At 36.2% G+C, this 61,488-nt stretch overlaps 4 protein-coding genes across 19 annotated transcripts in view; all 4 read right to left on the reverse strand.

Moving 5' to 3' along the window:
- LOC140858129 (sm-like protein LSM4) overlaps positions 1–3,620 on the reverse strand; it is a 57,476-nt gene extending 53,856 nt beyond the window's left edge. Inside the window, exons 1-2 of one of the 4 annotated variants that reach the window (XM_073257783.1) lie at positions 3,601–3,620; positions 3,430–3,513 (exon numbers count right to left, since the gene is read on the reverse strand). In XM_073257783.1, the coding sequence (XP_073113884.1) occupies positions 3,430–3,510 (81 nt within the window). In that variant the 5' untranslated portion in view covers positions 3,511–3,513; positions 3,601–3,620. Of the gene's footprint in view, positions 1–1,221; positions 1,295–3,429 lie in introns of those variants that run through there. The other 3 variants (XM_073257782.1, XM_073257785.1, XM_073257788.1) reach the window with 3 other exon arrangements.
- Positions 3,621–27,440: 23,820 nt separating this feature from the next.
- On the reverse strand, positions 27,441–37,399 carry LOC105036801 (sm-like protein LSM4). Of its 8 annotated transcripts, none has more exons than XR_012141469.1 (10): positions 37,257–37,399; positions 37,063–37,106; positions 36,830–36,871; positions 36,572–36,670; positions 36,390–36,467; positions 29,566–29,608; positions 28,958–29,113; positions 28,306–28,417; positions 27,852–28,115; positions 27,441–27,777 (listed from the first exon to the last, which is right to left on the reverse strand). XR_012141469.1 is itself a non-coding variant. In XM_073257790.1 (8 exons), the coding sequence occupies exons 2-8, from the start codon at positions 37,063–37,065 to the stop codon at positions 28,398–28,400; spliced, it is 441 nt and encodes a 146-aa protein (XP_073113891.1). In that variant the 5' UTR covers positions 37,066–37,106; positions 37,257–37,399; the 3' UTR covers positions 27,441–28,397. The 8 variants fall into 8 exon arrangements, 2 of the variants coding, with proteins under 2 accessions (XP_073113891.1, XP_073113890.1); XR_012141472.1 differs by adding an exon at positions 28,152–28,217 and having other exon boundaries at positions 27,441–27,967; XR_012141473.1 differs by having other exon boundaries at positions 27,852–27,967; positions 28,152–28,417.
- Positions 37,400–42,879: 5,480 nt separating this feature from the next.
- LOC105045293 (uncharacterized) lies at positions 42,880–46,530 on the reverse strand. Its single transcript, XM_010923531.4, has 5 exons — positions 45,670–46,530; positions 45,055–45,161; positions 44,045–44,192; positions 43,509–43,703; positions 42,880–43,294 (listed from the first exon to the last, which is right to left on the reverse strand). Exons 1-5 carry the CDS (start codon positions 45,901–45,903, stop codon positions 43,043–43,045), a joined length of 936 nt encoding a protein of 311 aa, XP_010921833.2. The 5' UTR covers positions 45,904–46,530; the 3' UTR covers positions 42,880–43,042.
- A 1,260-nt stretch (positions 46,531–47,790) lies between these two features.
- Positions 47,791–60,206, reverse strand: LOC105045292 (F-actin-capping protein subunit alpha). Of its 6 annotated transcripts, none has more exons than XM_029264619.2 (11): positions 60,014–60,206; positions 59,809–59,924; positions 57,757–57,846; positions 54,284–54,348; positions 52,432–52,593; positions 51,104–51,182; positions 50,950–51,027; positions 50,479–50,553; positions 50,357–50,392; positions 49,606–49,719; positions 47,791–48,088 (listed from the first exon to the last, which is right to left on the reverse strand). In XM_029264619.2, the coding sequence occupies exons 1-10, from the start codon at positions 60,132–60,134 to the stop codon at positions 49,612–49,614; spliced, it is 930 nt and encodes a 309-aa protein (XP_029120452.1). In that variant the 5' UTR covers positions 60,135–60,206; the 3' UTR covers positions 47,791–48,088; positions 49,606–49,611. The 6 variants fall into 6 exon arrangements, with proteins under 6 accessions (XP_029120452.1, XP_010921827.1, XP_029120451.1 ...); XM_010923525.2 differs by having other exon boundaries at positions 47,791–48,146; XM_029264618.2 differs by having other exon boundaries at positions 49,593–49,719.
- Positions 60,207–61,488: the final 1,282 nt, after the last annotated feature.

Here is a 61,488-nt window from a genome sequence, read left to right on the forward strand (position 1 = left end):
ATAAAGTTCTTAAGATTATTTGAATCGATATAGGAGGATACATCATTTAGTCCTTAAACCTAGTTCACGATCAAATGATATGCTATTATTAGGACGATAGCTATATCAAGTGTAGGTCGTTGTGTGCCATGTGTGTTGGTTGTCCTCTTAATCAAGGAGTGTGGAGACACTGACATCACATGCAAGTGAGACGTAAGTGTATATCTCACTGAATGTGATCAACTACGGAGCACTCGATTGTCAAGAGTAACTCGTGAAGGATATGGAAAGAAGTGTCCTCCAACTTGAGATCACCATAATAACTTGCAAGCAACTCAATGTGCTTTAGTATCAGACAATCTGAATTTCTAATTCAGTGATGAAAGATTTTTGGATACAGTCAAGTACTTGCGAAGTCGGTACGTGAATCAAGATGGAATTGATCCCTCCGAATAAGTAAGAGTTAATGTATCAGTGTATTTCAATTCAGTAAAATCTCGATCGAAATAATCTATGTGATGGATTTGAAAGTATGTTTGGTAAGTACAAAATATTTTGCTATTATTTTATATATTAAAAAATAAAATCTAAATCACTGAATCAAACCATATGTTCGAGCTAATCTATTAGCAATTCTATCTCTAATTACACCCATCTCTCATCGAGAGTTAGCAGTCATGTCCATACTTGTAGTAGTTTGGCTAGGGGCATCAATCTCATCTTCAATAATATATTTTCATCTATATATTCAATAAAAAACTATCCTCTCATGCCTTCTTCCTGATATAATTATGAATTGCACATGTGCTATAACAGTTCATGCTTGCTTTTGTAAAGAATATGGAGGCATCTCTCTCAAGATAGAAAACTACTTCTTCACCACTCCAAAGCAATGCTCAATCACATTTTGTAGAGATGAGTGATGATAATTGAATAACTCTTTGCTTGTTTTTGATTGACGACCCCTTCCTCGATAGTCTTGAAGATGATAACGTTCACCTCGATAAAATGTAAGATAGCCATGCATGTTTGTGAAGCTAGAGTCAACTATATAGTACTTTCCTTCTGGTGGATTAGGAAATCTATATTCAGTATTTGTGACCGCTGACATAAAAATCTGAGAATCATTTGCAGTTCCTTCCCAACCAGATATGATAAAAGTGAATAACATATCAAATGAGCAAGCACATAAAATATTTTGAGTTACTATGGTCTTCCTCCCTCAATGAGGAATTTGCTTACTAGAGGGCACGTAAGTACTAACATGCGTTCCATCGATAGCTCCAACACAATCTTGCATGTAAATTATTTTACTTAATATCAAGATAATAAAATAATTTCATTAACTTTAAATAATAATATGGACATACGAAAATACCTTGAAATAAAGATAGTATTTGGGATTACAACGAATTTCTGGAGTTTCAGCAAAAGAAAGTGGCACTATAAGCTCCTTTGCATATCGAACAACTATCTTTAGTGTCTTTCCAAAATGATGACTAATTGTCTATCCAGAATGCTGAGAACGATCTGCCACTATTTGATTTGACTCTCTTTGATCAATTATCATCAAGAATATAGCAATTTTTTCTTCAACACTTACAAATCGAGAATCATGCAATAGATTTCTTTACCTCAAGTCAAAGCAAAAGTTAAGAAATATACAACTATCCATCCTAAATAAATCTAGACACCTGTCTAGATTTCAAGAATTATCCTCATAACATATTCAGCACCGATCAAATTATCATTTCTATATGATTGCTTGCATAGATACAAATTGTAGTACTCCTCAACTGTTGCAGTAACAACAAGCTCTATAACATCATCTTCCTTTTCATCAAATAAATAAAATTTCTTTGTTTCCTTTCCATCACTAGAATAAAAAATATTTAAATTCTTCTCAACTTCTGAGTCAATCTCCCACATCACTATCCATATCCTATTAATATGAAAGAAAATAAGACTACAGATATTAACATAGAACAATTTAAGTGATACATAATCTTCATAACATCATAAATCCATAGCATAAAGTCTAAAAGATAATAGAACATCAATCCAAATAAAGCATAATATGCACATACATAATTCTTGATATAATATTTTAATACTTAAAGTCCATCTAAACAACTAAAAGTCACATGAACATCCTACAAACTTGCCAACCACCCCAACCTATGCTCATTTGACATCTCAATAAATGTTTCCCTCCATCTCTTATCTTGGAACTTCTCAATTGCTTTCAAATATGTAGGCATATTCACTCTTTCAATAGTTTCAAGAATTTTAATGCAATTTACAATTGAGTACTGTCCAGAACTCAATGAGTTTGAAATTAGTATGTATGTCTACATATTTTATTACTATATCAATGAGTTTGTTTTATTACTATATCAACTTTTGCAAAGATCAACCGGAGGCTTCCAATACTAGAAAGACTAAAATCTTTACTTGGTTGGTTTTCCAAAACAAGATCCTAACCGCGAGCAATCTAAGAAAAAAAAACATTCAAGTCCCCATCCCACGATCTCTCTGCAATTCAGAGGAAAAAACAGGCGATCACCTCTTCCTCACATGCTCGTATTCAAAACAAATCTGGCAACTAATAATCCTAGCACTTGGCATATCACAAATGCTGATATCAGTCGAACATCTATGGACAATATAGAGGAAGAATATACCAAGTCAAATAGCAAAGCCATCTTGGGACTATATAGCATCCGTAGCAAATACTCAATTTAGGCTACTGAAATTCTGCATAACTGAGATGGAAACTTGGAATGCTATAAATCTGAGAAAGTAGAGACAAGCAATAAAACAAGTGAGATTAAAAATAGAATCTCATCATAGGACTACAGTTGAATACAGCAATAGGGGATTAACACAGACACATCCAATTCCATAGAGCTCTTAGAAGCCTTTTGTCGATCTATACATAGTTGGAAGACTATAGGGTCATCTGCCTAATGTAAAGAGAGAGTTTTCACACCACCGGCACACCAACGTATCTTTCTCAATGGTGTGCTTTAACTGAAAGCACAGAACAATAAAATAGCCATATGTTGGTTTGAGGCACCACTGTAAACATAACTCGATAATCCACATCCAGAAAGCCAGAATTATCTTATAACAACAAAACCACAGGCAAGTCTACTTGAGAGACAAAACAACCACCGAGAAAGATAGCAAAGCCACCATCGTCATGTGAGTCAGGCTTTTCTTCGAATAGTAAGAAAGCATGTTGGACGACCAAAGTGTTTCAATCCTAACGACCAAAATCATATCTTGGATGAGAATTTCATATTAGAACACAAGAAATAGCAAGAAAAAAAAAATGCATGAAAGATCAAATGGTTTGGATTTCACTGCTCCAGATTGAAACAAATTAAACCATCAGACCTAAAAGAAAGTCCAACCAGATTCAGTTTGGGTACCAGGGAAACCAACTTTGTCTCCGGCGAGGTCGAGGGTGAGCAACTTGACGGCCTGGAGGGCAGTGGAGGCTGAGGAATCAATCTCGCTGATCATGAGCTGCAGAGGAATGGCAGATCCCAAGAATCAAAGAAGAATAGAGAAAGCAAGAGATCAAAGATCTGGAGGAAAGAGGGGACAGGCGACTTGCTAGAAGCCGAGGGTGAAATTTATTCAGCTGAAGATGCTGAAAGTGCTGAATACGAAGGTCCTCTGAAAAAAAAAAGGTAAAAAGGAGGAGTATTCGATGTCTGGAAAAGCAAAGAGGTTTGTTCATATCCAAGCCTTAGTCATTCGAAGGAGTTGCTAATGATTTACGATCTTTTTTCCTAATTTCTTGGTGACCATCTGAATTTTTACATGGAAGCCACTTAGTGTTCAGACCAAGGATGTCCTAGTATATATAAAGCAATCATGTCTTACCCCAATATGTTGCAATGTCCCAAGAAAGCTGTATGCTTGGACTTTTAAGGGATCCTGTTTATCAACAATGACATTACAACATAACAAGTTTTATTCCCCAACTCAAAAGAGTTGTCACTACTAGCTTCTCTGAAATACTTTTTATCACTTACATTTATGTGAATCTAATTCTTCCCTGGTATTCCTAATGCCTGAAGCAGAAATCTGAACCCTTTGCTATATCGGGGTAGCCTCGGTCCTCTAAAGATGTGGAATCTCAGGCTCAGGATTTTAAGTGGAAGCAGGATCATTAGTCCCAGCTAAGCTTAAAATGGATCACCAAATAGCATGGTGGCTGGCACACTATATTGTTTAAAATTCTTTGAACTTACCCAGACTTCTTCAATGTCGGAAAAAATTGATACAGAATATACATTCAAAGCAACATCTAAGGCAGAGCACAAAATTAATCTAAGATACCATCCATGATCATCATGAGATAGTACAAAAGAATGCTGAATTTGGCATAAGAAAGCTGCATGACGCAAACTCCAATATTGTAACATTATGGTGAACATCATTATTAAATGGTTAGGTAATTTTGAGAACCTTTAGTTTCCATAGGTATGCTCTGGAATGAGAAGCTTAAGATTCAGAGGGCAACTGTGAGATCAACTATGGGATCTCAACATCAGGGCCGGTCCTGACATTTTTTAGACCTGGGGCCAAATAAAAAAATAAGACATTTTCTATTAAAAATTAACATACTTTAAATATTAATTATCATTGAAAAATTAATCTACGTGCAATAATTTTTTATAGATATATTCGTTAAGTAGCATGTAAAACCCATCATTAACCTATTTAATTATTTTTCTTGTTATAATATTGTAGAAAGTCATCCTTGCATCTCATTGGAACATCAATGTAGGGCCTGGGGCCTGGGATAGTGGCCCAGTTTTACCTGCCCAAGGGCCGGCTCTGCTCAGCATTCAAGTAGATATGACTCTTTTGTTTTTGGGGTAAGTTCATCATGAGTGAAACTCATTCAAATTCAAAGATTTGGCAGATAATGGCAAGCTGAAATTGATGGCTATCAAGATTAATGTCCAGACATTTGCTCGGCACGTGTAGGTGCAGGAAAGCAAGGGTAATTTCTAATTCATTTAGAGAATGATATGGGTTTACTCCATTACTTTTTGAGAATTGAAATCAAGTCAAGAGAAGATTGTATTGTTATTTGTCAAAAGAAGTATATAGAAAGCATTCTCAAGAAGTTCAAAATGGAGAATTGCAATGTTGTGACAATATCTTTAGTGGCAAATGAGAAGTTCATGACAGAAGATGAAAGTGGTGAAGCCAATACATCACTATATAGAAGCATTATTGGAAGCTTATTGTATCTCACAACTATAAGACCGGATGTAATATTTGCATCAAGTTTACTTTCTAGATTCATGCAAAAGCCAAGCAAGGTCCACTTTGGGGTGGCAAAAAAAGTCTTGAGATACATCAAAGCACCAAAGATTATGGCATCATATATGAAAGGAGCATAAATGATCATGTGAAGTTATTTGAATTTTGTGATAGTGATTGGGCCGGAAGCATTGATGATATGAAGAGCACATCGGGCTATACATTTTTTTTTAGATCCGATGTCATATCTTGGGCATCAAAGAAGTAAGACATTGTGGCATTGTCATCCCCGAAAGTCGAATATATCTTAACTACCTTGGCGGCACAACAAATAATTTGGTTGAGAAGAATATTAGAAGATGTGGGTGAGAAACAAGAAGAAGCCACTACACTACTTTGTGACAACAAGTCTACTATCTCTATGACAAAGAATCCTATCTATCATAGTCACACGAAGCATATCAAAATCAAATACTATTTCATAAGAGATGCGGTAGAAGATAAAGAAGTTGAAATAAAGTATGTGAGGGCTCAAGACCAAGTGGCGGACATTTTCACCAAAGCATTACCTAAAGAGAAATTCATCTACTTTAGAGACCTCATAGGCATTCAAGAACAATCATTAAAGGAGAGTGATAAAATATAATGTTTGTTCTTTTTAATTTCTAAATTATATAAGTTTTTTGGTTTAGTGGTATGTTGGGTTCATATATTGGCTCATATATAGTTGGGCTCATATTGTCATAGTTGTTTATGTATTGATATATGAACTTTTATAGGATGTGGTAGCCTCACACATAAAAGGCTTTATGTACTAAGAAAAAAAAAGAAAAACCCTAGATCTATATTCTCCCCTAATTTTTTATCTTATTCTCCACTTCAATCTCCTCCTAAATTTCATCAAGTTGGTAAACAAAGCCAATACAAATGAGGTTAAAGGTATATCCCCTCTTTCCCTTCCACCCCCTCAACGTTTTCTCAGTTTATGCATGCTAGGGTAAGCCATGTTTATTTTCTTAATTTTTGAATTCAGACAAGAGACATCCTCACATGATGAATCTTGCAATCACGATATTTCCACTCAGTTTCCTCATTATGTATCTGGGTATGATACAAGACTATGGAAACAATATTCTAATTTACAACTTAAATGAGTACCTTAAATAGTTGTAGAGTAGAATCTCAGAAAAAGGTCATTTTGAGTTGCAAAATTCTCAATAAGATACATAATGTGATCCAGTTCATTGTTTATTCAAATAGGGTTCACCAATTTTGGATGAAATTCTTGTTTCTTAAATTAAAAAAAGAAAGTGGATAATTGATGCTATTATAAAGCAATGTAAATTAGGTTTTGGCAAGATTTTAATGGTCTAAGGAGTATTATTTTGGGTTTTGTTGAGTTGAATTTGTGATGCTTCAATTTGTTTCTTAAGCTAAGGGCTTTAGTCTGTCTATCTGAGACCTGTTTTATGTCACTGGTTCTGACATTAGGTTCACCTCATTGATGTCTTTTATGTATGTTCACCTTCTTGTAGGTTTATATCCATGTATTCAGTGTTTTTTTTATGGACCTTTTTTTAAAATCTATCAAATTTATACTCGAGGATACAACACAACATGGCGTGCCACTCTTACACACTCCAAAAGCTGAGGTATCTCGATTAGCTTGAACTCTTGAAATGTTAACAGTGGGCACAACCTTTTATTTGTAAATGAGCCTCTAGCCTTAACTGATTTAACTATTACACTATATCCTATTTTCAAAAAATTATCTAGGATTTCTCGTCTCTCTATAGAAAAAAGGAAACTAGATTTATCAGTTGCTCAAAAAAAAATTGTACATATTTCCTGCCAAGACACTTAAAATGTTGCTAATCAGTCAGGTACTTTATTATTTGCCTATGTACATTTTGCATTAGCCTATCCTCAAATTGCAGTAGAAGCCAAAATATCTTGTGTATAATTAGTGAGGATCTGTTGCCTTAATTCTGCAGTGTATCGTATAAGTAGTGTCCACACTGTTAAGTCTATCATGGTTCTGCTTTATCTATAATAAGTTTTCTTTTATACCTCCTTGTATTGCTCATGGTTCTGCTTCTAGCTAATCTGCCATCATTCTTCTGCTATTCCAAATATATACAATTCTCCTTATCTCTGGCTATTCGTTGATTTCTTGTACGTCATTGTCGTTCCATGGTTTGTCTATTATTGAGCTTAGACCATCCTTGACCTAGTGGTGTGTTTGTCCTTTCATTTTGCATTATCGATCCTTCACCATCTATCCTTTGCGTGTTGAGCTCCAAAAGGTCTGCCTATGTCCAGTAAATTCTTCTGAAACATCTACTGAGCATTTCCCCATTCTTCTTGGAACTTCTCATTCCTCTCCTTCATATAGATTGCACGGTAAATGTTATTACCATTATTTATGCCCCAGTCTTTTTCCCCTTGAATGGGAAATGCTTCATCAGTCCCAATCCAAACTTAAGCCATTTTGGATCTGTATTCCTTGAATGGATACAATGGGGAAATATTTAATGTTCATTGTTAGTCTGACAGGAAGTCAAAGAGATATTCTTTGTCCCTACAAGCCAATCAAAATTTATATTTTGATGAATTTTTCTTATAATCTTCCAGACTCATATATTAACATTTTATAAATAAAAGGCACTTTTCATCATATGTTGCATCTTACTTTTGTAATGATTATGATGAAATTCATAAATCAGGGCAATGATTTTAGGGTTACAATGAGATCATACCTATGAGACCTAAAATCCTAAAAAATTTTGATTTAGAATATTTCTAGTCATAGGAGTATTGAGTAGAGGATCAATGTTTCGGATAAACTAGCACTTCCTATGTATGCTCGATGGAGAGGGTGGCTGATCTCATAAGCCACTTATGTGAGACACTAATATAAGGAAGTGGGTGCTCATTAGAGAATGAGTTTACTGAATTGATCCGACTTAAGAAACGTCTTATGAAATCTACTTATCTATCAAAAGATATTTTCTTATAGTGGGAGGGGTGGATATAATCCTTTAACCTGAGACTACCACAGAACCTTATATACATGAATTCATATTTTGGTTCATACTCATTTATCATGACTTAGTCATGTACGGGGTGATCTGGATATGATAGAATGTGTATGGCGATTATGAGTAGATCAATATGAAATCGATCACTCCTGATGAGAGGAGATCGCATTCTACTTGCTCTAATCCATTGATGATTCAGGAAGCCTTTGATCAAAGCTGAATAAAAATTAGAAAGAGTTTCTAATATTTCACTAATTGAATCATCATTTAAGATTGAAAAAAATATGAATATGATATTGGATTTGATATCATTCCATATCCAGAGTCATATTCGGGATGCAGAAAGATTGAAGGATCGAATTGCATAGTAACTTTTTACTAAAAGGTATTTTTGATATTTTCATCAAAATTTTATATCTCTAGGTGGACATGATACGTTACAAGTTGTCAATCTTATCTTGTGGGTTTGATCGAATTAGAAGATAGTTATAAAATAATTATCTGTATTTTGGGGTCACATTGATTGTGGACCGATGTTCCATACAACAGGTTGGTAGATAGTCAAACTGGTCATAATGCTTCATTATGAGTCAATTCAGATTAGCTCATATTGATGTTTAGTTGAGCTGAGTTGAACCAAATCACTATTCAACCGATCTGACTCAGAAGCAGACTTTAATCAATATAATTCTCAGATGATTCTCTCTAATACTGCCACATGCCAGAGATGGCTTTCTAAGAAATTAGCCTTCGGCTTTCTGATAAGGTCGGCCTTATAATGATCTCAGTCTTCCGATGAGGTCGGCTTTATGATGGTTTCAGCCTTACGATGAGGTCGACTTTCTGATGAGCTCCATAATCGAGCTTCACATCGGTATTCTTATCAATCTGAGAACTCCCGAGTCCTGAGCACATCAACTGAGGTGGTATGACCCCAACAACAATGAGTAATGCTAATAATTGTACAAGCTGAGAAGTCTTCTTGGATTAATTATCCTTTGCTTAACTTCCTAAATTATGGTATTTCTGATTTGTACTCTTCTTCTTCTAACCTTTGCTATTTTTTTTTCCTTTCTTTTAATATTTTCAGATCTCTGTGCTTACATGGTTTTCTAGTCCTAAAAATTTTGATGGTGGGAGCATGTCTTCAAGTTCCTTCCTTTCCATCGGGGGTAAAAACAAAAGTATCTTGTGAATCAAACCATCTGTCTCCAAATCCACTGAAGCGGTGGCCTTATCCATAAACAATACCTGGCTTTGCCTTGGCATAATCAAGCCAAATAAAAGGGCTGCCTCTGTCCCACACCACAGTTCTCTCCATTACAGCCACTAAGAAATGATAATATAGGAAACTATAAGCAACTAGATCAGCAAGGATATTATAAAGACTTTAATAGGAAATGCATTTGATGCAGCCTCAAATAAGCATAGTGATGATTTACCAAAAAAAGAAAAAGAAGCATAGTGGTGTGACACAACCATATTCGTGCAACCCATAACCAATATGACAATCAAGACATCTTTTCGATATGATCAGATCGAGTCAACTTTCACCAACCACATGGTAAGTCAAAGCACATCAAAAGTGATCGATATCTGAGGTCAAGCTCCCGAACTCGATCGGACAACAGATCTCAGCTCGGCACCAAGCCAACTAGGCCCTGTCACTCGGACAATGGCCAGAGGTGGGATTGTTGCTGGAATCCACTCATACGATGATTACAGTAAATTCCACTATAGATATAGCACGATCCTAGACCATTGCAGCGTGATTTCAAGTGGTTATAGCCAGATTTCATATGATTACAGCAAAATCAGAGATGGTTACAGCACGACACCATGCCATTATAACTCAATTTCGAGAAATTTCACATCCCTCAACAATGAATAAACTCAAGAACCATGCATGAAAGATAATCAGAAAAAAAATCCTGAGTTGAACGATACTCGCTCTCTAAATTCCTCTTGGGTCTCTTTATTGTCTTGTAGATTGAAAAAAGTAGCCCAAATCAATAATCCAAAGAACGATGTCAACCACATTAGCAATTAAAGAAGCTACAATGTTATGAATAAATTAAGTAGACAAATACTTATTTATTTATTTATTTGATGAAACCAGGCAGATAAATTTCATTATCGTTCATGTAGTGACCATACAAATGATCATGTAGTGACTATGCAAGTAATGTTACTGCTGATTACTGGGTTAACATCCATCAAATTATAGACCAAGCAAAGTGAAACTCAATTTAAGGTTAAAAAGCTAATTTTATATCTATATAGCTTGGAAGCCAATGCCTCGAAACAACACCAGGGGCATAGTCTCAAGGTATTTTCTTGGTTTAACTTCTTCCACAGTGGCATAGTCTTTAGGTTCCCTAATCGCATGTGGTCCTTACCTATGCCTGCTATGGTTAAGATCTTTATTTGGCTTGCCTTTCACAATAAAGATACTCGTTACAAATAATCTTCGAAAGAGAAAACTCGCTGCACCTTAACAATGTCTATTTTGTAGCTCAGCAGAGGAAAGTATCGATCATCTATTCATTGCATGCCAGTTTTCCTCCCAGATCTGGAAGGTGATTACTCAACGGCTTTTGTTGCCTTCCCCACCGCATAACATCCAAGAATTCTTGGGAGTATGGATGGACAACCTCGACAAAGATACCACAAAGCAGGCAGTAAGCTGGATAGTTTCAGCGATCATGTGGCGCTCATGGAAAGAACGGAACAAAAGGATATTTCTTTTTCAAGCTAATTCTTATGGAAAGACCACTGAAAAAGGATTGACAGTGCTTAGAGATTGGCTACGGGCTGCTGAGTTGCGGAGACAGACGTTGTTTGACATTCTGATTTGCTCTCTGGAGCGTCTATATTAATCTTCAGAATGGCAATCTCTGAAGAACTAATCCTATTGTAAACACATCCCTGGTCGGATGAAAAAAATGAGTCATGAAATAGTGACAACAAGCCGACACTTGTTTTCCTTCAATATACTCTCTGAAAGTCTGAAATTTGATATCCTACAATCCTGTTACTTTAACTTCAGAACCGGAAAGCCTGAAACCTGAAAGTCCAAAACTTGTAACCTGAAAGTCTGAAACCTGTTACCAGTAACCTGTACTGGGAATCAAGCCCTCTCAGCTTGATTCATTCCCCTTCTATGTAAATATTCAACTACATAGACCATCAATAAAATCTGGATGGTACAATCTCTCATTTCATCAAAAAAACACCAAGGGTGTCCTGCTCACAGCCCGAAGCCATTCCGGTATTCTTGGCATACAAAACAAAATAAACTTTTAAGCTTGCCTCCTCAACTGTCCCATGGATGAATGCTCACTGTGTGCCTTCCTCGTTTCATGATGTATCATTTTTTGACTTAAAAAAAACCACAGCAGAAATGATTCGAAGAACTCCCAAACTGAGAAAGAGAGAGGGCCATGGCCATCCTGACGATGGTGTGAAAGAAGTGCATCATGAAGCCGGTGAGGTTGCAGCCATTCCACGACACACGGTTGCCAATCATATCCGCTCCATCCACCAAGATCATCAATTTCATAAAATTTTTGTTTTGGGTGGAGATGGAGGGAGATACCGCGATGACAAGGCTTTGAAAGATATCAAGAGAGGCGGCGCGCTTTGTCTGGCGAGGTTTCTACCAGCGTTGGCGGCAGTGATAAGGCGGACGCCAGTGAGGTCTTCCCTGTCGCCAAGTATTACGGCCATAGTTAAATACCCCTTCATGGTATTGTAGTATTTAGGAGTGTGCAAATCATTGGATTAACCAAAAATCGAACTAAACCTGTCACGCCCCCGACCCGAGATTGTGAATCGAGGGTCATGGCAACCGCCGCATACTTATAGAATACTTTTCCTATAAGCATGCAAGGCATCTCATCATGATATCTTCACAAACAGTTAAATAAATTTTTTTTCTTCATTCAATAATCAAACCTTGGTTCAAATCAAAACTAAGTGTTCAAAAGAAAGTAACTATCTGACAAAGTCAATACTAAAAACAAAACTAAAGGTCTTGAATCAATTCTGAGAAAAATCCTAAATCAATGAGTTAACTCCATCTCTAATCGCTCTCCCAACCGAAAACCCGCATCATGCTAATTTTTCGGATCTGTAAGAAAAACATAAAACTTATCATGAGCTAAATAGCCCAGTAAGCAGTGTGTACCTTTAACTGAGTAATCAGGCAAATAATACTATGCATAACAAATCAATATGTAATTTCATGAAATTATATTCGTACTGTAAATCATATATAAAAGTCAATTCATCATAATTTTCAATTATGCTTTTCTTCTTAAATTCATCAATTTCTTAAATTCTTCTTACCAACCATGACTATGACCACATTATCCCTGTGGCAGGGTCATAATACCGCGTATCTGCTTGCGGTGGGCTGCGAATCATCTGGCAGCCAAGTCCCTTGGAACCGCTGGTCTAACTGGCGGTTTTGTCGCTGGTCTATCTGGCGACATGTCGCTGGTCTTACTGGCGACATAAATCCTCAGGACAGTCAATTGCCAACGTATATGCCCCCGTTGGCGGGGTCCTCAATACAGTCAGGTTGTCAATTCTTATTGTTTCTTATATCATAATTCTTCATAAATCATGTTTCATATTCTAATTTCGATAATAAAACATATAATCATGTAGTATCGAAATAAATCAATATAATGCATCATGAAATCAATATATTCAATCATGCTTCATCATAACATTTCAAATAAGATATTTTCATAACAAAAATATCATTCATCCAATTCATGCATCGTTTCACAAATCATGTCAGAAGAATACACTATAATTTGCCGATGAATCTAGAAAAGGTGAAACATTACTTACCTCGAACGCATTCCAATAAATCCATAAAATTCTATAAATTTTCTTCCAAAAATTCTGTTCGTAGATCATATCGCGATATCCCATGATCAAACATCCACAATCCTATACAGAATCAATTTGAATAATTAGAAAGAATACGAATTCTATATTTCAACGGTTTAGATTGGGTCCGATCATCTAATTTCATCTAATCAAAATCTAATTAGGACCTAAACGATCCAAAGTTTGACTATCAGATCAAATCGGATTCGAAGTGATAGGACCAAGGTTTCTTCATCGATTTCATAAAATCAAGTGGAGAGAGAAAATCAGAGGAGAGAGAATTCATGAGGTACAATTCGAATTGATCAGGTGACACAATCCAACATTACGATGGATCCAATATCTCGATTGGTGAAATCAATGTGATCAAATCAAGTCATGGCTAGATCGGAATCATGGATGATCAAATCTAAAGATTCATGGTCTGATTAGAGTGGGTGCCAGTACGTTGTCTGACAATCATGGATCAGGGTTCTTCATTAGAATCAGATCAGACTTATTAAAAGAAATTTCTTCATTCACTAACCTTTTTTTTTTAGAGAGAGAATCAATCAAGAGAGAGAATATTTTAGAGAGAGAAAATTCTAGAGAGAGAAAATTCTAGAGAGAGAAAACTCATCTTGAATTCTTCAGACAATATGATTCAACAAATTCGATCGATCAGATCAAATCATGCTAAGATTATCATGTGGACAATTCAATAAGATCATGAGAAATAAAATCTAAAAATACTTGATCTGATCAAAGTGGATGTCGGTGTACCGTCCGACGATCACGGATCAAAAATCCATCACGAGGATCATTTAAATTCATCGTCATTCTTCTCAAAATTCTAAAAATCTTAGGAGAGAGAAATAATCTAGAGAGAGAATTCTAAGAGAGAAAGTAGAGAGAGAAAGTCTAATTCTAGAGAGAGAAAGTCAGGGTTCAGACTGAAGTGAAGAGAGAGAAGAGAGAGAAACTCTCTCTCTCATCAATTTCAATTTTTTTTTTCCTTTTCCCTTTTCTTTTTCTTTTCTTTTCCTTCTTTCTCTTTTCTTTTTCTTCTTTTTCTTTTTCTTCTTTTTCTTCTTTTCTTCTTCTTTTTTTTTTCCTGGTTCTTCCCACGCCGGAACAGAGGAACGGCGTGGCCCATGTTTTGCCGAGCCGTTCAGGCCACGGCTGTCGCGGCGGAGGCCGGCGGCCGACGGGGGCCACTCCCCCGGTTACGGAGGGGCGTGGCCGGCGATCAATTCCGATCGCCGGCGTCGGAAAATCCAAAGAAAAAAGCTCAAAAACAGGATCTCTTTCCCGTTCGGAAATCGGCGACTCTCGTCGCCGGCAGCCGCGCACAGAAGCATGGGAGGAAGGGAAAGAAGGAAGGGAAGAAGAAGGAGACTTACCTCAGCCTCCGGAGACCTCGCCGGCGAGCAATTACGGCGAGAATCGAACGGTGTCCGCGGCTCTAATTCGAGGAAATCAGAGAGAAAGAGAGAGGGAGGAAGTCAATGATCGGTCTCAAGAGGGAGAGGATCTTCCTATAGAGGACCCTAGGACTCCGAGGGGTCCTAGGAGTCCTAATTTGCCGGGGAATCGCCGGAGAAGAAGACTCCTACCGGGAGTCTTCTTCCCGGTTGCTCTATTTTTTTTTCTGTTTTTTTTTTTTTTTTTTTGGGCTTTGATCGACTGGCTGGGCTGGGCTTGGTTGGGCTATCACATTCTTCACCCCTAAAAAGAAATTTCGTCCTTGAAATTTTTCTTGCTTGAGTCTTCATACTTTCTTACTTGAATCTCATCCACAAATATTCTAATTCTTGATATAAATTCATTCTTAAATCATTTCATAAGAAAAAGTCGGTACATCAAATATCTATCTGAAACGGAACCATTCATTTTCTTATTTATCAAGATCCACGTCTCAAAGATTTTCAATGTTTCAAGATTTCGAAATTATGATCTTATTTCCTGTAAAAATTAACATTCAATATCTCATGACTCAAATTAAAATCAAATCTATCTCTTGTGAATAGAAGAGGATCAATGTCTCTATTCTTGCATAAGAACTTCATTCATCATCATCATTCATCATTTTTTTTTTATATTTATTTCAAAATATTTACCACTCTTAATTTCAACCCATCATAAGATAGGAAAAACATACTTATGTGAATCATTTGATGATATTACAATCAATCAAAATTCAAAAATATTTCTCTTATTCATACTTTCAAAGGTTTAAGATTTATCATTTCAATCTCATTCTCGAACTTTTGATATTTTATTTCTCGATGCAACTTCATCATTAAGTCATTTCATAAAGATCAATATCATCATTGTTGATTGAATCAATATCACTATTTCTAGTCATCGAAATTTTCTTACTCAAACCCTCAAACTCTTAAATATTCTAAGTATATCAATTTTCTTTATCTAAATATTAACATCTCTTAATTAATCGATTCATTATCAAATTATGAATAACTCCAATCCATCTTTTGTAGAACAATCGTTAATATCAATAGATAACCTTAATCTTTTTCATTCAGTCGGAGAAATAATAATAATCAAAAGAGTTCAAACTTCAAATTTCATTATACTCTGGAGATAATTATTTGAGTATACTAATCTAAGATCAAAATCATCATTCGATAAACAATCTCAAATTCTTCTTAATAAATAAAGAATTATAAAATTTAATTCTAGAATAGAGAAAATTTATCTCTAAATATTCTAAATCTAAAATCAAAAATCAAAGGTCCACTCATCCTAGAATTAGGATGCTAATTATTTTTGTAGCATAGTAGGTGGAAGCACTACTTTTAAAAGTCACATTAGGATATCTAAAATGATTCAAAATTTTAAAATATTATTCTTTCTAATGTCAATAAATTTTCTTGTATCAAACCATATCATCTATCATAATTCTTTGACTCAAAGAATCAAGATTCCTGACTTACTCAAAGTAATCCAAATTACCATGCTACCGCTGCGCACTCTGATCTAACAGTCAAAATTTCTTAGCTTCACCAAAAAAATTTGATCAAATTATTTCTTTACCTTATCAATAGAAAAGATCTAAAATTTCAAATTTCAATTGAAGTCAAAGATTAACTTTCGATTCTCATTCATACTTTTACTGATGTACAAAAATCTTGATTAACCCTTGAGTCCAATATCATATTTAAAACCATCATATAGATTTACTATAATCAATATGAATCAAATCTTAATTCTCATATCAATTCAATTCGATAAATTTTTAAACTAAAAATCTTTATAAGTCAAATTAATGGAAAAAAAAATTCTTCGATGCTCCACCAAATTTGGACATAATCAGAATATATAAGAATTTCAAATCATTATTTTTTTTTCTAAAATTTCTATCATCAGGATCTTTAATATCTATCAAATATCCTTTCATATCAATCATACAAGCTTCAAAAAAAAAAAAATCAAATCTCCATTTAATAGTAGATTCAATTAGGGACCTCGTTAACAAAAGCAAGGAACTCCATATCAATTTCTAAATCCCAATTTTTTTAAATTATAAATTCACATGGATCCCTTAATCTGAAATAAATATAAATAAGATCTTTTATCTTAATCTAAAGATATCAATTTTTTTCATTAACAACATCAACAATAATATCAGAAAATCTCTTGATCAACTTAGATACAAATCTTTAAATTGAAATTTCATACACATCATATAGTCTCCAAAAGACATAATAAGATCTATTATCTAGATCTAAGGATGATGATTAAAGATTCTAGTACGATGAATATTCTACAACCTCAAAATCAATTTCATCAATAAAAAAAATAGGCTTCTTTGCAATATCCTCAAATATGTATGCATCATAATATGCCACTTTATATATAATCCACATACCAAATTCAATTTCGATAAATATTCCAATCAAGCATCATAAAAGATTTTTCTTAGCCCATTCTGGAATAATATTTTATTATCAAATCTTTATCTTGCCAATAATAGTCAATCTCTCAACTAGAAGTAATATCATAATATTATTCTCACATCAAATTTGAACTTACGATTCACTTGAATAACCAATGATCAAATTAATAACCATAATGCACAATACAATTTTATATCAATCCTTTTGTGATTACTTTCGATCAAGATCTAACTAATCATATCATGATCAATAGATGATCCATCATATTTCAAATTCTATATGTTATAATCTATTGTGATCCTTTCATACATAATCTCAATGTTTAATCAAAATTTATAAATATTTCTCCCACTACAATCATCAAAGATCTACACTATAATGTCCCTGGTGTCTATCCACTTATATCCATTCTATATCTGATTCTATGTTTCATAATTCATCCACTTATGCTCTGATACCACTATAATTGTCACGCCCCCGATCCGAGATTGTGAATCGAGGGTCATGGCAACCGCCGCATACTTATAGAATACTTTTCCCATAAGCATGCAAGGTATCTCATCATGATATCTTCACAAACAGTTAAATAAATTTTTTTTCTTCATTCAATAATCAAACCTTGGTTCAAATCAAAACTAAGTGTTCAAAAGAAAGTAACTGTCTGACAAAGTCAATACTAAAAACAAAACTAAAGGTCTTGAATCAATTCTGAGAAAAATCCTAAATCAATGAGTTAACTCCATCTCTAATCGCTCTCCCAACCGAAAACCCGCATCATGCTAATTTTCCGGATCTGTAAGAAAAACATAAAACTTATCATGAGCTAAATAGCCCAGTAAGCAGTGTATACCTTTAACTGAGTAATCAGGCAAATAATACTATGCATAACAAATCAATATGTAATTTCATGAAATTATATTCGTACTGTAAATCATATATAAAAGTCAATTCATCATAATTTTCAATTATGCTTTTCTTCTTAAATTCATCAATTTCTTAAATTCTTCTTACCAACCATGACTATGACCACATTATCCCTGTGGCAGGGTCATAATACCGCGTATCTGCTTGCGGTGGGCTGCGAATCATCTGGCAGCCAAGTCCTTTGGAACCGCTGGTCTAACTGACGGTTTTGTCGCTGGTCTATCTGGCGACATGTCGCTGGTCTTACTGGCGACATAAATCCTCAGGACAGTCAATTGCCAACGTATATGCCCCCGTTGGCGGGGTCCTCAACACAGTCAGATTGTCAATTCTTATTGTTTCTTATATCATAATTCTTCATAAATCATGTTTCATATTCTAATTTCGATAATAAAACATATAATCATGTAGTATCGAAATAAATCAATATAATGCATCATGAAATCAATATATTCAATCATGCTTCATCATAACATTTCAAATAAGATATTTTCATAATAAAAATACCATTCATCCAATTCATGCATCGTTTCACATATCATGTCAGAAGAATACACTATAATTTGCCGATGAATCTAGAAAAGGTGAAACATTACTTACCTCGAACGCATTCCAATAAATCCATAAAATTCTATAAATTTTCTTCCAAAAATTCTGTTCGTAGATCATATCGCGATATCCCATGATCAAACATCCACAATCCTATACAGAATCAATTTGAATAATTAAAAAGAATACGAATTCTATATTTCAACGGTTTAGATTGGGTCCGATCATCTAATTTCATCTAATCAAAATCTAATTAGGACCTAAACGATCCAAAGTTTGACTATCAGATCAAATCGGATTCGAAGTGATAGGACCAAGGTTTCTTCATCGATTTCATAAAATCAAGTGGAGAGAGAAAATCAGAGAGAGAATTCATGAGGTACAATTCGAATTGATCAGGTGACACAATCCAACATTACGATGGGTCCAATATCTCGATTGGTGAAATCAATGTGATCAAATCAAGTCATGGCTAGATCGGAATCATGGATGATCAAATCTAAAGATTCATGGTCTGATTAGAGTGGGTGCCAGTACGTTGTCTGACAATCATGGATCAGGGTTCTTCATTAGAATCAGATCAGACTTATTAAAAAAATTTCTTCATTCACTAACCTTTTTTTTTTTAGAGAGAGAATCAATCAAGAGAGAGAATATTTTAGAGAGAGAAAATTCTAGAGAGAGAAAACTCATCTTGAATTCTTCAGACAATATGATTCAACAAATTCGATCGATCAGATCAAATCATGCTAAGATTATCATGTGGACAATTCAATAAGATCATGAGAAATAAAATCTAAAAATACTTGATCTGATCAAAGTGGATGTCGGTGTACCGTCCGACGATCACGGATCAAAAATCCATCACGAGGATTATTTAAATTCATCGTCATTCTTCTCAAAATTCTAGAAATCTTAGGAGAGAGAAATAATCTAGAGAGAGAATTCTAGAGAGAGAAAGTCTAATTCTAGAGAGAGAAAGTCTGGGTTCAGACTGAAGTGAAGAGAGAGAAGAGAGAGAAACTCTCTCTCTCATCAATTTCAATTTTTTTTTTCTTTTTCCCTTTTCTTTTTCTTTTCTTTTTCCTTCTTTCTCTTTTCTTTTTCTTCTTTTTCTTTTTCTTCTTTTTCTTCTTTTCTTCTTCTTTTTTTTTTTCCTGGTTCTTCCCACGCCGGAACAGAGGAACGGCGTGGCCCATGTTTTGCCGGCCGTTCAGGCCACGGCTGTCGCGGCGGAGGCCGGCGGCCGACGGGGGCCACTCCCCCGGTTACGGAGGGGCGTGGCCGGCGATCAATTCCGATCGCCGGCGTCGGAAAATCCAAAGAAAAAAGCTCAAAAACAGGATCTCTTTCCCGTTCGGAAATCGGCGACTCTCGTCGTCGGCAGCCGCGCACAGAAGCATGGGAGGAAGGAAAGAAGGAAGGGAAGAAGAAGGAGACTTACCTCAGCCTCCGGAGACCTCGCCGGCGAGCAATTACGGCGAGAATCGAACGGTGTCCGCGGCTCTAATTCGAGGAAATCAGAGAGAAAGAGAGAGGGAGGAAGCCAATGATCGGTCTCAAGAGGGAGAGGATCTTCCTATAGAGGACCCTAGGACTCCGAGGGGTCCTAGGAGTCCTAATTTGCCGGGGAATCGCCGGAGAAGAAGACTCCTACCGGGAGTCTTCTTCCCGGTTGCTCTGTTTTTTTTTCTATTTTTTTTTTTTTTTTTTTGGGGCTTTGATCGACTGGCTGGGCTGGGCTTGGTTGGGCTATCACAAAACCATTAATTATTTTGATATCTGATTCAATTTTTTTTTGAAAAATTTGGTTTTTGTTTAAAACTAAACCGAAGATTTTTAATCGGTTCGACCTTCGATATTTAATTTGATAACTTTGATTAACCGAAAATCGAAATTACCTAATCCCCTTTTAGATTTGATCAAGTATTACTTGAACTAGGTCCATTTGTGCCATGCCATTCTACCACTTGTCCATCACCCAAAACCAAATTACCAAATCGAACCAAACCGAAATTATTTTTGTTTGGTTTGTTTGGTTTTAGGCTACTCTGGTTTGGTTTTTGGTTCTATGAAATACAAATTCGGAAGTTCAATTTTTGATAATTTTGATTTGGTTTGAACCAAAAAACCAAATGCACATCCCTAGAAGTATTATAGCCCCTGAATTGCTTAAGGATGCTCTTTCTTCCCCTATTTGAGAATGAGAAATATTTCTTGTGCTCATAAAATGCACATAGAATGTTTATTAGACCAGTAAGCACTAATTTGGCAAATTGTTATTGTGGTTTGTTAATATGAACACTGAAAAGAAATAAAAATTTCAGCTAAAAAATTGCAACATCATGAAGATTTTAAGTGCAAAGGGATGCTTAAGAAATTTGCCATGTTCTGTCATCTGGGATTTAACTCATTATCTTTTTTCATTTCTATTTTTTGTATGACAAAGTGCCACGTCTAATCGTAGGTTACTCTACTAAAATACCAAGAATCTAAGAGCAACAATTCTTGACAAAAACTGGGGAAATCATGATTCGAGGAAAACTTATGCTCAACTTTTCCAATCACTGTTTGGCCGAGTAATTTGCCTCCTCATTTAGATAGCCAATCTGTCATGAGAAATACATTAACACTTGTCTTGTATTGCTGCAGTGTAACTACACATAGCAGAGCTTGCAGAAGTAATATCATCTCATTCATGCATAACAGAGATATGACATTATCCTCAATCCTAATATCCCTAATGAAAACTGATGAACCTAAGTTTGATTGTGGATTGCAGATATGCTTGGTGTTCAGGTTGGATGCTCCAACACCCCGTGAATGAACAATCTTTCAGCTGTTGAACTTGAAAGCGCAATTTATGGCAACCGAGCATAACAACACAGTAGATTAACAACTGAAAACATGACCTTCAATCTAAAGCTCTCTTAGCAACCAATCCTAGTTCTTTCTCACACTTTTAGTTAACTGAAAACTGAGACCATTTCTTCTTTTCTCAAAGGGTTTCAGATCAAGCAAGCCACCATATCTAGCTTAACTCATCAGCAATTTGTGAATAATAATGCGAGTCTTTTTTCCAACGGTGCATTATAAATTCTCCATGCCCATTTTGTGGAGAAACATTGGATTTTTTATCACCATGCTGACACGTTATATTACTGACTATAGCCGAGGGACCACGGTAGCTCGATGAGCAATTTTCGGCTACTGAGACAGGATTTATAAAAAAAAACTTACCAATGCGAATAATTTGCCACACCTGAACATAGCAAACTACATGGAGCATCCACTATCAACTAAGTTATACTTTGCTAGGTAACATGTCGAAAACTGGAATGCTTACACAAGTTATATGCCACATCTGGCCACACATAACAATGTCAAGTCCTTTATATTGATTTTGTTACAATTTCTTAGTAAAATAAACTACTAAATATGGACACAGTTAAAAGACTTAGGGGGCAAAAGAAAAGAAAATAAACAAAAAAATACTCTACAGCTAAAGTTTGACTACCTGAACAGCTTACCTTCCTCTGCTGCCATGCAAAAAAATACTCATGGGAAAAGGGGCACGCAGCCATGGTACCCAAACGTGTAGAAGATCACCCTCCATGTATCCAATTCACAATATAATAATGAATCAACACATGCTCAACATCTTCAACAAGGACACATACATCACAACTAGCTGAGTGTTCATCAATGAGTCCTCTTTCATCCAACGAAAACTTGCAGGGAAGTCTGCAATTACCTACCACAAAGAAGAAAATATTTTACCAGTGTTAATATCCTCCTCATGGGTAGTAAGAAGATCTCCATAAACATCCCGAGTCTTTAGTTTATTTGAACCAGTCTTATACCATACTAATGTATCTTGAGTTGGATGCTTTGGAATGGGCAAAGCAATAATGTCATGCCCCGGCCTGAGCCGAGCATGCAACAGATGACCGCACGTTCCTAGGATTTAACCTCTAAAGATATGCAAGGCCTACCTTCAAATTCAAAAATATTATATCAACTTATACTGAGGTAGTGGTAGTAAAAGTAAACCTTTAATTTTATTGATTCAAATGAAATATAGTTCACTAATGCCTCATCATAATCAAGAGCAATATTTATTCAAAAAATGACTAAGCAAATATCCTCTAAGATCCTATGCTCCTCACCGCTCGATTCCAAGCCCCATAGAATTTTTTAGATCTAAAATAAAAAAAATAAAAAAAAATGAATGAGCTTTACAGATTCAGTAAGTTATCAATGTCTCTGAGGGATCAAGCATAATTAATTTTTTATTTTCAAATAATAGCAATTGATTATAATAGATACATAAACCAACATAATTTTGATTTTCAAAATATGCCATGTATAATAATAAGATTTAAAATTTTTTCTCAGTTTTCAGTGACTACGGCCATGATCAGTCCGGTGATAAGGCCCAAAAGAGACTTGTCTTGAATATAAAACATCCAATCCATTGGTGTGTACCTATGATCAGCCCTTAGGCTCAAAAAAACACTAACTCTGATTCATAAGGCCATGATTAGCTCTGTGATAGGACAAAAAGATTAGTTCTGAAAATAAACATATGATGTATCAATGTATATCTACAATCAGCCCTGATTGGCAAGGCTTAGAAGAACTAACTATATCAATGATCAGCCCCGATTGGCTAGACCAAGGAGAAACTAAATTTTAGCATGTGGCCAATGATCATAGTCAACTAGAGAATTTTTCTCATAATTTCACTATAACCAAATAATTATACTTATTTTTATAATAATATTAAATCAAATCTTCCACATCTCTTTTTTAGAAATAAGAGAATAATTTTTTTTAAAATTCATGCTACATATGATGTTATGTATGTATGTATATATATATATAGCATAAAATAGAACGGAAGATGGGCATATAATATCATGGAACAATGGAACAGGATGCAGATACAGGAGCAATAGTAGCCTTAGGCAATGCAAGATAAGCCAACATTATAATTCGAATTGCTTGCATGTAGAAGCAATACATTCATGACAGGTTGATCTACCTAAATGACAAAGGAAGCTGATGGTTACATCATAGTTCTTGCCCTGCCCTGGTTGGACAAAAGACCTGGACTCAGATCCTGCGTCAATGGGATTTCAGGGCATACAATTATATGAGAATAAAAAATCTCCTGTGAACCGAACCCTCCGGTGAACCGAACCCTTACTTAAATATAATTATCGGTAAATCAGGACAGCTAACCGATTCACCCGGTGACAGCTAACAAATATTACCGTTGGACCCATATAAATATCCTGTTTTATAGCTCCTGAGTCCTGACCGCGCTGGGGAAGCATCGTTGGCTGGCTTCTTGGTTTTCCCATAGCATCTCTGACGACTGTGATAGCTCTCGGAGGAGAAACGCCGAGAAGAGAAGGCTAAGAGAAGAGGAAGAAGAAGCAGAATACTGAAGAAGAGACGATGGACGGAGAGGTGGATGGAATGAGGTTTTTTCCAACGGATGTGGAAGTCATCCGCTACCTCCGGAAGCGCGCGGAGGGCTCTCGACTCCCACCTAAGCTGATACATGAGTACGATGTTTATGCTCAAGAACCGTGGAACCTCCCAAGTACGTGATCCCTCCTCTTTTCTCTCTTCTTTTTCCTTCTTCCGGTTTCCTCTAGCACGTACCACCAGCAAGAACGATCGAGTTCTTGATCGACACATTGCGTTGCCTAAAACCCTAGATCCTTCTTCTTAATTTCTTCCCGTTCTTCCAAGTTGCATGATCCCTCCCCTCTTCTCTCTTCTTTCTTTCTTCGATCATCTGGTTTGTTCCTGTTTTTGTTTTCCTTTTTTAGCTAGTATCATCCGCAAGAAACGAGTTCTTGATCATATGCATAAAACCCTAATTAAAACCCTGGATCCTTCTTCTTCCCCCCCACCCGTCTCCTTCTTTTGGTCCAAATTACATGCAAGATCCCTCCTTTTTCCTCCCTTCTTTTTTCTTATCTTCAGGTTTCCCTCCTCATGTTCTTGTTTTTATTTTCCTTTCTTGGTATCATCACCAGCAAGAACGAGTTCTTGAACCCTAATTAAAACTCTAGATCATGCTTCCTTCTAATTTATTCCCGCATTCTTCTCTGTCCTCTTCTCCGAATTACAAGTGAACCGATGGTTCACTTTGTCTCATCGTCTCTTGCGTCCAACCATGCATCGTGGAGTTAGTTTCTTAATTATAGCATGTCTTCCATTGTTTCTTTCGTCAGTTCTTTTGCCTTTCCGTTACAATCTAGTGTCGTAAATCTCGTCTCCCTGTTTCTAATTATTTTCTCCCTTCGTCAACAGGGGATTTCATGCGCGGAATAGGGGAGGAGGTGTACTACTTCACCCCCAGGCACAAAGCAAGTGCAAATGGCAGTGGGTGCAGGGCCAACCGCAACGCAGGGCAGGGCTTCTGGCATGGCAATAGTCGGGACCAGCTCATCTTTGACGATAAATCCTTGGAGCTGATCGGGCACAAGACTTCCCTTGTCTTCAAGTTCAGAGACAGCAAAAGGAAGAGACTGCACCTCAACTGGATCATGCACGAGTACCTCCTCCACTCACCTGATGGCAAGGTATGCAATTTTTCTATTTTTTTTTTGTTTCCCTTTCTTTCATTTTCTTTTTCTGAATCTAATATCATTATAGTCTTACGTCATGGCTTCTGGCTAACTAGATTGTTTAATACATCTGATTATGATCTGTTACTCCAACAGCTTTAAAGTTGATTATCTTTTTCCTTTCAAACCTTGGTACGTAGAATCTTCGACCGCTAATTGACGTCTCCATTTTGCAGTTTCAAGAGATGGCTCTATGCAGAATTCATCCCAAGGAGGAGAACAAAGAAGTTAAGAATGATTATCCAGCCGCACATGACTGCAAAAGAAGATGGATACATGCTGCAAGGTCGACGCTCTTCAATCAGGCTTATGAGGTCAGAGATGGTAACAGTGGTGAAGATGTTGCGATGGTGACTGCCACCTGGACTGAGCAGGAGATTGCATCTCAGTTGGTTCCACTGCTAGGACGTGTAGATGACCGCTCCACTGGCACCACCATCTCTTCCACTTCTGGCGATGGTTGCTTCATCGATTCTGAACCCCTGAAGTGGGCTGACCGCATGATCTCAACACCACCATCTTCTCAAGCATCAGTTCCTTCAAGCAACCAACCTATCGACGTGCTTATGTCAGCAGAAAGTGGAAACCTTAGTGAGGCCGAGATCTTGGAGTGGACTGATAGCTTGTTAGCGGCTGATGATGGCATGGTGGCCCAGCCAACTCCTTTTGCAACCGGATCTTCTTTTGCAACCGAAGATGGTAGCAGTGATGAAGATGTTGCGACGGTGACCGCTACCTGCACCGGGCAGGAGATTGCAGCTCAGTTGGTGCCGCCGCCAGGACGTATAGATGACCGCTCCACCAACACCACCATCTCTTCCACTTCTGGTGATGGTTGGTTCATCGATTCTGACACCTTGAAGTGGGCTGACAGCTTGATCTCAACACCACCATCTTCTCCAATATCACTTCCTTCTAGCAGCCAACCTATCGAGGAGCTCATGCCATCAGACAGTGGAACCCCTAGGGTGGCTGATGTCTTGGCATGGATTGAGAGCTCGTTAGCTGCTGACGATGGCATGGAGGTGCAGCCACCTTCTTTTGCAACTGGATCTTCAATCGGCCACCCCACCAGCGCACACGTCTCAGAGTGGGCAGCTATCTTGGAAGCTGGAGAGAATGCCTTTGCACTTGGACTTATATAGTTGTTCCATTTTACCTCTCTGGTGCTTAGGTAGGCAGTATATCGAGTTGAAAAATGTATTTAAACATTTTTAAGGCTTATTTTTGTACCACCCATGTACTTTTCAAGATATTGCATAGTGTTGATGTTGATGACAAGTGTATTTAAACTTTTTTGGCAAATTAATAAGATAAATGGTTCTGAGTTTTTTTCTTCATAATTTGGTGGGAATGTTTTTTCTTTTTTTTTTTGGATGAAGTGGGAGGTCTTACCGCCCTTATATTGATTGCCGTAGAATATGTACAGAGTGGGGGTTGTGATGGATCAAACTGAGAAAGCTTGATCCCATGCCCGACATTGAAGTTAAGGGGTTGCAGGTTTTACAGGTTTTCAGACAATGAGTTTATGGATTTGGTGATACCGGTTTTCAAACTATGAGTTTCATGGTATTCAACATTTACATGTAACAAAAAAAAAAAAAAAAAGGGTGTTCAACATTTATAGGCATTCAGACCAATGGTGTTTAGGTTCCGCAGTTCTTCGACGCAAACGGAGTCTGAATTGTCCTGAAGAGCATACTGGGAAGAAAAGCATTTTGGGTGAGAGTATAATTTTAATCAAACCATGCATATATCAGATGCAGCTGATTAAATACCATAAATCAGGAATTAAATAATATATTTTATGACTTTCTAAAATTTAACGTTCAGCAAGTGTAGTTGATATTTCTCTTTTTTTTTTTATTGAGGAATTGACAATTCCACGAATACAATTATACCACGTTGCCACTTACTAGATATATTTTACGTCCTCTCCAAACCATACCCAACCTGAACTTTGTATAGGCTCCATGCACATACAGCCTTGCATCTAGTCCAACATTCACCCCATGCACCGAGATCTAGTCCCCTCAAAGATACAGGCAACATGCCAACCTTGCATCTCTGGTAACCGCACATCCTGACATTTTGGGATACGTTCCAGTAAAAATAGTGCAAACATGATTGGTAGAAGGATGTTAAGCCTGTAATTATGCGGGCATAAATGACAAAAGAAAACCTGCACTGTCGCAACAAAATGGTTGAATTTCTGTTCTTTATTGATCAGAACAATTGTCATGGAAAGTTGAGCACTAAAAAGAATAGCGCATTAGAAAACATTTGATGCAAGAGATCAAATTAGACACAAGTCGACAAGGTTTAAAATGCTCCAACAACCTCTAGATTGCGTAGTTAGTCAATGCTAGCTCCATAAATCAAGCTGGACCATACGCTCTGTCATTATCAGATAGTCTTCGGCTCAAAAAGGATTATTCATGGTGTCCGAACAGAAGAGATGATTCACACCCAAAGTTCTAGTTTCTGGCCAAAATGGTATTGAAGAAAATGTTCCTCCTGGATCTTGAATACTCATGCCTTGCGTGGAAAGAAACGTTTTAGATATACAAACTTGAGATACTTATATTAAATCTTGCTGATTTTCGACTTGCCTTGTCTTTAGTAGATGTCAATCAGATAGATCGTGAAAGCGGGACATAATATACGATCTATGAGCTGATTCGGGATGGTTCTTCCACAGCAACTCCTCAACCGGTTGAATTTTAAGCTGTACGCATAAATTGACATGATATTTCTCAGTGCTCCATGCCAAGCATGATAAGCATTTTCCTTTGTCAGAACTCAAAAGTCACGACAATGCAAACTCAAAATTTCACATCTTCCCTCCTCGAGCAGCCAGCCATCAACTGTTAGAACTGCGATGACCAGAAACAGTTAAGTCAGATCCTCACCTCACACAAACTCCAGCGAGGTCCACATATGTAATGTCTACCCTGATCAGACTGCCTCTGTTGTGCCTGACTTGGAACAGGTTAATACTGAATGTAGATTCAGCAAATGATAAGATACTAAATATACAATGAAGGGGGAAAGAATGATTTCTACCCTGGATCGTTCTTTCACCGAGAGCTTCTGGCTCTATTGATTCTCTATGATGCACTGAGCTGTATTACTTCAGAATGTGATTTCTTTTCTCTTCAGGAGCCTTGTCCCCTTGCTGTACCAGAGATACATGCAGACATACATTCATATATTATACACAAACATACATACATATACATATACATACATACATATATATATATATATATATAGAGAGAGAGAGAGAGAGAGAGAGAGAAGGGAAAGGAAAGTGCTGGACTGTCACATATTCCAACTGATCTTTGTGCTCATAGAAAAGAAAATCATGGAACAAGCAATTGAACATTAGAATAGTTTCCTTCGGTCTTCCTACAACTAAATAGATCCTCTAAAGCTTCCTCACACATGCACCTGTAATACGCTAGGCCCAGAACACAGGTGAAGCAATCTTACATCTACTGATTCATTCTTCACATTGAGGTTGTCTATGCAACAGAAAGAAAAGCCTTTAAAACTGGCATTTTATTTACTTGACCTGTATCAGCCACGGCCGCGCCCTCCACCTGTTAAGATTTATTCCATAGAGATAAAGCATGAGTCAGTTTTATGCACAAAGAAAGTTCATGCCTCACACACCACCAAGAAACCCTGATGATATGAAGAGGGGGAAGTGTACCTCTGCCGCCACCACCTCTACTGCCACTTGCACCCTTGCCACGACCACCTTTGCCACCATCTTCCTGACCACGTCCAATGCCTTTAGCAGGCCTACCGCTGCCACCATCCTCTCTACCTCTTCCCCTTCCACGGCCAACACCAGGTGGCTTTCTGTCTGCACAGAGGACATAAAATAAAATTGGTTCAGGATGGTGCCAAATATGTGGACCGCTAAAAGTAATGTGAACAAGGACAGAAGCTATATGCCATGGCTCATACTCTTCGTCAGCATCTCTTCTGGGAGGAAGAGGAGGGTTTCTGTTTTGGGAGGGGGGGTGGTGGAGGTGTGTTGTTGGGTAAGACTTCAAGTTTGTTCGATCAAAAATCAAGCGGTCATCCAACAGCAGACAAATAGGCAAAAGAACCTAATAAACTCATGGCCTACTATTGCAGTATGTCTTGAAGATCGTTCAATAATCTATGCCATATATTGAAAAAGGGCATGATCGTTTCACCTTTGTCAAGTGATGAACATAGATCTATTACCTTATAACGTACAAAAATTTCCAGTATCTTGAAGTTTAAATTCTCATAATATCAGAAGTATAATAGGTTAGAGCAATTTACCTGAACGGCTCTTGGTAGTTTCTTCTTGGACCTTGTCAATTACCTAGAAAAGCAGCCATCATTATAACTTCTTTTTGGCACATCACATGAAATAAAGAAATTGGAAGTTTATGAACCGCACATCCAGATAGTTGCATAATCACATATTCACTAATAGGAGGCTTAGCTACTACAAGTTAAGAGCATAACACATGTACAGAGAAAGCAAAATAACCCGCCACCCCTTATAATTTCCCAAGACAGGTTTAGAGGAGAAAGGAAGAATTGACACAGGGATTGCATTCATCTCCATGGCACAATCTACATAAATACAAGCCAATCGGAAAGACAACAGCCAAACAAACTTGATCACTAGACCATGTTTAGTGTAACATCACGTGATAACACAAAATTGAACCCATACAACATCATGAATACCCACCTAATATTTAAGCATAAACACTGGATAGAAACAGTGTTCTTAGTGTTACCCGAGATATAAGTTGCCTGGACAATTGGCATGGTTGCCAAGTTTCTAAGTGTCCTTAAGTGTTGGAAATGGCAACCTCCAAAAATATAAGCACATGAATTATACATAAACATGCACACGCGCACGCGCAGAGAGAGAGAGAGAGAGAGAGAGAGAGAGAGTCAATCTAGGTAGGACAGTTCTGAGAGTATTTGGTTTCGAATGCTTCTTAGTCAAAAACAATGTAGGGCATCTGAAAATGAAAAATCAGCACTGTTGATCATCATCTATGGCATTTTTAAATTTGTTAAAAACAAAAAAAGGATGCGTCTTTGAGATCCTTTATCCTAAAACAAAAATGACCATTTCAACAGTATAATATCATGTTTCAGTTCAAACTTAATTTAGAAGCATCTAAATTAGCTGAAAATTTGATCTATTTATGTTTTAAAGTATTCAGATCAAGATCAACTATTCAAAATTGCAAATTATATACTTTATACAATGTTTTTGCTCACTAGTTATATTTCTCCTGTTCATTTCTTCCCAGCTTGATGCATAGGCAAGAGAGCTCAAAAATTTAAAAGAAAATACCAACATATTTTATAATCTTAAATCATAATCATCTGTACTGGTTTTTGGTTTTGAGAGGCCCTTCATTATTTTTGACTCGGAAGCATTTTGAAACAAATGCTCCTAGAAGATCCCAAATCTGGTTAGGTTCTCACATTGATGATCCAAGCTGTTGAATGCGATTCACTATCTCTAAACTGCTTACAAACCAAAAATCATATAACTTCAAGACCCCTAGCCTATGGATCAAGTGGTCTAAAAATTTGGATAGTTCAAATGACATGAAATAATATATATTCTTTGACCACTCATTGCTTAGGCTAAGGGTCTTTAATCACATAATTTTTAGTAAGTAGTTTAAAGATAGTACTAGATAACAACCAATGGCTTATATTATTGATGTAAGACCTCCATCATTCGATCTAGACTTGATCCAATCTAAGTAGAGATTCACTCAAGTTTAGCCAAGTATAACTATATATGTGTGTGTGTGTGTGTGTGAGCACATGTGTCCATGTGTATGCGTGTCTTGAAGCCATTGTTTTCCAAAACAAAAAAACATGGAAGGAAAAAAAAAAGGTAGAGACAGCTGCCTTATCTAGATGCTGGTTATGTGAAGGTTAGTGGATGGCAGTAGTTTAACCAAACAAATAAGAGCCAAAAATGCCATGATAAATTTAATTGATAATGCTCAAAAAGCAGGCTAGCCCTATTACCATAAGTCATGGAGGACAGGCGAAACTCTCTTCTCCCTCTTTATTTTTAATTTTTTTTCCCACAATTTATCCTACAACCCTCAAAACATCAACCAAATAGTGAATAATTCTAGACCTTGGAGGTGGTGGCTATCAATAATTTAATATATTTACCCCTTAGTTAACTAGTTGACAGCCAAACATAACCTAAGTTATTCCTTGGGTATGTTTAAGTTATTTAACATGTGATAAGATACTTAAGTTGATAAATAACGATGATAATTCTATATTAAACACATAATGGATGCTTCACAAAAAGTACCTAGCACTCAAAACTAAGAATCTCTCACATGACACTCCACAAAAATAAGTATCGAGAAGCACTTGAAAGTTGAGTTTCCAGCTGACTTGTATTGTGTCCTATTATGTCATGTCCGCATGTCCAAAAAAAATGCTGACGCCCCTAAATTAATGTCCATAGAATTATACCTCGTACAACTTGGCCGCATGTTGGTTTGCCAAGACTGTTGCTATTGCTACCAAACACTAAACCCCCTCAAGCAGGAAACTAAGCAGGGGTTACTATGGTAATTGAACTCTCAAATATTGGCACCTTATGCATTGCAGCATATATAAGAAAGATCTCTAGTTCAATTGATGACAGACATTGAGACATTAGTCAACTGGAAGCACTTATAATTTCCTTAGTCAACTGGAAGCACTTATAATCATCTGATAATCATTCACTTTCTTACAGTTTGAAGGAGTTGCACAATCTTGATGTATCAAAGATAGGGCATTAATTTTAGACATGCACAGAACAAAGTTATCACAAGAAATGATATGAGAATCCTACTAAAGGATACCGAAAGTCCATATATTCTACCACATCAAGAAAATAACTATGTAGACAAAAACATACATATATTTCACGTCCTAAACAAGAGACTAGGAGTTGGTAAGGATATATGTGCTGGCTGTAAAGTACATATTAAGGAGACTCTTAGTTTCTACACGTTGTTTTATCATTGTATATAGGCCTTGGGCAACTGGATAAGCCCACCAAGTCAGTCTGGTAATTTAAATGATATTAATTCAACAAGCTATTGTTTGCAAACATTTCGTAAAGTTACATTTATTCCAAGCTACTCAAATTGCAAATAAGCTTTGTGGTGGGATCAATATTTCCTGGGGTCCCAAGCCTTCAACTCTTCTCCACATGCAGCATTGATGAGGCAAAAAATGCTCATAGATATCCAAAATTGAAGAGTTGGCATTGCTATGGGCAAGGCTAAATTATGAGTATGTGACAATTACATTAAATGAAGAATCAATGGATGATGACCAAGGGCAATATGATCATATGATAGAGATGATAGCACATCATGAAATTTTTTAAAAAAAAAAAAAAGTAGGTGCGATGCACCATCGTAGGAAATGATAGCTTTTCAACTTCCCACAGGAGCAAACAAGCAGCTAGTTCTGCATCTATAACCTTCTATTCTAATGCATATTAAAATTTTATTTGTATCTTGTAATGGTAAGATTAAGTCATGGAAGGCATGGTCAAGTTTCTCATTGTCCAAGTCCATGTGCCGATTCAAGCTAGTCACATTTAAAAGTTCTAGCAAGCTCTCTGTCACTTTTCTCAATATGGTTCAATAATTTTTATTTTTGCGCACAATGAATCCCTCTTCCTTGGATCACTATGGGTGCAGGGAAATATGTTCTCTATAGGGCCCCTTTACATTTATACAATGAACTGCACCAATCAGGCACCAAATAATGTTGTGGAAACACAAAAATAAAATCATAAGGCAAGATGAAAAGAAAATATGAAAACTTTTAAAAATACTCATCTAATATAAACAATATATATCAATAACACAAATAGAAAAGAGGCTATGGCTGTGCTTGGATGCTAAATAGCTAAATGGGGGTTAGATAAGTTTAACCATTGGTAACCACCTCCAAATCAGCTAACTACCAGTTAAAAGTTATCTGCTGTTTGGTTGATCTTTCGGAGTCTAGTGAGATAAATTGTGGAAAATCTGAAAATTAAAGAGAGAAGAGCGAGCTCCTTAGCTCTATCTCACCATCCGCCATGAAATAAGTTAACCAGTTTGTCTGCTTTTTAGGGCATTGACCGACTAAAGTATCATGGCATTTTGGGCTCTTCTTTGTCTGGTTAAACTACTGACCAGCAGATAACCAGCATCCAAACAAGGCCTAAGTGAGTACAGTTACAACAAGCACTGCACCCCCACGCCCCCCCCCTCCCCCCCGCCTCCTTTTCTCTCTCTCAGAACAGCATCCAAACATAAGGCTATTTATATTCCAAGCCTAGCCCTCACATTTCTAACTTATTGACATAGGCATGGCCTAGAACAAGGCCTTGGCTTGAAGCATGAAAAAACAAGAATCCAAGTTGAATAAAATATCAAGTGCAACAATTAAAACTGCTACAATACACCACAAACATATTAAACCCTCTAGAACATATTGATGTGTGACTGCACACTCGAAAATTGAGAATAATTTGAAAAAAAATAAATAAATAAATAGTAGTGTTGTCAAAGGCGATCTAGGCACTTGGGCAGGGCAAGGAAACCCTTAAATACCTCACACTCCCCAAGAAAGGTGAGTTTACTAAGGTAACATCTAGGCAAGCACTTGGGACAAAGTAAGAAGCATTCAACTGTGCACCTCTCCAATGTCTAGCACAATTTTTTTGACATGTTTCACCCATTTTTTTAGAGCTTTGATGGCTTTATGTTGATTTCAATTTTGATCTATTGGAGCCCTCATAAATAAAGGACCACCATAGGATGTTTTGTGGTTAATTCTTTAATATTATGTATTGTTGTGAAACATGAAACATGTTCTAGGAAACTGTATTTCACTGTCATCTTTAAACTTGAAAACTGTTTTAGGATGTTCATTGGTCCATTTTTGCTGATTTTTGTTTTAAAAACATGTTACGAGAAGTGTTATTCTGATGTGATGTTTTCAAAGATGTAAAACATGTATCTAATTTTTGGGATGATCATGATTTAAGATGTTTAAACATGAATAAACAATTTTATTATGAGTGTATTGTTTTCGAATACAAGCAATATTTATTTCTAATGTAATTGTTTAACTTTTTCATAGATGAGTACCTTGCTTTCTTCAACAGATGCCTTTTTAGCACCTAGCACCTCAGACAATATGAGGTATTGTTATCTTAAGCATGGCTTTTGCTTTTGATAACCTTGATAAGCAGAAAATCCTCTCCATGATGAAGCAACCAACAGTCGACTATTAAACAAAAGATTGTATGCTGGACAACATTACCATAAAGAAGACAGCTAACTAGGAGCCAAGAGTATCATACATGGATATGAGCTCCATCCCTCTACATTCAGCTTGGTTTTATAAATTCTACCATGCCATTGATCCTTGTCTGAGCCCAAGTCACTAGTCTGGAAGTGTTCATGAGTTAGTTGTGCATGGCTCTCAATGTTCTTCCTTAAAAAAAAAAAAAATCCCAGATATGTATTCCCTCATCTATCTTACACAACTTTCCTTCATGGATCTCCCTCAAACTGTATGCTCCAACATTCAACCTCTGGAAATCCTTCCAAATTTGTATTAACTTATATAAGTGCTACTATAATCAACTTTCGTGCACATAAATACAGCATAGATATTTAGTTTCTCCTCCATCTTTCCTTTTTTGCTTGCCTTTTTTGGTGTTATGAAGATCGCTAGAGCTTGCATATTTCATTAAATTCACTAAACTATGTTCTTTGTTGAGGAATAAATATAGCATTCTGTCCTACTATATTACTTTTTTAACTTCTTCTTATCAACAAGCTCATTCATTAGTTGCCTTTTGAACCTCCCCTTCCAACCACCAATTTCCCTAGCCATGAACTTTAAATTGGACAATTTTGGACATTTAAAGCAGCCCAGAAGCTACCCTATTGATGAGAACCATCAAAAAATACTCAATCTTGAGGCACCTTAGTAATCTCCAATAGCAGTTATGCTCATGATAGATATATATGGAAACAATTTGCATGTGTTGAGTTGCTAACTCTGTACAACAAATAAATTTTGATGCTTATTTCTCATGTCTCCTCCCCTCACCCCCCCACAAAAAAAAAAAAAAAAAAGGAACCAAACCTATACATGATCAATTAATAATCATTATGCCTTCATATTTTATTGTTAATTACATGCTATAACTGAGTCATGTACAATTATAGTTTCAAGTGTCGTAACTAACATATCATTAGCAGCTCTGGAACACTGACTTTATCTTATCATATACACATTTGCACTGGCACATGTTTTGGGAATAAAAGCTACTGTTTCATCAGACTGTATCTACCATTGTGACAGCTAGGTTTCCTTCTACGAAAACCCTACTCCCCAATTTGCTTAACGACCTGTCTCATCCCAAACTGCATTTTATTAATTGATCTAGTTCAACATGCACCACATAGAAACTAGTAAATTTATACCGTAATACCAACTCAATTTTTTTAAAAGAATGAACAATGTCAGGACATAGTTTCACAAATTTATAGCCTTACCCAAAATTATATTCACCTGAAAGATTGCTTCATAGATAAGGGAAAAATAGGAATATTTCATTTTGAAAATCATCAAAAAAAAAAAAAAAAGTTGATTTGTCTATCTTGGCAGTAATGCTTATGCGGTCCTTAATCAAGCTAGTTTCTGTAATTACTGGCTTATAGGCATCAGCCAATTATCTTCCCAAAGCATTCATCTTCTTTGTAACTGAAGATGGTGATGGCACCAGTAGCCTGCTATATTAGCGTCAATTGATTAAACAATGTATGTAGATGTATTGTACAAAGAACTATATGTATCATGTCTGCATGTAAATACACAGACATCAGCATAAAATACCAAATTAAAAAAAAAAAAAAGTCCTAACCAAATTTTTAAAAATAATAATAATAATAATAACAGAATTGGTTGAGATACTCCAAATTATAAATGACTAGTTGGATCTGAAATGAGTAATACCGCAAGAATAAAGTGAGAGGGTAAAAGGAAAACGCAAATTCTGCTGCAAAGGTTATGCTACATACCTCATCAGGAACTCGAAGATACTTAATGGTGTTCCCTCGAATGTAGCATTCAGGCATTCTCCAAAACCTATCTCCATCCTACACCACAATGACATCCTATAAGGAACACAAGACAATGCCAGTCTAATTCCACCTGAGCAAAACAAACATCAATACATAAAGCAAGACAACAAAGCAGCCACCTTTGAAGTGCAAATGACCTCACGAAGGTGAATGTTCATCCAGGTATCACAGTTCACCAAATGCCCATTGTACGTCTCCCCATTCTTCAGCTCCACCAGCTGTCGCGAGACAACAACGTCATCAATCAATACGCTAAATAACTACCAATATCAAGAAAAACTAATCCAAAAACAAAACCCCAGCATAATAAATCGAATAAAGCACACAACCCTTAACCTAGGTAAAAAGAAACAAATCAAAGGACACAAGCATCTCACCATGGGATGCCCTTGGGCCGTCTTCAGGAGCGATAACGGAAGCTGGAAAGCAGCACCAAAGGTATAATCTCAAAATCAGAACAACCCACTAATCCAAAAAATATCTAAAAAATACCGAAAATTCGGAACAATTTAAACTTTGAAACCCTAATTCCATATGAACCCTGATAGAACCCACAAATTTATATTAAAAAAGGGAAAAAATCTGAAAAATTGGTCAGAAAGAAACGTACCATCTTTTCAAGCTCCGGAGAGCGAATCAGCCAAGGTAATAAGCCTGCAATCAAGAACGCAGGTTAGAAGAGAGACAAAGAAATCAACCACTGCCAAAATCCCGCTTCCGCGGAGCAGAGATCGAAGGGATCGAACCCGGAGATTTAGAACTCAAGAATCAAAGAAAAATATAGGGTAGGAACCCTAAATTTACCGTTTCGGGAAGGAAAATTCTCGAGCCCTAATTACAACACGAGAAAGAGGCGAAGAAAAATTACGCTCGCGAGGCCTAGAAGAAAGTATTTAAACAGTAGAGCCTTCGATTCTGATTCCTTCCGGGAGCGAGGTTCATTTACACTGGAAATCGGGTGGTCGGTAACGGGTCAGTTGAGGTTCGGGTCTGTGAGGATTTTGGTCCTGGATCCGAATCCGGTATTTTGAAATTTTCCAATCCAATGTCATAAGTGGAAGCAGAATAAAATTGGACTAAATGTTGGCATGCTGAGGCTATACTTAAGTTCTAGGATTAGAGTCTCCAAGTTTTAGGATCTTGTTAATTTGTTACTTATGGGATGAAGCTTAGATCCTTTGATCGGTGAAGCAGCATCCAATAATCCTATATGAGATGGTGCAATTATTGCATGATATATTGTGTATACAAGATTTCTTGCAACATTTGGACCTTCTTTACCAAAAAAAAACCTTTTGACCTTTTATGTGAGTGTACAAGTTTATTGCAACCTTGATGAAAGAAAACTAACCAAAACCTAACACAAACTAAGATAACCATTTCATTGTAACCTCCTATTCTAGGATTGACCAACACTAAGGATTGCGGGTACGTGAACCCAACTTACCTTACAACTCATGTTGTAATCCACTTCTGTAGATAACTCCACTTCTATACATAATGGCAGCAATAAAACTTGGGTGAACCTCTTCTCCCATTTCAATAAAAAAGAAAAAAAAAAATCTAATAGGGATATTGGGCTGAATACTTACTTCACATGTTAGATGTCCAATTCCATTACGCAAGAGACTTGTTTGGTTCATCGAAAAAAAAGGAGTGAAGTATGATCAATGAAAAAAATAAAAAAACTCTTCTTGTTTAGTTGGGGTTTCTTTTCCATAGTCAACAAAATATACTAAAATCATTTTTTTAGATATCATATTCCTCCGAATCAGTTTGAAGAACATTCCAATGAAAGAAAATTGTTCCCACCTCTGGTGCTTGATGGGTTGCTGGAAACAAGTATAATTACATGGACTACAAAGCCTTCCTAGTTAGGCAAGGAGAACTTAGTTTTGTTCATAAGTGATGCGACACTTGGTGGAAGCTAACTCTCTGATCAACTCAACCTCCCTGCAGGCTTGTTCTGGATTACAAGCCCTTCACAATGGGAAGAAAGTTCATGGGCTTGTCCTGAAATATGGACTTCTGGTTGATTTGTGTGTCCCTCTTTTTTTTAGCTTAATTATGCATAAAATTCTGAGTTTTTTGGAGATTTTCAATTTTATCCTAAACTTTTATATTAGAGCAATCAGCTGATCAAGCTTTCAAATTTCTTCAATTCGGATTCTGATTGTGATTTCTATCAGGCTGCCATGATGAAGTTATGACATGACTTGTCTATATAGAAAAAATCTACTTATATAGCAAAGTTGATGATGGAGTAGCTTTTATTCCCTAAATTAGCCCATCTTCAGTTAGGATTTTGACCTGAAAATTCTCTTCCCCCTCGTCCTCTCCCTCCTCTTCATTCTCAACCCCAAATGGTAGCAAAGTAGATGAAATCTTGGAGATCTCTAACATCGCTTTAGTAGTTGACAACATCGAGATCTCGATCCTGAACTTCTTGCTAATCTTGGTGAAATCACTTTCGATTCCGGTGATTCTCGATGACTCCGCTACTGTAGCCTCACCAGAGTATCCGGAGGCCGTTGGATCCAAGGAATAGGAACTCCAACCATGATCAGAGGGTGAGGAATCCATCTTCGGAGGATTGGGGTTCGAGGAAGCCAGCGGTAGGGCGAGGAAGGAGGCTACGCCATAGAATTGGCAGGTTAGGATTTTGGTGAGCTTGGAGAGGTCCTCTTTGACACCCTTTGTCGGGGTTCCGGGCGCCATGGGGCAGTCCTCATCAAATTCCACTTCTTTGAAGGGCAACTCTCATGTTGCATTTGGTGCATCACCAGGTAATCTTGGAAAGTAATGTGGATTACCTTAAGGATAGATTGCCATCATTAAATTGCCAATAATGGGGAGGGGGCAGGTATATACGGAGCCATGGAGGTGGTGGAGATAAGTGTGGAAGAGCCATCGGGGGGAAGTGGGGGATAAGGACGAAGAAGCCACAGGCAAGCAAAGGAAGATGGAGGAGTCTCAGGCCGGAGGCACACGCGGAGGGGAATGGGGAGGAGGGGGTTAGGCAATAGATTTTGTGTAAATTTTTTGAGGGATAATTTTGTTCAAATTTTTTATTACAATATTGCCAAAGAAGTGGTAATCTGGATAGCCATCTCTCAAGGTAATCTAGATTACCACTCAAAAAGAGTACCAACCACAGTAATCCAGATTACCACATTAAATTGCCAGCAATCTGGATAGATTGCCAGCTACCAAATGCAACCTTAGAGCGATCTCTTAGGCTACTCCTTACTTTTCTCCTCCTCATCATCATCGTCATTACCGGAGCTCAGCGAACTCATGAGAGACCTTGCCAGCCATGACATCTTCATCTTCCTCCTCCCCTTCTTTTTGTTCAATACAGGGAAGGAAAGCCTTGGTTAGAAGGTGTATGGAGTTATACCACCATTCCGGTGGATGGGAAACATAGTTTACGTATCGATTTTTACGATTTTTGTCATATAGACAAGTCATGTAATAAATCCATCGTGGCAGACCAATGGAAATCACAATCAAGATCTGAATTAAAAAATTTAAAAATTTAATAATCTAATTGCACTAAATAAAAATTTAGAATAAAATTAAAAATCCCCAAAGAATTCAGGGTTTTGTGCATAATTAAGCCTTTTTTTTTTTTCCCTGGAGTTAAGTCGATTTGTTTGTCAAGTGTTTTAATGGATATGTTCTCAAAGGATGGCGTGATGGGGGATGCAGTTTGTATCTTGAGGTACTGCAAAGAGCCTGAGGAGGTTCTTCTCGCGGTGATTCTAGTGGGTTTTTGCACAGAATGGATTGGAGGAGAGAGTTTGTGAGCTTTTCGCCAAAATGGTGCATGGGAGCAGGCATCAAGATCAATAAGAACATGGTCTCAGCTATTTTGGGGGCATTTGGTGCCTCAGCACCATCTGCTCTTATTCACTCTATGGACTATGGTTGTTGCAACGAAGGTTTTTTCTATTGAGAAGTCCTTCGGAGCAAATGTTTTTGTGGACAATGATCTCATTAACATGTACCCAAAGTGCGGTGAGATGCTGGGTTCTGTTAAAATGTTCAGTCAGATGGTACAGAGAATTTCGTGCTGCAGCTTTTGCTCATCACAGTCATGGTTACCGTTAAAATCAGAAGGTACAGAGCCAGCAAATGTTACATTTCTATCATTGCTCATGCATGCAGTCATGTGGATTCTATTGAAAAGGGTATGGGGTTCTTGAGTTCGATGTCACTGGATCATGGGATGACTTCCAGGATAGACCACCATGCTTGTGGTACATATGCTTGGTCATGCGATACTTTTGGATGATGCAAGAAGAACTCATAAAGAGTTGCCTCTAGAGATTAGTCCACTACTTTGGCGGGCATTGCTTGGGGCTTGTTGTTGGAAAAATGGGTTATAACGTTGATAACCAGCCAACTTTATGACTAATTTAAAGTAGAACCCTCAAGTTATTTTGGGTATTATAAAGTTGGGTTATAATCTTTAATATGTGAAGATTAAGAATATAAAATCATGTTGTTAAACCCAAACTTACCCAAATTTATGTGAATGGAAAATTGTGTGCAAAGGCCGGATCGGCTCGGCTTTTGTGAAAAATAAAATAATTTTTTATTATTATTTTCTTTAGAGGCATTTGTGTACATGCAACTTTTCGTTTGAAATTTAAATTTTGGTACGTACCTGTTCATGCATATATAGATGCCTACGAATAGGTGTATACATTAAAAGGTTGTAACTGATTACGATAAGATTCGTGTCTATTCACTAAGAGATACGTACAAGTTTAGATGCACATACAAATCTATAAATAAATGTATTAGCATTCTTTGTAGGGGGGTCCTCAAAGAATTTCTTTGCATCATGTTCTCTACTTCTATTCTATTTTGCATTTTTGTCATTATTATTGAGAGAATCCTACCATATATTGGTTTGCTGAGCTTATAATTGTAGTGCTATTTTCATAAGCGTTTGATCGTTGTATTCCGAGAGACATTCATCATAAACTGTGAGCATCAATACAGGACGAATTAGTCTTAAGGACGTAGAGTAAAACTCTAGCCTTGGTCATCTCTATTTCATCAATAATGCCAATACTAGCCATAACGTCAATACCATCAATACCGCAAACAACGCTTATAGCATTCTTGGTAATTTGGAGATGGAAAATATGCAGCACAATGCTTGCTTCTTGTAGCACCAGAATGCTCATGAGCACCCTATGGCTGCTGGCTAGCATATCTTCATCAGAAGGGAGATGCGAGGAGAGAGGTAGAGTTATGGAGGAGAGGAAGGAGAGGGAAGAGTTGAGAAGGAAGTTCATGCCTAATGTCTTGATCATGGAGGGCAGGGTTCATCCTGTAGCTGAGATTATCTGCAAGGTATTGGATGAGTTGGTTGCTCTTATTGGAGATCAAGAGCATCTTCCATACAAGAATCTTGTTCTCTGCAACTTGGAATTATAGAGGTCCAGTTAATTAGTTCATGCGGTCCTAGTTACAGATGCTGCAGATACAAAATAAACACAAATTTGGAAGAGATCAACCCTTGAATATCCTCAGTAGCTGGTTAATGCAACCAAGTATGAGGATGTTTCCTATTGAAACAGCTTTAAGTTAATATGACTGGACAATAAACTGCCATTCAGTTTAGTGTCTGGATCATGTTGCATACCTTTTAATATGCAACAATCGAGGAATGATATCCAGCTTTTGGTACAAAGGAGAAAAAAGCTCATAGCCCATTTTTTTTCACCTGACATGTATAACAACAGCATAGCTTGTAACAATAATTGAAGGAGATTTTTTATTTTCTTTTTTTGCCTTTGCTCTGAATTAGTATGCAAAGGAGGTATACATTCTTCTCTGAATTGTTCCAAGAAAAATATGGAGTTGCGACTTTTTAATTCACATCTTTCCATTGGTCATGCAAGCAATTCCACACTGAAGAATAGCATAAAAGCTGGTGAATACAAATCACAAACCTCCTTTTCTAATTAAAAAGTAAACTAAAATAAGAAATAATTAAAGCTCCAAGAAGAGCCTTTTGATGTGGTGAGAGATAATTGCAAATTTTCAGTGATGGTTCAGGATCAATTTGTTTGTGAATAATGAAATCATATTCAATTGAACACTGTATCTGAACGAGTCCATGTTGTAAACAACCAGCTCAAGTCATTCCATGGCAAGTAAACTCTCGTAGTTCAAGCCAACAAGAAGTTTTTTGGTTTGGAGGTCAGGAGTGCTTGCAGCCCAATTCAGTGCACACTGAATGATTGGCAAGGGTTTCACCGTTCCCGCATGGTTCAATATATAAGCTCCCGCATTCCAATTAGTCATTGTGAATGCAAATGTTTGTGCTAGTTTCTTTGGATATCATACAAAAAGTAATAGGAGAGCACTTTTTCTCAAGCAAAATATCCAGGATTTGAACCAATAGGAGAGCACATTAAGATGTTAATGCTTCAAAAATTTATCAAAAGTAATAGAAGTTTACGTGGCTACATTATATGATAATAACTGGCCATGTGAAATTTCATTGACAACTACTTTAGTTCTCATTGAAAAGAATAAAACATAAAATTAAACATGAAGGAGGGCATCTACTGCGAAACAATCTTCGCTACTGACTGTGCTGAAATGGGAGGCAGGTTTGAAGAACAGAAATTCTGCCATGATTCTGCATCTGATGATTCATCACCCACTTTCAATTCATTTTGTTGTGCGAATCCACTATGAATTGAAGTAATAATGCTTCGAGCTGCTTCACGTGCCTCTGGCAGTCTGTCATTCAGCAATTCAGCTGATACTTGAAGAAGAGCTGCTAGCCCAAAATCCTTCATAACTTCAATGCCCTAAAACAAAATGTATTTATTGCCCCTTAAAAACATTGGGTCCATTGAGTTTTTTCCAATATAAAAGCTTCAAAATCTGCCTGCACCTTGTATTTATTATAAGAACCCAACAAACTTTTCTAGATCTTAAACCACTACAGCCATGGATTTTTTTTCCTTTTTAGCTGGGGATTAAAAATAAACAAGCAGTGGAAACGCAGCATTTTATACTCACCATCTTGGAGACACATTTTGATATGGCAACAGCAGCCTTAGCCCTCACCCTAAGGTTAGAATGGTTAACATAAGATTGGAGCTTCTTGAGCAATGGAAGAGGAGGCACAGAAACAGCCATTTTCTCCAGTGACTTCTCAGCCTCTTCACATACAAAACGTTTGTCTTGAGATGCTTTCAACAGAAGCTGCAGCAACTGCAAATTAATATGCAGAGGTCATCAGACTAATATTCCTAAGCCACTTTGGAAAACTATAGGCTCATCAAGTGAAGCACTGCCGCTTTTAATACCATATTAAGAGACTTAGGAAATCAAAGAGACAGAAGTTGGAATTCCAGTAGTAAAACGGCTGAGACTCTTTTCACTTTAGTAACATCCAGATCGTGTTTAATTAGACATTTCTTTGACAAGATAGATATAAAGGACCATTAAACTAAATGCATATGAACCAATCCACATTACTCGACTTTCAAAGTTCAAAGTAAAGTGTTTAGATCTGATACAGAAATTCTTGCAAAGGTGTTAGAGAAAAATACCAGCTGGTCAAAAGCAGACTCCTCGGAGGTGGATAGCAAAATATTCCCAAAGGAATGAAAGATATCGGTACACGCCATGATCGATGTCTTGCACAATGCACTTCTTGGACTTTTCATTGCTTTCACAATTACCAGCATCACATTGCCCCTAAGATTAAATGGAATAACGTCATTAGCTGAAATATGCTCCGTTTTCTCTTATTTCTTGCAACAAACTTTGTTAGTCAGCAGAAAGCAAAAATTTTCTTCTTTGTTGACACCACCAGGAAAACAGCAAAGATTTTACTGCTAAGAATTTCTTGGAAACCAACGTATAGCAATTTTACCTCAAAGTTTTGAAATTAAAAGAAAAATGAAACAAAGTTTATTTATCTGCCAATAGTTTCCAGGATAAACGTAGGTGATCATAAAGCGTTCTAACTTAGCCAATAGGCATTAATTTTGACAAGCAGAAATAGCAATTTTTTGAATGGCTATCAATGTAGTGCTCCAACCACCCAATTACAAAGCAATTGATGACATAAATAATCTGGCTATTGTCATATGAAAAGTTTTAAGTCATCCAAGTCTCCAGCTGACTGACACATATACCGCCTCTATGCGAAGTCATAAGCCACCTGGTATTGCACAGAGTGTTGACAATAACTGGATCCAAGGGACTACCGGACTGCATAACACAAATTGTTAGGCATGCATTCTTTGTTTTCCTTGAGTTAAAATGAAAACGCCAACCTGATAATATTTATACAATAAAAGCAAACATATCCCTATTTCTATCACAACAGTATGCTAAGGTCAGGCATAATTTTTAACAGAAGATTGTAAAAATATAAAAGAAACAATAGATGTATATCCATTTGTGATAAATTCCCCCCCTCAAAAATAGTTGGCACACCGTCTATTTCCCCTCAGACAATAAGAAATTTTTTCAGATCCCTTTCAATGAGCAGTAGCACCAGTTTTTAGAGCTATGAAAGTGCCGACACAGTTGACATGCAACTTAAACTTACAGGATTGGAAGCAGATAAGAATAGTGATGAAGTGCGAGCCGGCGAACATCATTCAAACCTTCACACACTTTTAGCCAATCTCTTGATTCCAGTTCCTCCAACAAACTCTGATTAATCCAGCCACAAAGTCAAGATGTAAAAGGCACAGAAATGTCCAAAGAAAAAGGTGGCTTGCCAATGTTTTGCTCAAAACGAACCATCCAACCAAAAAAAAAAAGAAAAAGAATCCCAGTCACCCTAACATTGACATCCAAAGTCAATTGTTTCTCTCCTCAAATCAAACATACAGCAAGCAAGTTTTTTACTTTTTCTGTTCAAAAAAAAAAAATAATCTTATTCCATCTGCCTATTTGAGATGGCCACTCGGAAGCTATGATCAAAAGCAAGGCTTTCAAAAAGAAGGAAGAAAGAAAGAAAGAATCAACTATGGAAAAAATCGTCAAAAACTAAAATATGACCAAGCCGACAAAAGAAGACATAAAAGAGGAAATCGCATAAACGATGCAAACAAAGACCATGTAAATCTCTCTCTCTCTCTCTCTCTCTCTCCCTCCTAGAAAAGAAAAAATCAATTTGATTGTGATTGGATTTATATCAATTAGATAATTAGTTTACCGCGATCTTGGTTTCGGGGTCGGGCAGGGCCTTGAGGTCTTCTGAAGCGATGTACTCCGAGGACTGCTCCACAGCCTTTGGCGGAGGTGCCGCGTTCTCATCATTCATGACTGAACAACCTCGAGGAACGTCGGCAGGAGAAGAGATCTTTACCGCAGGCGCAACGATCTTCGGGACCTTTTTGGGCCTCTCGATGGTGGCTGGGAGAGCGTTATCGAGGGATCTAAGAGCCATCTTCCTTCCTTCTTGGGCTTCCTTTGATTGCGCTGATAGAAGATGGAAGAAGAATTCTCTGTTTGGAGTTTATGGACGGTGGGTTGGGTTGGGGGGTTTGAAATTTGAACGAGGGCGAATCCACTTTTGGAAGCCATTTAACGGCTACCATTCTCGGCATTCTGGAATTCGACCGTTAGCTTTTGAGAAGTCGTGATTGCCCCCGTTAGTCCAATAGAGTTACGGATGTATTCCAGATCTTGAGGAAACGTATCCCAAACTTTGAATTCATTTTTTTTTTTTGGTAAACTTTGAATTCATTGGTAGAGACCGCAACTTCTCAGAAGTCCCGCTACCGATCCCAACTAAAGTGCCCCGTTAGCTCTATCATGTATGGCAGTCAGAAATTAGTGCAATTAGAAAAAATTATTGATTGGGTCAGATCCGCATCATTTATAGAAAAAACTAATCTGAGTTAAGTGGACGCAACAGAGGGATGGGTTTGAACTGTGTCTTTCACACAAAAAAATAATTACTATTCTTTTACGATATCAACAATTACATTATGTCTTGCATATACTTCAAAGCACTCCATTCTTTTCCTTTCATTTATTTGCATAGATTTCAAAGTAGATAGAGCATAATCTAATGGTTGACATTGTGAAAGACGATGAATCAATTTTTCGAACGAAGGATACAACCTGATCCCAAAAAGATTGGGCTAATTCTTTGGTGGCACGTTAAAGCAGGGAATAGAGTAACCTGAGAGCCATATTAATTTTTCATATCAGAGTTTCGTACTATCCTTTTTGGGCCATACCATCTTTGAAGGGGACTCCAACCAATATCAGACCCTTGAACTCTTACCTAAATGGCAAGAGGTGATACCATCCTAACCGAAGTTTGGTGATGGCGAAGTTTATTTTTCATATTTCTATTGAAAACCCCTTCTAATCACTGTTCAATTTACTGATCTTATGCGACAGCCGAAGTTGACACCTGTTATGTAAAGATTTATTCAGATGAAAATTGCTAGTTTGGCAACAAATTTCATGAGTTGCATCAATCCCTTCTCGCCACATGACAAGAGAATTGCTCTTATATGCATAACAAGAGCCCCATAGCATTACTCAGCTTAAATCTTAGGTAGTTAAAGGTGAAGCGAATGGCTGCTATCTCTCATATAATATGTGATATAATATGTTCATGACTCATTGTTTAGCTGTCATACACCGGCATTTAAAGGAAGAAGGCCCGATATCACTCTGTCTAAAACATTATATCAACTGTTACCTAGAACCATTCAGTTAATTTTGCCCAAAAAAGCAAAGGAAAAAAATGTTGAAATAATTTTCAAAATGTTTTCCTTTTCCTATATTAACTATTCTGAGATACTGCCAGGCATCCCTGATGTTTCTTCATGTTAGAAGGGACCATGTCTCCGATCATATCATGGCATTAGAAATATCTGACTTCAAATTTTGCATCTTAAGAAACCGATTCCTACAAAAAGTGCCAATTTTGTACTGTAAAATCCCAAAATCCAAGTGCATGACGAAGCCATCAAACACCTAGCAGCCAAAACCTCGTCATGTTAATGCCGTCTAGCTCCATTAGACAGGTAAAATTTAGAAATTCAAGATGTCTGGTACGGCAAATCTCTGTTTATCTATTAGTGATTTAGTATTGGTTAAAAAGTTGATATGGGATGCTTGTGCTGAGATATTGATTCCAATGCTCGCCAATCTCTTTAATTTCCTCAACAGAATCAACATAATTTGCAGAAAAACAAAGCAAATGGTCATACTTCAGAATCCAGTGAGATGGACTCAGGACCCTGAGAAGCTTCACTTAATGGCATGGCAAAGTTCAGCGTGAGCAAGCTGCAAATATTGAAACATGGCACTCTTGGTATAGATTTCACACTATGATATTGATTGGAAGGCAACAAGGCGATACTTAGAGTCATGATTTCAACAACAAAACCTCAGTGTTCAAAAAACATAAAGGCAGAGGGTGTATAGATCATCAAGGATGATAAAATGTGGGGAGGGGAAAACTTGGAAAGCTTTTGAGTTGGCTAACTTCTGCATGAGGACCTGGTGATATTAGAACTTCTGATTGGCTTTCTTCTGCAAGTGCTTGAGCAATTTCATTGCTTTAATCAGTCCGGAGTCACCATCACCAGCTCTCACATTCCAAAAGGCTGCATGCCAACAAGACAGAAAAGTCGAGCACCGAGGAGAAGCATGTGATCATTAAACCTGTTGCAATCCTTCCAGAATCAATAACTCTCGATATGTAGACCTTAAGAGCCATGCTGCTACAGACAGAAAACTAGTTGTACAATTAAGTTGGCTCATTATGAGAAACCTTAACACCCTAAATTATTATCTTCTACTGTTATATTGGGAACTCTAGGAATGAACCTCCACATGCTCATTGCACATGCAAGATACTTCTTATGATTTAATACAATGCATGAAACATCCGCACTTGTTTAAAAAATATCCTTGTTGGATTCATCTAAATTAAATATAGTGCACTTATCTGCACTTGAGCTAATTGAATATACCAGCAAGAATTAAGTTTATCTGATTCTGAGCTGATAAAAATGATTGAGTTGAATTACACAACCAACATTTGCTTCTTTTGGTTGTCAAAAGTTCTATTTTAAGTTACAACTACGTATAGACTGAAATTGGTGCCATAATAACATTTGAAATTGATAGGCTAAAATGTTAAAGAATTTTTTGAGATCTTATATTACATTAAATAAAATTATTATATTTGCCTAGTCCTCTAGACCGAGTCCAAAGATTAAATAAAATAAAGTAAAATGATTTACAGCTCAGTTAGTCTAGTCTTCCCAGGATGCATGAAGGATTTTGAAACAGAATGCCCTTTGGTGTAAAGGTAACCCTGTAGTTATGATGGTTCATGACTATGACAGTGATGCTGCCTTTCTGAAAAAGCAACATCAGAAACCGTTGATAGGAAAATTTTCCAACAAGTTCAAAATTAAAATGAATTTCTAATTGATGCATTATCTTTGAAGATCAATTTTGAAAAAAATAATTTTATGAAAACCCTTGAATGCCAATGTTTTGGTCCACAGCCAACAACCCTAAAACAAAAAGCTGGAACACCTGTATTCATGTTTGAAATAGAATGCTAATATCAGCAATCAGTATGAATTGATTTGTATAATGGTTACAACACAATGACCATGTAACCGATTGCACAATGTTTTCGAAATATTGAGCATTCAACTCAATAGACAACAAGGTCTGTGCAACGAATTAGCAAATTGTCATGAATTTTCAGGAATATGGCCAAGTGCACAAGCACGGAGGCAGTCAGATATAGTCAGGTCTATTAACTGAATCTTCTTTCTGCTATGATTTTGCTGGGTGAACCAAAAACTTGTGTTACCTTTTGAATGAGGTCTGCACCACAACATCACAGATAATTGCAAAGATTTTTTTCCTTAAAGATTTAAATATTTAAGATATTCAAATGATAAAATCCCAGGAGTGTCAAAAGGTTGCGAGTGTTTGCATTTGACAGGAATTCCAAATATATCAGAAGAAAGAAACTATCATCTTACAAGGAAAAGTTAGCAGAACTGGAAAATAAAAAAATTTTCACCATTTGCATGACGAAAGAGCCTGGAAGTTGAAATATAAAAACGAAAATGCTGACCTCACCTCTGGGCCGTACCTTACTTCACTTTCCAATTCCAAGTTCTTTTGTAATGTCCCGGGTAAGGCTGAATTGCAAAGTGTTGTGCCATGGAAACAGAGTACGAGTAACTGGAAGTTTCCTTCGAAGATCCTATATTACAGATTTGATCAGGTCAATTGCAGCAGGCAAAAAAAGACATCAACAATTTAATAATAAAAAGAAATGAATGAGAGAATTGGTCTGAAGAATGACCAGCTTTCATTTTCTTAATAGCATTTCATGATGGAAATATCAAAAGGAAGCAACATTTAAACAAAAAAAAAAAGATAAAAAGATAAGAAGAAGAAGAAGAGAGCAGTGAAGGATCTTTCCTTTATCTCACAAAACATAATTGCCACATGTAATACAAAGCACAACGGGAATAATTTCAGCTGCTTTTATAGTTCAATGGATGGGAAAATGCTTCTGCTAACAATCACAAGCTTTATGTTGCCATTTGATAAATTTGGACAAGTTTGTAGAGAGGGCAGATAACATTCAGCTGCTCCATCCAACATTAAGAGTTTTTCTTGGGGGGAACACCAACTAATCATCATCCCCTCCTCATGCATGCATTTCCATGTGAAAACTGTTGAATATCTGTCCTCAGTAAAGCACTGAGTATTACTACAAGGGGACCTAAGCTCTATCAGGTTCGGTTTTGCCATAGCAAGGAGCAGGTTGATTGAGGTATTTAGCATTCTAATTTAACAATAATAAATTATACTTCCTCAAGGTCTCATGTTACCTTGAAAGTGGTGTCAGGTAAATCTAGATAGGATGCCTGCATAGACAAGAGAAAGAAAATACCCTGTTGTTAAATATCTTAAATATAAATCATTCATTAAAGCCACAAAGAGAGACCGAAACCTCAAGAGAAGCCATATACTCAGACTCATGATGGTGAATCATGCTGGTTATCGAAACAGCACAATCTTCAGGGGACTGAACAAAGGGCAGTGCATTAGTGTCAGTAATGATATCCATACAGTTTAATAGCATCTGATAGACCTTCAAGCACAAATAAATTGATCTAAGCATATAACATGCCATAGTATCACTATAGAATACAATATAACAGGGTTCAAGTACCTGAACATTTAACAAGCCAATGACAAACAAAAATGTCAAAAATTGGTGAAAGGAATGTCAAAAATTTCCTATAAAGTCGAATCTAAAGAATGGAACTACAAGCAATGTTGAATCCACAAAACCAACCTCATTTATGACGATAAAATTTAAAACTTAGATTTTCATAATTTTTTCATCGAGCATATATCTAGCGTGGCAGTGACAGGTGACAGAGAATAAATTGCATGAGTTGTCTGACTGCTACATGACCTGCATGATGGTCGAGTCCTTGCATTCATTGTTTGCATCCAGCTGAACATTTCCTTCTTCAAAATAATGGGCCCCAACCTGCATATACTGATGCATTAGTTTCTGCAAGATATGCTACGTTATAAAAAAAATTCTTTGCTTTCACTTAAAGTACCTGCAGCTTTCCATGTATTTCCACAACTTGCAATTCATCCTTGAATTCCAGTTTCCAGATTGAGCGCCAACTCCCATTGCTGCACAATACAATGAAGTAATATTTAGGTGCGCCATAAGAGACCCAAGAACCAACAAATATGTCTCATTCAGTTAAGCTATATATAACATTCTGCATAAGTACAAAGCGATACAGAAATGTACATACATGGGTTGATTACACAATAAGTTAATGCAAGTGTACCTGTTTATGAATGTACATTGAGTATAGCTAGTTGTCAATCACTAATAAGATCCTAAATGCAAACGATAGTCACCTAAAGAGTAGATTTAGACTTCAGAAAATAGAAAATACAAAAAACTTTGGTGTCTAGAAAAACAAATATACGTTCTAAATAAATAAAATGTGAAATAATTTATTTATACAAAGAAGAGTTGATCCAATGGATCTGTCAATTTTTCTCCCAAAAGGACCATTAGCTGAGAAAAGGTTTATTAAAAATAATTATTCTCGTGACATATCAGTGTAAATTCTAGAAAAATCATGTATAGATGCTTGACTAAATCATACATACAAATCTTTAGTCAATCTCATTTCCTTCGAACTTTAGCACACTAACATCATTTCAATTATTGAAAAATTTCAAGCATGCATTAACACATGCCTCTGTTTAAGTATATTTATAAGCAAAATACATGCTAAGCTAGAAAGCTATGGATCAGATATATACATTATTTACACACATATATATACATGTGTGTGCATGAATAAAATTATGTATATGCATATCTTATGCATATATGTATGTATACATCGAGAGGGAGAGTGAAATCATCAATAAGTCATTTATCAAAATTATTGAAACATAAGTATCAGTTACTTTGTAAACACTTCACCAGGTCTGGGTATTCATGAAAACATCGAGAATAATTATTGATGTATAATTTAATAATAATCCAACCAATTGAACAATTATGCACAGGTGAAGAACAGATCAAGAAAAATCAGGAAGACATTTTGGCTATGCTAAGAAAACATATGCTTGCAAATTTTTGGTGCAAGCAGCAAGCTCAAATAAAAGATTTGACATAAAAGTAGGATTTCTTGTATTAAAGAATCAAGATCTGTTTATTGTGGTTGACCCTACAAGCATGTCTAGCATGAATTTCTGCTAGATAACTGTACTGTCATCAATCAGCAAGCATGGTACGCACTATTATTAAAAAAAAAAAAATGAAACTGGCCACTGTGAAACCTATAGGCAAGACCACCTACAATTGCCAAACAAAGGAATAATGGAAATAAACTCATTATTAAGTTAGACACACCAGAAATTTTGTGGGCTATGTCTAGCGGCAGAAATCACTACTGCAAACTCAAAATCAGTTCCTGGTCCTTCCACATCTTTCCCACGGGTGCAATAAACTGCACATGTTCCTTTTGGATAAGCTTCACCAACATATTTGCAAAGTTCAGCATCCAGAGCACACCTGTATTATTACCAAGATGACATACACAAATAAAACATGACTGAATCAGTAAAAACTTATTCATTATTTAGTAGCAAAGAAAACTTTAGGCTTAACGAAGAAGATGATCACTGATATCCCTTTTCTGTCAGCCATGATAATATCAAACATGTCCATCACATATGTGAAGGTGAGGCTTCCAATAATCATGTAAAACATTTTAATTAAGCATGCAAATGTGTGCGCATAATTCACCTGGAAAACTAGAAATGCAACAAGTCACTTAGATCCAGCAATTCTGGATATCTTGTGTCTAGAACCTTGTTTTTCTAGTCACACCAGTAATCCAATTTAAAGTCTCACTTTACTCATGCAAGGTTAGTTAGACAATGAAGCAAACAGATCAGATATAATGAAGAGTTTTAGGATGCCGATAAAAATAATGGTCATGTTGTTAAGTTATCCATTTCAAATACATGCCTCCATGAATGCTCTTCGCCCTGTAACCACTTCATTGCTTGAATTGAACACTTCAGTTTTGAAGTTTGGACAGCTGACTTTTTTGGAAAAGACAAAACACAAAAGGGCATTCCTTGGCAGTCTGAAAAAGTACCATATTTAGATCAGCCAGAACTGCAAGCACTGGGCAACACTTTTTGGAGTTTCATGTCAATGGACACTTTTAAGCATGTGATGACACTTCAATTCCCCACTACTTCAAGTGTTAATGAATTTTGCTGAAAGTGTCTAGACCCCTAGATGCTTTAAGTATAATTTCATATTTCTTTAAATTTCTTCTACAACTATAATATTTATTGACCTGCTAATATTACTCTTCTTTTCTTTTATTCCAGTGGCTATTAAATTACATTCTGGTTGGTTCAGAATAACTTTGAATCAGTTATATGATGGTCGACAAAAGTAGAAAACAAGAAACAGAAAAAGTTTCCAAAGTTTGAACATGAAAGAAATCATGCAAAAGAGATGCAAGTAATAACACAAGGAAATCATTTAGAAAATTTAGTAGCTTTTATTTTGATTAATTTTTCAGTATTTCATCATGCGTCCTATAGTTTCCCTTACAGGAGTTTTTCTAAGTGCTACTTCACTGTTTCCCTGTTTTGGAAACTTACCGAATCTACTTCCCAAATGGACTTCTGAGGAATACTAGGTTGCAAGGGTAAAGTTTTACCCACGAATTATACTTAGAGGACTTTCTTCAATTTATTCTTTATTTGTCTAACTGCTTAATTAATAGCAGTCCAGATGCCAAAAGCTGTTTAGAGTTTAGACGTTGAACAATTAAGGGCATTTGACAACCTTTTAATCATATTGATGAACTCCATGGACTCCTTTTCCATGCCCAATGGCAAATGCATAATAATGCACATGGCCACTTCTAGACACAGTTGAACCTCGGCCATGAATTAAAAATTGGCTAAGACTAATGAATATAAATCTGTGTGTGTGTGTGTGCGTGTGTGTGTGTGTGTGTGTATCTCAAAGATACATAATATGCTTATGGAAGGTCCAATACAACCATATTGCACATGAGCACTTTTTATCGATGAAAATAACAAAGAGAAACCGTAACTGCTAGTAAACAAATAATGGATATTCATCCAGGTCAAAAGGATGTAAATAAAGATCAAATAATAAACTCAATAATGGAGATCTGAAGCTCATATTGCCACTATCGCATATAACATACCGAAACTCCTCAATATATGGAGATGGGAGCTCTTCATCAGAAGCAGGTCTCAAATTTGTACAGACCTGAAGAGATTTGAATCACTGAAGTCAATGAATAATAAAAAACATCAAGAAGTTATTGAAATCCAAGAAGGCAGTAGAAATTTTTTTAGTAATGTCATCAAGATATGCATGAAGATGAAAAATGGAAATGTTATATTAGCTTCATGTAATAGAACAACCACACAAAATTAAACAATAACACATCAAAAAAGAAACTATAGTATGGCATATTTATTATTGAAAGCTCAAAAACTAAGAACATGAAATTTCAAGGTGCCTCCATCAAATGACTGATATCTTATGGAACAATTTTTTTTCTGTAACTGGTCATTGTTCTTCATAGAGGTTTCTCCGGCAAATCTTTAACAAGACTAGTTAAACTCACAATTTCTCTCTGCTATTGCATCTATTGAGCATTTTACATCAAAATAAAAAACAAATGGCAGCTTAAAAATTGGTACAATAAAGAAAAAATAAAATAATATCAAACCATCACCTGCTTCTCATCCACCAAAAGGAGTGCAAAAAACCTTTCCCCTTTTTCCCAATCTAGATTTTTTTTCAAGTTAGGGAAACCTTGCAGACTTGCTTCCCAGCTGTGTAAGTTTTAAACTCTATAACCAAGAAGGAATTTTCTACCCCCCAGCCTACTGGTCTCTTTAGTTGCATGGAAGGCTGCTCTATTTTCCAGGTATGTTTTAGTGAGGAGTTTAGCAATAATTCAAAGGATTAATGTCAAGCAGACAGCTAACTGCAAGACTTTCTGACACTAGATGAATCGTGCCTTGATCCTTAAAGATGATCCTATATAGCTGGAACAAAACTTGTTGATCTGAGACAAAGGTAGAAGAACATGAACTGGGCAATATCTGACTCACACTTTAAGATATAAGACATGTGAACACATGTCAAATATAATTTCCGGCACAAATCCAAGACTCCAGGTAGTTTTCTTGATAACCCAACCTTCTGCCTAGTCTATACCTTTAAATAAGTCTACATACTCTGAATTTTTAAAACCATCAATTGAAGGATAAGCTCAAAAATATTGATTCTCCATTCTGTAATATAACAAAATCCACCAATTTGCTTCAATAGATTCTTGAGAAAAGAAATGCAAACACATATAATGAGAGCAAGTTCAACCCTTAAAGAAATGATTGGAAAATAAAACATAACGTAACAACTTTGTAGAAGATTTGTTGACATGGGTGCTTATGTTCAATATATAAAATATGAAGGACTGGAATGTGTTGTTTCGGAATTTCTAGGAAGATCTTTAATAGCATAATTTCGCCTAGCAATTGGCCATAGAACTGGAATGTTGTGTACGAAACCTAAAAATATATAACTGACATTGACATGGCATCAATCTTACGTGTAACATCCATTGCTCAGATTTTCCAAGCCATTGTGTTGTATCATTTAAAATATTCAATCAAAGGCCAGATAACAACATATATGAAATTTAAAACATATCAATCTCCACGTTTCCCACAAAAGTCACCCAATTCCAAGTGGCTAGAGAATACATGTTGCTTATTTTCTGTCTTTTATCCTGATTATTTTCTGCCACTTCAATTGCAACTCAATGAAAGTATATATTTTTCTTGATCCTTTCAATATTTTTGCTAATACTTCACAAATTATGTGTAAACAATTTACCTAATATACACAAGTTTCCTAGATATTGTTGAAAGATGTCACTGGACCAAACTCATTTCTTCTCTTAATTTTGTTCACCAACATTTTTCATTTCAGAACATGCACTACTAGTTCTGAGGTTCACCTCTTCTCTTGCCAACTCACAAATGCACTTCAGAGTTATGTACTGTACCCTTCATGATCTAGATTCTAGCAATCACCATTACTTCTGGTTGTTCAATCCAGGAAAGAACTTTAAATCCACCAGTTGATAAAATAGGAAACTAAATTGTTATTCAGCATGTCTCTCTGTAAATTATTGAAATACTGTCATATATGAAGCTTTTGATTTGGACTTCCCATTCATATCTTAAAAGCATGCATTGAAAGAATCTGTATCAAATACAAAAATCTCCTTGGAATCCATTAGTTGCCCACCACGAAATTGATGGAATAACAATCGAGAACTTGATAGATGAAAAGTATCACCTATCAGAGCTAGCAAGAGGATCGATTAACTTAGAAAAGAATTCTTTTGTGTCCACTCATGGTAGAAGGAAACTAAGATCTGGAGTTATGCTTACAAGTGATGCCTTAGTGCAAGCTCAATAAATCTTTCATTCATTTCAGGATTCTGTGAAACTGTCTCAGAGAGGATAATAGAACCTCTGTGATGGTGTTCATGTGCCATATTTTTCAACATGGGCATTGTCTCTGGACTCATCAAGACAGTTTCTCATCATGATTATTGTTTAACGTATACATGGAGGATACTGTATAACAAGCACCTTCACTAGCATATCAAGACAGAGGGTACTTTTAGGTAAGTTTCTTCTACAATTTTGTTAATTTTTGCTGACTGAAACTCTTTCCAATAATCCTTTCAAATAGCAATTCAGAGTTCAATTGCAACAATGCACTTTTAAGTCATAACTCCTAACAGATTTCACTGTTATTTAAAATAGATAGGAGGAACAGTCGGATAAAGTCTGCCCTCTGACAAATGGTTTGGAAATATAAAAGTCCTTCTCTTTGAAATAATATTCTCTAAAGAATTTCTTAGCAAGAAGCAGTTCTTTTGATCCGTTGGTTGCATGGATGCCTTAGAGAACTTTTACTGTTGTAGCTACTCATATAAATTAAGCACTTAAAGATACACTAGTGCATTAATTTAATTTAACCCCCTGGTGGTTGTACTGTCAGAATGTTTATGATTTGCATGCTCAAACATACAAATCATACAGTTTCAAAGGCTCAAATTGAACTCTTTGTCGCATTAGTTTTGTAAATGTGCAAGAAAACATGCCAGAATTCCCATATGTGCTTATGACTGTAACTTCTAGTATTGACCTTTCAAAAGATTTTCTTTTAATATCAATACCATCATTGCACTGGTCCCATAATCCATGTTCCCTCTTTATTATTATTTATTTGGACCAGAACCCGCCAGTATGTCAACAAGAAGCTATATATTTCTTTTTAAATTGTTATATAAGGTCTAACATCAATTATATACAGAAAACAAGGATATCAATAACCCCACCAACTAATAAACACTTCTCACCAAGTTCATTTAACATTCCTTAATTTGCATTTATAATCCTGCTTCTACAGCTAAACATCAAGTAATGAGAATTATGATTTCATCGTCTATTGGCACAAGCATATTTTTTGAAGCTGAATTAAGCATAAGTTCTTATTCTAAATGTATTTCCTTTCAGAAAACCAAGACATTCCATTAGCAGTGAAATGAAACAAGTGGTGGACCAAGGATGAGGAGCTTACTTGTTTGACATGATCCACTGTAGCAACTTGAGCAGTCCTGGGATCAAAGTAATTGTTTTCATCAAGTTCCCCATATGTTGTAATGATTACCTAAAAACACGTATCAAAATTTAGAGAAACTATAAACACGCATGCTTAATAAAACACTTAGCAGTTAGCACGTATGGATAACATTGGTGAAATTGTTGGGCTGTCATGGAAACATAAGTTATTGATTGTCAAGTTCTTTATAAGTCACTGCGACTATCCAAAAGCAATTAGAATATGGAGTATTAGAAACCCGTGTGCGCTCAAGACCAACACATGGATAGCTATGATGAAATAGCCTCACAACATATTACTCATGCTACAATGCTCAAACCAGTATAATGACCATTATAACAGTTTAATGACTCTATGATGATAAAAGGACATATAATGGCTATAAATAGTGGCAGCTACACATGTCATTATTGTTGCAGAGTTAGCACCATAACTGCTATTATTGACAGTCATTGTTTGAAGGAACTGATATTATTTTTCTATACTAGTATATTCTTGTGTAACTACAAAATGACAATACATAATGGTACAAATTTAACTTAAAACATTCCCAATAAGATTAGTTTATTGTTATAAGCTATCATAGATGAGAGGTTTGGAAACATTTTTTCCTAACAATGATCCATTATGACATTATAATGGCCCATGACAGTTTTGTGAAATGGCATCGATATAGCCATATTACTAGAACCATGATGAGATCTCAAGGTCGCTTGCAAATTGAATGGTGCATGAGGATAAGCTTGAGGAGTGGAAGCATCTAATAATGGAAGAGACAAAATTTAGTATAATACCATAACAGTGGTTGTTGCTGGCATCTTCAGAACATGTTCAGTCATGGATCCAAGCTATCATAGGAACTTCAGTTTAATTAAATATTCAGTATTTTATTATTTGGTCAAGCCATTTTAGGATCACTCAAGCTTTCTTTGAGTGGAAACATCCAAAAAAGACTCCGACTTGAATTATTAATATTATCAGTTAGGTTTCAAGTGTCTTTTAATATTTTTTTACAAGCAATCTTCTTATTTCTTGAATTATCATCTTCCTCTTACCATGTTGCCGAGGTATTAGAATTTTCACTGCTCTGTTATAGACAGATGACCAAACCACCAACCCTACAGGATTTAATCTGCAATAAAACAAAAGCTGCTCTAATATCTAATCCTAGCCAGTATAATAGGAAACAGATCTCAACAGCATCACAATGGCATTATTTTATAAAATAACCGTTCAAAGATGTTACAGAATTATCTTTTGTACTAATCTCTCTGTATAGTTGACCATGAATAGTCGGGCAACGACTCGATGATTATGATTTTGAACTAATATCTCTATATACTTGTAAAGTATTGACACAATAACAATATTTTATAACATAAACAATGAAAACCACAAATAACAGCACTGCTTAAAAGCTTGTTATAAATATTTATAGGCAATAGCAGTTTCCCAAAATGTTTATAGCTAATTATTAGTTTCCTACAATAACTACTATAACATTAAAAAATTAGCCGTTTATTGAAAACATGTCAATCATGTCTCGACCTGACCTGCAATTAAGACCTGCATCAAAAATGAGTAAAATCTAATTGTTTTTTAAGCAACATCTGGAAATGAAAAGTGCGTTGCAACTTGCAACATTATGAAGTCCTTCACCTACAGAAAGAATGGACTTGTTTTATATCATAATGACAAGGAAGTATTCTTTTCAATCCCATTGGACCAACCTATAACTCAGAAGCACGGTCATTTTATTTTACCTATGTTCTCGATAGCAGTTCTTTTTTTTTTTTTTTTTTCAAATTTCAGCAAAATTACGAAAGGATATGATGAAATCAATTGGAATTCAATAAAATTTGAGTATAATAACCTCCAAATATGTTGCACTGACGACTACATTATGATCGATTCATTAAAAAACAAAAGGCAAAATAAGGATTTTACTTCAAATAAACTTCAAGACATAAGGCATTTGAAAGAAATTAATGGATTAGAACAGAGACTCACATCGCCACTCCTATCGGGCAACTCAAGAACGATCAAAAGGGCCTTGTTGTAGAGGGGAAACGCCTCCGCGGCCGCCGTTTCGTAGATTTTGTCGTCCCCAAGAATGGATCGGATATCTGGGTGATTTCAGATGGATTTAGATCTCTACTATCGAGAAGAGGACACGAACGGAGAGAGAACGAGAGAAGAAGAGAGAGGAGGGTACCTTTGGCGACGTAGTGAATCTCGCCGGCGGGGGCGTTGGTGAGGAACCACTTGGCGATCTCCAGCTTCTCCTTCTCCCCCAGCTCCGCCGCTTCCTCGGGCTCGTCCACCCCATCCGCCATTAGAGCAGCTTCAACTCTCCGAGCTTGGGTCGGATATACGAGACATCGAGAGGGGAAGTGAGAGGATCTAAGCGGATGAATCATAGCATACCGTATATATAAAATTTTTATGTTTGCGACTCATGAAAGTGACCACGCAATATATCCGTCTGATGTGGTCATGCCTGTTATTGACCGTTCGATCAATGAGGCTCACATGTCTCCACGTCTTCTCGCTTTGTTGGGTTTTCCCTCAGTTGCCACGCCCTTTTATGCCGTTATTTTTATACACCTGTAGCGTTTTATAAGAGTCTACATGATTTATCATTCTATAAAATTAATCATTTATTTTAATAATAAACAAATAAATAATAATTATAAAATTAATATTGATAAATATTATATATCATCAATAATAAAAAAATTTCTTCCAAACAATATCCAACCATTATAGATAACAAATCCATGAAATCCGAAACAGTAAACCCATGGCAATATAAGAGATTGTATATCTGTTTATCTAAATTTTTAATGTCAATCCAAATTCTCGACTACATATAATGATAGTAAAATGAATGATGAATAATCATTAATGATTTACTAAATTTTAATTTAATTCAAAAAAATGAGTTTTAATTGCAAGAGTGTATTGTCAGTTTTATGGATCACAATACAATACTTAACAGTAAATTCATAGTAACATAACAGCTTATATATCTATTCATCCAAGTTTCTGATGTCAATTTATATTCTGAACTACATACAATAGTACTAGAACGAAGGATGAATAATCACCAATGATTTGTTGAGCTCTAATTTAATTCATATGAATGAGCTTTAATTGCAAAAGTCAATTGCAGTTGTATAGGCCACAATATAATGCTTTTTATTCTGTTTCTTTTTAGACGGTACTTTTAAGATACTTTTAATTCAATACTTTAATCATATAATGCTTTTCATTCTCTCTTTCTATTTTTAATGGGTGCTTTAAAGATCTTTCAATACTTTAATAACATAATATTTTTCGCACACTCTCTCTCTATATTTTTACATGGCACACTGGAGGTTTATTTTGATCCAAATAGCATTCATAGTTGATAATCTTATACTTATGTAGACAGATTAACTTGATAATCTATTTTCTCTCAGTTTCTGCTTTGATATATATATATATATATATATATATATATATATATATATATATATATATATATATATATATATATATATATATATATATATATATTAGATTTGTGAATTGGATCGTTCATTTAAGTCAAGTCATCTATTAATCAAATGCCATATAGAGAGAAAAAAACTCTTCAAAAGGTCAAGTGTAGCAATGTCACCAAGTTTGAAGCAAAAGATAAAGAGA

The sequence above is a fragment of the Elaeis guineensis genome, chromosome 5, assembly GCF_000442705.2.
Source record: "Elaeis guineensis isolate ETL-2024a chromosome 5, EG11, whole genome shotgun sequence".
Taxonomy (NCBI): Eukaryota; Viridiplantae; Streptophyta; class Magnoliopsida; order Arecales; family Arecaceae; genus Elaeis; species Elaeis guineensis.

Coding starts and splice junctions, on each gene's coding strand:
- LOC105036801 (XM_073257789.1), bottom strand. Junction 36,671..36,829: donor CGGCCCAAGGGCATCCCATG/GTGAGATGCTTG, acceptor GTCTCGCGACAG/CTGGTGGAGCTGAAGAATGG. Junction 28,845..28,957: donor TAGAGGTGGTGGCGGCAGAG/GTACACTTCCCC, acceptor AAATCTTAACAG/GTGGAGGGCGCGGCCGTGGC.
- LOC105045293 (XM_010923531.4), bottom strand. CDS start 45,903: ATGGCTCTTAGATCCCTCGATAACGCTCTCCCAGCCACCATCGAGAGG. Junction 44,193..45,054: donor TCTTATCTGCTTCCAATCCT/GTAAGTTTAAGT, acceptor ATTTAATCTTAG/GGGCAATGTGATGCTGGTAA. Junction 43,295..43,508: donor CAAAATGTGTCTCCAAGATG/GTGAGTATAAAA, acceptor ATTTTGTTTTAG/GGCATTGAAGTTATGAAGGA.
- LOC105045292 (XM_029264619.2), bottom strand. CDS start 60,134: ATGGCGGATGGGGTGGACGAGCCCGAGGAAGCGGCGGAGCTGGGGGAG. Junction 59,925..60,013: donor GATTCACTACGTCGCCAAAG/GTACCCTCCTCT, acceptor GAAATCACCCAG/ATATCCGATCCATTCTTGGG. Junction 52,594..54,283: donor CCATATATTGAGGAGTTTCG/GTATGTTATATG, acceptor GTAATAATACAG/GTGTGCTCTGGATGCTGAAC.